The sequence below is a fragment of the Artibeus jamaicensis genome, unplaced genomic scaffold (assembly GCF_021234435.1).
Source record: "Artibeus jamaicensis isolate MK-2021 breed Jamaican fruit bat unplaced genomic scaffold, CSHL_Jam_final contig_432, whole genome shotgun sequence".
Classification (NCBI taxonomy): Eukaryota; Metazoa; Chordata; class Mammalia; order Chiroptera; family Phyllostomidae; genus Artibeus; species Artibeus jamaicensis.
Genome location: NW_026521828.1, coordinates 3,606,386 through 3,678,474, shown reverse-complemented (window position 1 = coordinate 3,678,474; position 72,089 = coordinate 3,606,386).

Below are 72,089 nucleotides of genomic sequence, written 5' to 3'. Positions count from 1 at the left end.
CTGGGATACATCGCTACGTCTATCATGGCCACAGGTTGGGGTGGCTTTGCCAATTCTTCACTGTGTCTCATGGATTTATTCAAAGCAGGGGAAGTTTGGTAAGGTAGTGAAGAGCTAGGTTTTGGGCCACTATTGTCCTGAGTCCACAATGTACGAACCTTGGTGTCTCCAGGAAATGCCTCACCCCAAGTCTCCATTGCTTCATCCTTTAGCTGAGGGTCCTCACCATATATCTATCTCCTTTGGGGCTATTGTGAGGCTTAAATGAGATGATGCATTTATAATACATAATATAATGCTTGACACATTAGATCTTCATTAAATGCTACCTGTTAGAAATAAGCGTAATGAGAATGGAAGGTTAATTTAATAGACCACTTACCATCTTTTATTTTGCTTTCTCTCATCTTAGAGAGGTTCTGTCTCTAAGGATACCTAGTTGACAGAGTTTTCACAGTGACATCAAAGAGTACTTATGTTCCCATTTATTACCCTGACAGGTTTCTCTTCACTTCCTTACGATCAGAAGTCCTAATGTGGCTAATCGATTTAGTCCATAATGAGCACCAAATGCTGAATGGGAGACTCCGGGAAGGAAGTCATCTGCAAAAGTGCAGATGAAAGCATGGTACTTTTTGAAAAATCAGGTTTAGTGTAATAATTTTAAAGGGCTGTGGCGGGGGTGTGTGCAAGGGACAGAAAACCCTAGTGTCTTTGTTTTGGGGGAAGATGACGCTCCCTTTGCAGACCATAATTTCTCTGTCGACGCTGCCACCTTGTGAGAAAAGATGAAAGGGACCGGGGAGGGGCTGAAACTGAGAAATGTGGCCACAAACCACTATGTCTTGTCTCAGTTCCATTAGCACTGTGCAGTCAAGTGCTCCGGTATCATGAGTGTACTTGGGTAGCTTGTAATTGTCCTGTGCTTCAGTCAAGAGACGGATAATTGCTCCTATGGGCCATGGATTTCCTGCTAGCAGCAACTGATTGAAAGCAGCCATTTATTGTGGTTAAAAACCCTAGACTTACTGCGGTGTTTACAGATAAACCTTCTGTGCGACAGTCATTTACTCTACCCAGCCATCCATATATTAAAGATATTACACACGACCCCCTCCCTTTCTCTTGAAGACAGATCAACTGTTCTTTTCAGTTTTATCAAGTTTCAGTATGTCCTGCTGTTATGCTAACTCCTTTATTTCGTAGCTGATGCTTTAAATAAAGTTGCATTTCTTTGCACCTATGTTCTGTTTGGGGGGCCCTTGGGAACAGCCACAGCAGCGCAGTTTTTAGTTACTTTGGCAAAGGGGCTTGTCCTCTTTTCTGTTCCTCTGATAAGCTGGATACAGATATTATTCTGTGTGTCTGCAGGTGCTCTCATCACCTGGACTGGAGCACAGGTGAGCCATTCACTTTCAGCAGTCAGGATTGTCTTGGGTTTGGGGGCAGCTGAAAGAGGACTGTGTGTTTTCCATTCCGAAGGACACCTGCAACGGCAATGGATACAATGATGATGCTACACAATATCATAAGATAGACTCTCCATCAGACGACACTCAGCCCTCACTCAGCTTTTCCTGGTTTCTATTCCTCTGCCCTGCACTTCTATTACAATCAGGTTTAGGGGCTGAATGAGCAGTTTGACATTGACTTATGGTTCAAGTCTTGTCCAGTGAACATTGAGATTCTGGGTGGGTTTAATTTGGTTTCCCTGTTTATAAAAAGTAATATAGACGCCATCTTCTTTTTTTCACTGATTTATACAAATTCATTGGGTGACTCTTGTATGTGCCCTGACTGGGGATCGAACCTGCAACCTTGGTGTACTAGGAGGATGTGCTGACCAACTGAGATACCATCTTGAACTTGCTCCCTTTATTCTTGTGTCAAGAATGAGAGGTGAAATAGGTCGAGATACACTGGGACTACCCTGGACTTGGGAAATCAGGAAGGCTGCCACTTACCACCACATGCTCCATTCTGCCAAATGTGTACATGTGGCTGGGATTCAAGAGTAATTTGTGCTCTTTCTATAGGAACAAATAAAATTATTTCTGGTGGTCTTGACATTGATGTGCAGATTCTGTTAGGTCGATTGGTAGGAAACAATGTTTAATTCATTAAAAAAAAAAAACTGAGTGACCGTGAAGGATTTATATCATCATAGTCAGATCTAGTCAAATTATAAAAAAGATGAGATTTGTGTGTTTCCTTTAGCTCCGTCATCTTTTTTATAGCTCTCTCTTCCTCACAAATATGGGGCTGATCGATTTATTGGTAAAGCCACATGAAGGGGTAAACTAATTAGAATTCTCAGGGTCGTGTCTAAACTTGGGTTCCTAGAGCCTCAAATAATGAGAGTTGAAATTAGTGGTTTGAACAGAAGCAAAATAAAGCAGCTGAATTAAAGCATAGAACACTTGCCCATAGCAAACAAATCCATGAATTTGGTCCCCTGGTAGATTACAGATGGGGTGCATACGTTCCGGTGTTTAAGAACATGGCTACAAGACAAGAAAATAAAAATTGACCCCTGTGTTTGTAGAGTTGTGTGAGCATTTTAGCAGATCCAAATTTAACACAAAGATGAATGGAGTAATAGTTCGATTTACAAAAGTAATTCTTCATAAAAGGCCAAGGGAAGTGATAAATGAATTACCACTGAGAGGTTCAGGCACTTTGCTTGTATCTCCTCATTTCTGGTTTATGGATGCTGTCTTCTTACCTGCAAATGAAAAAGCAGAGACTCCTGGAGGTGAAATAACTTGGCCCCTCGTCTGAAAGTGGGTACGAGAAACAGCTGGGATTCCATTCAGGAGCTCAGTCCACCTCCTGAATTCACGTGCCTTCCATTATTTCACCCAAGCCTTGGATTTTTTCTTGTGAATTCTCTGAATATGAAATTTCCTTAGCGCAATTAAACATGATTTGATTGATCCGTATTTGGTTTTTACTTGGCTTTTTAGGAACTCATTTAACTATTGATTCATTCGGCTAATATTTGTATTTTTTTATCTCCTGGGTGTCAGGCAGTGCAAGGCATGGAAAATGCAAGATGAATGAGATGTGGTTTCTGTCCTGAAGAGGCTTTCAGGGAGGGAGCTGATATGTTAAAAAACAAACAAAATGTACAACTTGTGATTCTGTATGAGACCCACATTAGAGGCACATCTGAGTGTCAGGGATGGAACAAAAGAGTAAGTGACCAATTTGTTTGCAAAAAGAGGTTGTGTTTGGCAGAGAGTGTTGGGGACCTCTCCGCCTGGTTTCAGGAATTTTAACTGCCCCCCATGGCTAAGACTGAGTGAGTGACCTCTGGAATTCGAGCCACTTAGGAGACAAAGCTTGTCTCTGGTAGCAAATGCTACCTCTGCTTCCTCCCCCTCCCCCCTAAAGCATGATAGTCCATGATGGGTAAGACTCCTCACAGAGAGGGGCAACCTAAGCCAGACATGATCACCTGGGGGCCATCAAGGAAGGACTTGGGGGGCTGTCACAAAGAGGGAGTGATGGACCCTCACCCCCTGGCTATTCTGACATAGCCCGAGTCCCCATGTCCTCTGGGAGAAGCACTTCCTGGCTCTAATCCACTTAAGCCTGAAAACCTATGATGGGGAGGTGGTGCAGCTCCTTGCCTTGCTAGAGCGGTATCTGGGGTAAATCTGGCATAAGAAAGAATTCCTAAAAATCCTGTGAAACCTGCTTTGCTAAGAGTGTTTTCATTCATATGTTAAGGGTCTGAGCAGGAAATGAGTATGTCTCCCACAGTTTCTGCAAACCCCTTTCCTGACAGACACTGACTCAGACTAAGCCCTCAGATTGCTCTGAAATGTTATCTACTGTTTGATCCTTGCCACCTTGTATTCCTGTGTATTACAACCCAATAAAAGCCCCTGGAGGAAGGGGCTCCTGGCCTTTCTCTTCTGAGAAATTGGCCACCTCTTCTCCTCAAGCAGACCGTATCTTGGTAGTGTTACTTTCATCCGTGGCGGACGGGGGGACTTGCGGGCAAAGTCGCCCCCACAAAAGGGTTTTTTTAACCCTCCTCCCCCCTGCAAAGAAAAAGAGCTTTTTAATAGTGGTCTTAAGAGGTAGTGATGTTGATAATGATGATGATAGCGACAGCAGCTGATAGCCTTTGAGCACTATGTTCTCAAGAGCTATCAAAATCTGATTAAAATCTTACCTCATTGCAAGTGTCAACATCTCTAGGTGTTATTTCTTTCAACAACTCAGACATGAGGAAGCAAGGCCTAGAGAAGTTAAGTAACTAACTACGAGATGGTGTAGCCAGGGTGCAAACCCAGCTGGCTAGTTCCAAAGCCAATGCTGTTCTGTGGCTCTGTATCATGGACGCCCTGGCCCCTGGTGAGCAGGGTTTGCCTGGAGGATGGGTGGGCTTGGGGAAGCTGGTGGACTTTGGGAGGGTTTGCCTAGCCAAGTGAGCAGCAGGTGCAAAGATGAGGGGTTGAGAAACATTGTGGCACCTACCTGGGGTTTGTAAGGAGTAGCATGTGGCTGAATGTGCCTTGTCTGTTGAGGGTTGTGGAAGACTGTGGCCCTGAGGTTGTGCCCAGATCAGGAAGGACCCATCTGGACTAGACTGGATTTAAAATAGGGCAGCAGAATAATCCCATTGATTTTTATCACTAAGGTATTGCATATACAGGTAATTAGGAGAAAGTCTAAGTTTCAGGACTATGAGTTAAAGCCCTCAAAATATGTTAGTAGCAAAAATTTTATAACCTGATCTTAAAAACATTTTAACAGTATACAATATTCATTTCAATATTTAAAGATGCAAGCACCCCAACGTTTAATGACCTTGTATTTTTTCCAAGTCCAAGTGCTTCTAACAGAGAGGTTCCACCAGTCCCTGAAACTGAGGGCTACCAAGACCAGGATCATTTATCTGCGTTTCAGACAGACCAGCATAACCTTAATCACGCCCTACGTCATCGACACAGGGACTGATTCTGGACCTGTGTGGCAGGTCCGGTTACTTTTGCCCAATGAAGGGCCTCGGGAGGCAATTGAAAAGCACAGATTTAGCTTCTGAGTTGTTTCAGGAGCCCATTCCAAGGTTTCACAGACTGTAACCTAAACTGCAGGCATCTGAGCCCACAGATAGGTGTTGACAAGCCAGTCTGAGCACGGAGAGCGTGACAGAAAGGGCCACTGGGTCACTGGTCTTGTTGGCTGCCTTTCAAGACCCCGCTGCTCTCCCAGGGAACCCACCGCCAGAAGATTTCAAATTAAAGGGGTCGTCACATCTTCTGATATTTTCCGCCTTGAATTGGATCGGCGTTGCCCACCCCTGGCAGCTCTTTCCTCTGACTTGCTGGGCTGTGATATGATGCCCTTTTCTTTGTTTATTGTTTGTTTGAACTTGCTGGGAGTTTGTGTAATTGATGGGTTTGTAGGCCGCGGTATGTCTGGGAATCTGCTGGTGATTTACTACGATGTCTGAATGTCTGGTGTTTTCTTTCCCGCCTTCCCCCTCTCACCCCTGATGTCAGACGGCGTCCCAGCTGGTGAGCCGATAGGGTAAGACGGACTGTTTTTTTTACCTTGTAAGTGAAGGGTTTGGGTCCATCAGAGTCAGCTAGGGTCAGCTCACTTTAAATATTTCAACTTCTTGCTGAGAGTGTCCAGAGCTCTGCTGTAATACCTCAGTTGGAGGTTTCGATATATTTCTAAACAGAGGCCCACCTCGGCTTACATCACCCCAGCCTGACAGGGGCGAGGAAATGTACAAATTATTACATTATTCGTTGTTTACAAAAAATAAGCAGTACTTGGTTGTCAATACTATTTGATAGCTAATCATTAAACAATTTTATCTGATTTTAAAAACTATAGGCAGGAGAGAAAGACAAAGAAAATGAGGAAAAAGGAAAGCCAGCCAGTTATAAAGCAGTGCATAGGATCCCAGTCTTGAACTAAATTATATATGATCTTAAATGAAAAAATGTGGAAGCAAAAACATCAGAGAGTGAGTAGTGATAAGCTCTGACTCTCACAGGCTTTTCTTTATCATCCTTCCCTGTGTTATCAAGCATGTAATTTCTTCTATTTGAAGAAGTTTAAAAGCACTAGCACTTTTTTATGCCGCTGCTATAACTCAGAAGCTGTTAATGTGCAGCATGGTAGAATAATTAGTAAATAATGTAAATATGTTGTATGTTTCAAAAAAGGAGGTAATTGTTCAGCAGACAGGGTTAAACCTTAAGTTTCTTAATTGTTATTTTAAATGAAATTGTGCTTGAGTTTTGCAGGAATAACTGAGTCACTTGGATTTTGGCACTAAGGAATCAGCTTGGTGAATCACCACTTCCGTATTCTTAGAGCCTTGATCAAGGCAAGCATTATAAAAACATGCTAGTTTTATTTTTTAATTTTTATTTACTTATTTTTCAAGTACAGTTTTCTGTCTATTTCTCCCATCCCAGCCCACCCCACCCCGTGCTCCCCACCTCCCTCCCATTTCCACCCCCCTTCGTTCTTGTCCTTGTGTCCTTAAAACATGCTAGTTTCAAAAATTGATATGCAAACAGATGTACCTGAGCTGACCTACTCACCTGTGCTGTTAGGCATAGCCATTTGCATATGCATAGGCATATGACGTATCAATTGGTCAGTCTGTCCAATAGGAAGCTTCCAACATCTATTGGAAGCACATGGTGTGCCCAATGCTGTGTTGGGTCTTTGATATTAAAAATACACCATTCCTGACCTTAGGGAGCTCGTGGTTGCTTTGGGAAAACAGCGTAAGGTTGAATTTTGCTGCGTAGGTGTGTTCTCCTTCAGAGAAGGATATTGTTTCTCAGAGCGTTGATTCTTCGCCATCCCTTCCGAGAGACGCCCTGAAGCAAGGCACCCTGCCAGGCGGTGTTGCGGTTGAGTATTTTATCAAGGGCGTGCTGTTGGTCATTGAACGTTGACTTTGGTGCTGATCTAGCAGCCATTCCCCATGAACGTTCATGGCTGAGATTTTCCTTGAGTTCCTTAAAATGGGTGTGGAGACCTGCAGGCAAGACGTGAAGGGTTTGATTTGGTTCAAGGGCATGATATGAAGGGAATTCTAAGAGTTCCTGCATGATTCTGTCAGGTTGCTTCTGTGTTCCCTCTTTCTGGGATCATTCCTTAAAAAAGAAGCTTCGAGGAAAACAGGACCAATGACTCAGAAGGTGTTCATCAAGGTGGATTGGTGTTTTACCCCATTTGGGCTGCTATAACAAAAATGCTAGACTGGATAGTTTATAAAATTAGTTCTCAATGTTCTGGAGTCCAAGGTCAATGTGTCAGCATGATTGCTTTCTGATGAGAGTTCTCTTTCTGGTTCTTGTTTTTCTTCTTCTTCCTGGGTCACATTTCTCACTTTTGCACTATGTATACACGTGATAGAAGGGGAAGGATGTCTGAGGAGCCTCTTTTATAAATGTACCAGTCTCATTCTTAAGGGCTATACCCTTACAGATTAAGGACCTCCCAAAGGCTGATACTTAATATAATATGTCTGGTGGGTTCCAGACACATAAAGAACCCCCACCCAGGGTTCTTTTTTAAGCCCACCAGACACAATACATTAGACGCCCATCCTATTCTCATATGACCTTATGTTAACGAATTACACCTGTAACAACTCTCTTTCCAAATAAGGTCCCATTGGATGTACTGGGGGAAGACTTTAACAAGCACATTTTGAAGGACGCAGTACAACCCATAAAAGGGCCCTTTCTGATACAAAAAGTGTTTGGGAATTTGTCCAAGATACAAGTGGGAGCAACTTACTAGCATTTCTCCCAAAAGCTACAGGCATTGGAAAGTTGTATGTGTTATCCTGATGAGAAAAACAGAAGAGCGGGTGTTGGGGGAGAAGGGAAGCCAGGCTTCCCTGGATGCTTTTTCTAGTCTAGGTTTTTTGTCCAAGTTATTTCACGTGAAATAATTTAATTCTCACTAAAACGTGTTCATAAGGTCACGTCCACTTTGCAGATGCAGAAACCAAGGCTCAGAATCATGGAATGACTCCCAGAGTCCAGGGCCACAAACGTGGAGACCTGGGATGGGAAAACAAACATGTCGGGTTCAGGAGACCATCTGCCGCTCTCTCAAGAAAAGTGGTGATGATAAACATAAGATCGTGGAAGCCAGAGGTCCTAGACCTCCTTTTCTATGAAAAACGTCTCTCCCAGGTGGAGTAAGTAAGCTTATGAGTTACGTTTTTGGTCATATTTTAAGACTTTGTGACGTTAGCAGACTCCCTGCCATGTTCTCTCATTCTTACAAAGATCCCTTTATAAGGCTGACATTAGAAACTCATCAGTCTAAACTTGAATTCCAAAAATGTACCATTGTGTACGTGTTCTTCTCCTACCCATCAGCTTGTTGACCACCATGGGAAAGAGCTGAGTCCACGGTGGTGACAGGAGACACTTTTGTGATAGCTCCCATGGAAAGTCTGGGCACTTAAAATTTGACTTTTCTTCTGTTTGGTATGCAACATATTCAATTTCTTCCCCATTCCCTTTTCTTCATCTCTATTCTTGTCCTACCACATCCGTGTTATGAAAATGGCTACTGAAATAAATCAGTTTCATTTGTGAAATCACATTATGGCTCTCTCCACTCATGCCAGTTTGCTCAGATTAGCCCAGGCAGATGGCTGCCGAGTCTCATCGCTGGTGAGAAAACGGGCCCTTTCCAGAGATGAAGTACAGTGTGGGAGAAATGTCGCGGGTGCCAAAAAGCTGTGCGGATGCGTTTTGGGGCTTGCAAAAGCGGTGCTGTGCTTCAGGTTGACTTTGCCTTCTGAACAGAGGGCGCTCGGAGAGCTGGAAGCAGCTGGCTTTGGAGAAAAGATGGCTTGAAAAGAATCAGAGGCATTATGAGCCTTAAATTATTTAAGTTCCTCCTGTGGCAGTGAACTGTAATTGCTTCCTATTTCTGTAAATATTAGCAGCTGTGAGCCTTTCATGTAAGGAGCTAAAACAGCACTCAGTGTATCACACTTAGGCTCTGGAATATTGTTAAATATCTGACCTTGGGCTGTCAAAGCACACTTATTACCCATGCTAGCCCTTCTGCTGGGGAGCTGTTGGCACTCTGAACTGGTACATTATTTTCAGCCTGGTCTGTAATAGCCTCAATAGATGGAGAACTAGTGAAGGGAATTGTGAGTCACCAAGTAACAATGTCCCGATCCTTTTTGTCCCAGGAGGTTGCCTCTGTGCCCAATGCCTCTCTGTTGTTTTCACACCTGTGACTCCACCTACAGCTGTCATAGCTAATCCTTTATCAAACAGGGGAAAACTTGAAATAGGACTAATCTGCATAGCAGCTCTTGTCTCTTTAGTCTCAGTTGATCTCTCTTCCTTGATCTCTATGTGTGGTGATTTGTTCATGCTGAATTTTTTTTTCAGTCCTTCGCACTCTTCATAGTCGTACTTGTCTCTTGCACTTGGCCTATGCTGAGCCTTCTGCCTGGAACATGCCCGGCTGTCCTGTATCCTCTCCATACTAGCTTCTACTTATTGTGACACCTGCTCTCAGAAGCCTTTCTTAACTGTCTGTCTGTACATGGGCTTGTTATGTCTTTATGATGCCACAGGCTGCAGGCACTTTCTCCAAAAGAACAAACATATTAGATTGTAATAACCCATTTAGGGCTCTTCATCTGCCATTGTACAGTGACCTCCCTGAAGGTAAGAAAACTGCCGGCTTTATTTGTTGTTTTAGTTGCAGGATCTGTGTGGAGACTGGCAAATAGAAAGGGATGGGTGAATGTTACTTGAGTTGAATTCATAGTCCTGTATCTAGCACTGGTGGGATATAATACCTGAGGCAGAATCCCATAGAGGTCTTCAGGTAGCTGTTTGCCTTTCTTCCTTGTTAGCACATTTGTTTGGGATAGGATGTGCCTGGCTCTGGTAGGTGAATCATGATTGGCCTAAGCTCATCATCACAGTCTCATCCCTTTATGCCTGTGATTGGTCTAAGACTGGGCACGTGACCCCCTTCTAGCCAATGAGACATAAATGGAAGTATGTTGAAGATTTGGGGAATTATTATTACCATTTTTTAATTAAGAGAGTTGGGTAAGAAAAAAGCCATTTGTATCCTTGTCCCTTTACTTTTACTTAGATGCTTTCATAAAAGATACAAAGAAATGCAGCAACTATTTGGCAACCAGGAGGAAAAAGGCCCCAAATGAAAGCAACACATGACTGAACATGGCAAATGGAAAGATGGAAAGTTCTTAGGTCCCCAATGCTGTTGTTGAGCTCTCAGAATCAACTCTGGGACAAGTGACTTCCAGATCCTTACAAAATGAACAAAAAAAATAATCTCTGATTCAAGCTAGTTTTTGCTAGATTTTGTTACATATAACTAAAATTGGCCTAACATGTAGGTACCAGGAAAAGAAAGGTATGTGTGTGGATTTGGTAGCTCATTTTAAAAACATAACAGAGAAGGCAGCACAGAAAATATTTTGGCCCCGGAGTTGAAACACTTAGTTTACCTGAACCTTTCTTGGGTGATCTTGGACCAATCACTCCTCTCTTCAATTCTGTAGCCACATGGTCATACTATTATAAGTATTTATTTGATTGCCAAAATATATTTAATTGCCAACTATGGGTTATATACCATTCTAAGTGTTTATTGAGAAAAATAGAGTTGAACTGAGCTCTTTTATTTGTGAAACTCTGACCCTGCAAAAAAATTTCAGGAACCATGAGTGAACAAATGCCCCTCAAAATCTGCCTGGATTCCAGTCATGCTTTCCATTGGCCTGTCTCCTTATCCAAATTTCTTGCAGTCCCTATCTGATAGAGTGAGAAAACAAAACAAAACAAACAAAACCCACAAGCATCCGTCTCTGGCAAGCGTGCTCATGAAGCATGATGCCTCTGCGGAGAAGTCTCGTGAAACCAGCTGGTAATAAGGAGACCATAAAGAGGAGGCGGTCTACTTGGTTCATTTTGGCTCCAGGCCCTAACTTGCAGCCCACGTGCACTTCTTTATTCGGTCACAAGGTCTGGGCAGGCGCAGTCTATTTAGGTGACTGCTCTGGCTCGCTTCTCAAATTTCCTGGTTGAAGAGAAAGGCCAGTGAGCTGCCATCAGGCGTGTCGAAGCCACTGTGGACCAGGTTCAGTGGATGGTTTCACACTGATTCATCACCGTCCCGCCCTGATGAGGCCAGGAAGCTTCATTGAAACTGTGAGGGCCCTGTGACTTGTCTGTATGTACCCATTCTTGATAGTGGTAGTGGTGGGGTGAGATTATCATGGCACCAGGCTGCTAGACAGGGGATCACCTGTGCTTGATGAGGACACTGGGCACTGTCTGGGGCAGAGGTAATCATCCCTCTGAATGAGACAGAGAGTGGTAAAGAACAGATCAATAGCATTGGGTGGCTGTAAGTTTAAGGAATTGGTTAGGCTGAGAACTGTAAGAAGGCTCAGGCTTGTACAGAGGGTCCTTTGTGTGGGGAGCCAGCACCTGCCATGTGTTGGGTGCATTAGCTCTCACTGCAGTGTCTGAATTCCAGCCAGTGGGAAGAAAGACAGAAGAACAGAATTGCACGTGCCTTATATCTTAGGGGCGTGACCAGAATGTTGCACCAGTAACCTGTGCTCCTATTTCCCATTGGCTAGGACTTGGTCGCATGTCTCATCTGGCTTTAAGGAAGGCTGGGAAGTACAGTCTTAAACCTGGCAGCCATGTACACGGATGGGAGACTAGATACCTCAGGCACAATGGTCCTTAAGGAATAGCAACCTGAGTGGCCTGCTGGTGAGCCTCAGCATTGACGCAGCTCTGAAATCTTTGTGGAACGATTCTGCTGCAGCCACAGCTCTAGTTTTCCTCTTGTTATTGTCTCTTCTCCCAACTTGCTTCTACCTTATGGGAATGGAGAAGCCTGTTTTATCACACGATCTTTCTATACTGAGCTTAGGTCAGTGATACATATATATCTCACACACACATATATATATATATACACACACATATACATATATATGTATATATAGGGATATGTATATATACATATATATATATTTGTGATTTAAATAGTATTTGCACAATTGCCTCTGTTTTTACAGACTGAAGAAGCAGATTGACGCCTAAACGTATACCTTCCAAATATAATTCTGCCCCATCCTTTCCCTGGCTGGTAACATAGCCCTCTGCTTCTAAAGGAGGGACCGTGACCCCAGCACCAGCTGGGAGTGCAGAGAACAGGCCTTCAAGGCAGCTTTCTTTGCCTGATGGGGTGTGTTCTCTAGAGATGCTATGCCTTGTTAGGAAAAGCAACCAAACTGCTTTGGGTCTCTGTTTGAGATCTGGGAAGGACAGCAGCAGGCAACAGGCGGATTGCAGACTCTCCAGACACATCAACTCTCCGTGAACACTAAGGAGAGATGACATGGTATCTGTTTCCTGACAACATAATCTGGGAATATTCCTCTGAAGAACAATTCTTGATTCGTACTTTGTTTTGTCTTTTTAAGGGATACACTATTAGAGAATTTAAGAGCTGTGATATTTTACCCTAGAGGGATTTAAGTTCTTTCTGTCCATTATTTTGACTGTGAATTGGTGACATTTTTCTCATTCTACAGTGAATCTCCAATGTATTCTTATAGCATCTTATGAGCAGACAGGTCCATGCTCTGACTTCGGCAAGGAATGAAGGGGAATTTTGAGCATTCCTCCTATACTACTCTGTATATAATAAACAGTTTTAAAAATGAACAGTTTATTCTGGTGACTTGTGGTCGGTTAGGGAAAAGAGGCCATTGGTGGAATATCGTTTTCCTATTTTGTGGTGAAATTCATAAGGCTTTTTTCTATAGAAACAGGAGGAAGATCAGGAATAAGTTGGTGTTCGGCAGGCAGTGAGCAGGGGGGACTACCTGACGCCCACTCCCTCACAGCCTTCTCTAGCCTTTGGGCTCTGGGCTGGTCAGGAAATGCCATCTGGGGACAGAATGTCAGTATCCTCTCTTCTAGAGATGCACCAGGCTCCTGGTCTCTACCATCCTCTCCCACGTGGATGAAGCTTGTGGGCTACATCTCACGCCTTCAGAGGCCAGTGCTAGGTGAAAGGCTGGTCACCCTAAGAAGATGCTCTAATGGTGGGAACATCAGGCACTTGGGTGGCTGCACAGAGGAGATATTTAAAGGCAGGATATTTTTATGTTCCTTAGAAGCTCATTCCTGTCTAATTTCAGAACCATGGACTCACTTGGGCTAAAATAACTCAAAGATTAAATTTTTCCATGTAAATAAGGAAATGAAAGAAACTTGAAGGACAGGTTCTTGAGAGTGAGGAAGTTCTCCAACCCTCCTTCTTGCCTGGTTTTATAAGAATATCTTTCTATATGTATGCATAGATGCACGTATGAGTGTATGAATGGATGAATGGATATATGTGTCTACCTATAATATGTTTCTGGTGGGGGGGAAGATTCTCCAAGTATATATGCTGTCAAAAAGCTGCTTTATACTATTTGGCTAAGGGGTAAAGAATGGAGTGGGGGGTAGGGAAGATATCTGACTACTAAAAGTGGGGCTGATGTCATTATGGATTTATTGATCCATTTTGTCCTTGTGAGACAATTCATCTTTTGCAGAATCAGAGCATGTTTTGCCTTGGAAATCTGAAGACTGTATTTCCAAATGCTTATTTTACACATGATGGAAACTTATCCAGAGATAAGTGACTTGCTTAAGGCTCCCCCCATCCCAACCACACAAATTGCTCTGTGGCTTTACTTTTTGGAAAGCAAACAGAAAGGTCCAAAAAATTTCCCCCAGTGACTATATTTGTATAACCAGCTTGCATACTGAGCACAGAACATTACCAAGCACTTAAAAATTTCCCTTCACAGTCACTAGACTTTTCCCTACTTCCAAAGTCAACTGCATGCTATTCTACTTAACACATAGGTTAATATTGCCTGTTTTTAAATTCTCTATAAATCGAATAATACAGAATCTCTTGTCTTCCTCCTCCCCCTTCTCTCCCTGCTTCTCCTCCCCCTCCTCCTTCTTCTGGGGTGAGGGTGAGGGGGTGGCATTGAGCTCTGGCGCTTTCATTCAACGTGATGTTTATGAAACCAATCCTTTTTCCCATGTTGTAATTGTCCCTTTGTATCACAATACTTTCCAGAATATGAATATAACAACATTTATTTTCCTGTTGCTTTGTTTTTAATGACCAGAGAATCCTAGTACTGGTTTTCACATCTATCCTAATTATTTTGCCTGTAGTCGGAAGTATTTTCTCAAAATCACCCCATACGGCAGTTGTCTGACGTTGAGTCAGTAAGTACAACCACCCGGAAACCAGAGTGTACACCAGTGCTCATTGTTTGCTGCAGCAATTCCTGTTTGCTTCTGGCCTGACTCTCTTTGATTATTGAGAAACTAGTTGAACACGTGTTAGATGACATTCATCCCCTTCATTTTTATTCTGTATGATGGCATTTTGCTATTATGAATTGATTTAAAATTTGGTTTTGAATGATTCCTGTTAGAGTGGTTTGTGTGCAGGAGTGAGTTTCCTGTTCATTTTCTGCAGATCCGCTGGGAGAATCCAGATGGTTCTCACATTTTTAGTGAATGAACACTTGCCATCTTGCATAATCTAATTGTCTGAAACTGTCCACATGCTTACCATCTGAGGGAGGGTTTCCTGCCAAAGGTGCCAGGTTATCTTTCAGATGGGTTTAAGAAAGAAGGCATTTTAATCTGAAAACATGGCGTGCAAAAACCTCTCTCCTGGGTGACTTAAACTGACAGTTCTTCAACACCTTTATTAAAAATACAATTCACCGGTCTGAGAGAGAAAATCTAATTATTTAACTGCCAGCAGTTTTTCCCATGAGAAAATAAACTTTAGGTGTTTACAATCAAGTTAGCTAGATTTTAACCAATTTACTTATTTAACCAAGTACTTAAAAAATCAATACCGTACCTTGTAACTTCTTCATTTCCATTGATTTTGATTAAACAGGTAATTGGCAGATGATCAATAGGCACGATTCTGATGAGCTGGTTTGGCTGAGCGTTCCTTGTGATAGAGCTCTGGGAAAAGGGAACCCAGAGGTTTGCTGACATGTCATTCTATCTTCAATAAATGCAAGCTGGCTAATAAATATTTAATGGGCAGTTGTTTGCAGTTAATAGAATTAGATAATTCTATTTGAATCCTATTTGGAGACCTACAGATATCATATATCACCGTTGAAGACATGATTAATAATTTAAACTAAGTGACTAGTAATTAGAGAGACAGTCAGATTAAGTAGGAACTTAAGACATTTGGGAATTTGTGTGTGTGTATGTAGTGTGTGTATGTACGTGTGTGTGAGGCTAAGAGAGAATCAGAAAGAGATTCTCAAAGATGAGAGAGAGAGAGAGAGAGAAAAACACACATACAGAGAGACATATATAGACAGAGACAGACAGAGAGACAGAGAGAAAGAGGGAAACTGTGTATGATTTTTAGACTCTAAACCATTATAAGGATTAGCTAATGCAGCAAGTCTGGGACCAGTCTTAAATGTGATAACAAAACATGAGGCCCCTGGGGGTTATTTAATATCTCATCCTCTCAGTTAATGAGATGGAAAATAGTTCACTGTTTATCTACACTAGATTGAGCAGATGTTTCCAATTCCCTTTTATGGGATGTAATCTTGGTGAGATTGTCTTCTGTCCATTGCCTTTTCCTGGCCTTGGTCTCTGCTGTACTCTTCTTACTGGGGGTGGAGAGTAGGTTGCAGATACCTTCCTGGCTGAAGACTAGAAGAAAAAACCCTTGAAGTCAGGACTTAGTGGTCTTTTCCTTTGATATGGCAAAGCTGATTGGTTGACACCAGGTTGTGGACAGCACAGGGTTTCTTAAACTTGAAGACTACTGACGCTACGGACCTCACCCGCCAATCAGTGTTTACGACACTCTTCAGGCTTGTGATTTTATTTCATTTGCCATTTTACACTTCACTGTTCTATGAATGCATAATGTATTAATTTTTTGCATTGGGCCTAAAAGCCTAATATATATTTTTAAAGATTTTTATTTATTTATTTTTAGAGAAATGGGAAGGGAAGGAGAGAGAGAGGGAGAGAAACATCAATGTGTGGTTGCCTCCCACTCATCCCCCGCACTGGGGATCTGGCCTGCAACCCAGGCATGTGCCCTGACTGAGAATCGAACTAGTGACCCTTTGCTTTGCAGTCGGTGCTCAATCCACTGAATCACACCAGCCAGGGCTTAATATAAATTTTTTGTAAACATTTTTAATTTTCCAGAGCCATTACATAACCACTTGTGGGATTGGGGAATAAGGTAGTTTAGAAACATAAGGCAGTAAATAGTTACTTGCAGATATTTAGCCACTTTAGGAAGTGGGTGATGAATGGATCTCTTAGGACTTCCCTTTGTAGCAGATTGCTGCACTTGCTGCAGGCATGAATATAAAAAGTTTCTTTTTTATATGCAAAAATGTCTGAAGGTGTGTGATATTTGGTATTAGATCAGCAGCACAAGGATTTGAGGGTGAAGTCTCTGTTATTCTCTCAACCTTTTTCTCTTGTCCCAAGATGGCTGCTGCCACTTTAACCGCTATGTTTGCTTCCGGGGCAGGGACAAGCAGGCAGGAATAGCGTTTCCCAGAAAGTCCCAGAAGACACCTGCTTACTTCTCATTGGTCATGCATGTGTCCCATGGCTACCCTGAGTTGCAGGTGTCTCTGGAAAAGAGGGTTTGTATGTCACTAGTCTCTACAAGAGAGGAAGGAAAGGGAATTGGAATAAGTATTATATGAGCCAGCATGTTTTATCAGAATTAGTCTTTGGTACATTTGCCACATTCTTTAAGGACGTTTTCTCATTTTGTAGTAAATACTGACTTAAATCTCTCCTATCGGAACATAAGCCCTTGAACTTTTTTTTAGGCTCCATGTTCTAAATGCTAAGTATAAAGGCTTGTATATGGCATATTGGAGGCTCTTGATGAATTACGCTATATTCTCGGGAGAAGGAAGTAGGAAAGGGAAGAATCAGGGAAAGAAGAGGGAGGCAAGGACCAAAGATGATGTTAATATATGTAAATAACTAAAATATATATCATACTGAACCACTAGAATGTTCCAAACATTACTTATCCCCAATTATTCTGGTTAATTAAAATTTTATGATCAATTTTGTTTGTATTTACTAAGTGGTTATTATTGCTGAAGCATTGCCAAGTAATATTTCCACTTGAGTTTTTCTTAGCCTCTTTTTCTGAATGTTTTAAAAATATGTATTTTCCTCTTATTCAAAATAATAAGCATTTATTGCAAAAATTTTTACGAAATACAGGCAACGAAGAAGCACTCAGAAATTTACTGAATAGATATAAGTCATGTTGCTATTTCTAGTATAATAGGACCTTATTTTGTGCAAATTTAAACAAATTGTGAAATGATATAATATAAATGTTAATGTTTGATTTAATGTACAGATTTGAAATGATAATAATTTGTCAAATTTAAAATCATGCATCACAAGGTATAATTTCTAAGCTGGCTAGCCCTAGAATTAAAAAGGATGTTTAAGGGTTGTGGATCACTGTGGTTGGTAACTCAATCCCCAGCATGTTTTATGAGAATTAATTTTTGGTAGGTCTACATTTGTACAAAGCTGACCATTTTTTGAAAGATTTTATTTATTTATTTTTAGACAAAGGGGAAGGGAAGGAGAAAGAGAGGGAGAACAACATCAATGTGTGGTTGCCTCTCACACACCCGCCACTGGGAACCTGGCCCCAAACCCAGGCATGTGCCCTGACTGGGAATTGAACCAGAAACCCTTTGGTTCATGGGCCAGTGTTCAATCTACTGAGCCATACCAGCAAGGGCCCAACCTGATCATCTTAAATATGACAGTTTGTTTATTTAGATTAATATAAGAGTATGCTCTTCATTCTTTTTATAAAAAGATTGTATTTGTTTATTTTTAAGGAGAGAGGAAGAGAGGAAGATAGGGAGAGAAACATCAATATGCTAGAGTGATATCAACTGGTTGCCTCTTGTACGCCCCCAACTGGGGACCTGGCCCGCAACCCAGGCAGGTCTGCTGATTGGGAATCAAACTGGTGACCTTTTGGTTTTCAGGATGATGCCCAGCCCACTGAGCCAACCAGTTAGTCCTCTACATTCTATTTCGATGACATCTTATTTTAATTGTTGGCTGCGTTTGTTCTCCTATCTTGTCGTTAGCAGATACGTAGCGGCCAGTGAGAGAAATGTTCAGAAATGTTTGTCGCCACCATTAACAGTCAAGACAGTAACAATATAGGGGCTGCCGTATGATTCATTCTTCTCATTTGTTTCTCTCTCTCTCTTTTTGAGTAATACAAACAAGGCTCAGATTCAACTAATGTTTATTGAGCTCTGGTTATGTTCCAGGCATCCTGCTAGGAACAATTACAAACATTCATTCAATTAGCACTCGGTATCATTCTATGTGAAAATGGTCATATTGTCTACTTGGCATTTCCCTCAGCTTCTTTTTCTTGCCTCCCATATCCAATTAGCAAATCATATTGGCTCTACCACCCGAATAGGTCTGAGTCTGATTACTTCCTGTCTCTGCCACTACTACCTTAGTCTAAATCACGGCCATCCTCTGGCTGCTGTCTGCTTTCTATCTGTACCTTGTCTCCCTTCCTCTAGCTCCATCATCAATTTCCTGGTGAGAAGACAGAATGGAAAAGTATGATCAGGTTAATATAAAAACGTGCTGTATAGTTTCTAGTCTCAGATGTGTCTGGAAAGTGGAGGAGAAGGGAGGTTTGGAAAAATGTTGTGCCTTTAAATAATCAGCAACACAAAATTATGAGATGGGGATTCCGCTTTCATTGACATCTAGTCAACATGGAAGTACTGAAGAATAGATCTGATTATGTAGTTTTGAAAATTTAAATATGCCACATATCTTTTCTTCTGTTGGGAATAATGCAAATCAGCATTTGTCAGAGTTCCTGTCTTAATAGCATGAGGACATGTGTCAGTCATACAAACAGTGAACATACCTGCGTGTGATATTGCATGTTTTCTGCATCCCATTGTCAGTAATGAATTTCTACCCACTGGGCTGGAAGAAGAACTGAGCTATCTTTTCATTCTCTTAGAGAAAATTACAGTCACAAAATTATTGTCCGTTAGAGGGGTGATTAAAGAATTGCACAAAGTTATTAGAGAAGTGTTAATCGGCCAGTTAATTTGAAAAAATTCTGGATTTTTATGGTGTTTGTTACATTTGTCAACATTCAGAAATTTAGTTTGCTTTAATTTTTTTCATTCTCAGTCAATATTCATGTTCATACCAAATTTGTATTTGAAATAAAAGAGATTAATCCTCACCCACCATTATTTAAGCCTTGGGCACTACAAAACCTGGGTCTTGCTTTATTTTGTGAACTTGCCCAGTTTCATGAGTCCTAGAAGTTTCTTCTCCTTAGCTGAAAGTGAGATACAACCCAGATTGGTTTTATACAACTCAGATTGGTTTTATACAACCCAGAGAGCTTTCACTAACACAAATACCGGTAAAGAAATTAGTGACACAGTGGGACCCAGAGGAGAAGAGAAGAGGACTTGTGTGATGGGTGGGTAAAGAAAGGTCCCAATTAGAGGACAGTTCTCAGGGGAAGCATGCTCATATGGGTGTAGATGGAGGTCCTCAGGATGTTCCTCATTGTCCCAAAGGCACCTAGTAGTCATAGGACAAAGCAAACCCCTGGATGCCAACCTTACAAAGAAAAAAGCAAGGAAGGAGACTGAATGAACTGGAGAATTTAGCCAGCATCCAGCCCACGCCTTGCAAGTTGTACACACTCCTCAATCCAGGGTGTTGACTTTGTTCGAGGGACCAGGCGCTGCTATCCATTCAGCCGTTGCTGGCGGTTAATGAAATCATAACAGCAGGAGCTGCTCAGTGGAGAGGGCTCTTTTGATTTGTAGCTCCTTTTGTTGGCTTTCCTTTTGAGTTTCCTTGGTTCTGTGGTTTGGACCTCCGCAGCCCTAGAAAAGTTCAGGGACTTGAAAGCGAGAAAGCCCTCCCTCCCCAGGGCCGGCTCCTCCACTTTCATCCTGGGTCAGGTATTCCCACCCCACAAAAGTGGGTCTAAATGGAACTCTCTGCATCCTCTGGGTAGCTGGGAGTCCTTCTGAGGCGTTGTGTCCTGGAAATAATGGAGTCTTGTTGCTACAGGCTGTTAACATGCACCTTTCCATTGAAGAAAGACATCCAGGCAGCCGCAGATCATGTGGCTTCCTGTGGAACCTCAGTCTCCCGGATCTCTCAGGAGTCTGGCTCTCTGAAAGGAGCATAGAAACCTCAGGCCCTCACTTCTGAGAGTTATTTTCCTCTTCTTCCCTGTGTAAGTTGTTCAGTTTTCTCTCTGTGTTTTGCAATATCAGGAGTTTCAAGTAGATGGTTGTAGGGAAGAACCCAGTACAAACAGTTTCAGCGGACATGCTCTGAAATGTGGTTGTGTTATCTTCCTTAAAAGACTGAGATTTATAGTATCTATATTAATATCTACATTTATGTCTATATCTATATCTGTACCTATTTCTATATGCTTGGCTGGATCCCTTGCCTTCTGGAATTTTCTATGTATCCTTCTACCTTGACTTCTACAGAGGACAAATACAGGGACACCCTCCGCTGTCTGTGTGGACACTGCTATTCAATCATGATGTTCATCCTGCTAAGCTTTGGTGTGGCTTCCAAACCATTTTTAAAGAGAGTTCAGGAGAGCCACTTTCAATCAATTGAAATTTGTGTCTTAATAAAAAAGATTGTGGAGGGGGCAAAAATTTCCCTTTACACGATTCTACGATTGTTTTACTGAAGATCATCTTAAAGACCAGACACTTATTGACCTAATTCCAAGATAGAAAAGGAGAATAGGAAGTTTATAGAAAGTTTAAAATAAACACGGGATAACAGGGCTGGCGCAATGGGAGGGGGGGAGAGAGACGTGTTTCATTTCTATTAGGTATTTTCGTCTGCTGGGCTGATTATGAAAAAAACCCTCAGCAAATCAATTATAGTTAGAATGACAGAGTGCCATACTAATAGTTGAAACAAGCTTCATTAGGCATTTGTGAGTGCGGCTTTTTCCCTTCTCGAAGGTCCACCTGGGTCACTGGGATAACTGCGAATTTCGGTGAAGGACCCAAGTAAGGAGGAGAAAGCTCATTTATCATCCCAGAGGCGCGAGACGACCGTCAGCACTCCATTTGATTCCAGCTGTGAAGTGAGCGGCTTATTTTGTTTTAGTGATGATTTGAGAGACTCATCAATAAAATCGCCAATACTCTGCAGTTGCAGCAATACCTCAGTGTGTGTGCATGTGTATGTGTGTGTGTTTGCACATGTGCTTGCTGCAAGCAGGGGGAGAAAAGGCAGGGATAACTTGATCTTTGCGCCCTGATTCACATGCGACTTCCTTTCTCTTCACTGATGGCAGGGACTCATCCGTGGGTCTCCAGCTGCTCCATCATTGCCCAGATGGTTAGCATAGTGAGTTTGTTTCCCAGCTTTATTGCTCAATGGTGCTTCAGCTGCTACTGCGCTACTCCTGCACCCGAGTCCAGAGGACTCTTTGGATGAAGGGGTGATTAACTGGAAGAAATGGACTGAGTAGCCTGTCATCAATCACTCTCTCTCATTTTCAAGAGCTCATCTCTTGCAGCTTAATCATTTTGAAGACTCTAAGGTCCTCGTCATAATTCCCCAGGTACTTACTAAACTAACACACACTGGGTACTTAGGATGTGCAAGGACTGTGCTGTTTCTTTTTCATGATTTTATTTAATTTCCACAACCACACTGTGGGTCAGCTACTATTGTTATTTCCTGCATTAGTTAGTGTAGGTTCACAGTTCTAACCAATAGGCCCTGAATGGAAGATGGCTCACATACCATAGGTTTCTTAACACAGTTATTCAGGGACCTGGGCTGATGGAGGCTTTGCTCTTTTTAACAAATGGTTTTTGAAGTCACCCTGGAGAATTACCTCCATTCTAGCCAGCTGAAATGTGACAAGAAGAGGAATGGAGAACTGTGTGGGAGGTCTTGATGCATCAGGTCTGGAAATAATGGTCTTAGAACTTAAGTCACATGACCGCATCTAAGGGTAAGTCAGATTGGAAAATTCTATCCCCCGGGAGGTGGGGACCAGCCACTTCTCTGAGAAAACTCCACACTCTGGGGGACGTGCAGCACAGATTTTTGGTGATCTGTTAGCCATTTTGCCGTTGTTTGTTTTTTGGTACCAAATACCTAAGGTTACTTTCCTTGTGCCATTCTCTAAAGAAGATGATCCAGAGTCACGTTCAGCTATTGCTTCCAGGTCAAAGTCCATGCTGTCTGGGTAATGTAGTTTCTACACCTGATGTGGATGGGTGTGATTCCTTGCACCTTTCAGCATAGGAACAGAAAGGTGAGTTATCTTCCCTGTCCCTGCCGTATACCCAATATGAAATGATAGAATAACTGCACACACACACAAATTCCATCCTGGAAAATAAAAGCATGGCAGATTCCAAGCCATCACTGATCCGCAGCAATGACGAAATCATCCCTGACCTAGTATATGATGGATTTCTCAAAAGAGGTTTTGTGGACATTTGAAAAGAATGCATCTTTCCTGTTTGGTACACACACACACAATATGTGTGTGTACATAAATATACATTATATGTATTATATCCATATGTATTTACTATCTTGAATCTATATGTTTTATATTCATGCTTGTATATGAAGAGAGAACATGTACCGTTAATAGAGAATTCACTTCATTGTTATTCAAATCCTCTGTATTTTTACTTCATTTAAAACCTTTTGCTATGTGAAGTAAAGCATAGGTTGAGAAAAATGCTTAAAACATGTGTGCAGTTTAGCAGGGCACTAACCTGAACATGAGCATAGCCATTCTGTGGATGAAGAAACCACTTCACTAGCACGTCAGAAGCCCTCCTCCCCCATTACTGCCTCATCACAGCCCTTCCTATTACTGCCTAAGGTGCTTACTCTCCTCACTTAATAAGGCTCACTTCCCTGTTTTCCCATGTAGTTTTACTACCTGAGCATGCAGTCCTAATATACGTACCTTCAATCTGTTTTTTAAAAATTTTATATGAATGGGCTCCTACTGTTTGCAATTCTGGTACCTTTTTGCTAAACATTGTAATATTTGTTTAATACTACTGTAGCTGATTTTTTTCACTCATGATTTAGAAATGCTTGTCTGTTATTCTAGTCTGTTACACTTTTAAGTCTTACCTTTTCAGGAAATATATTTAATCCTATGATCTGTTGCTTGGTCAAAATTTAATTAAGAACAATGATTCTGCATTAAGTACAAGATATATTGATTTTTTTTTGCTTACCTCTTTAGCTTTTTTCTTTTTAAATCCAAGAGAGGGTAAGGAAGGGGAGGGGAAAGAGAAACAGTGATGTAAGAAAAGCATTCGCTGGTTGCCTTTTTGTAAGCACCCTGACCGGCAACTGAACCCACAACCAAACCTGCAACTTGACTATGTGCTCTGACTGGGAATTGAAACTGCAACCTCTCAGTCCACAGGACGACTCTCTGACGCACTGAGCCACCCTGGCCAGGGCCCTCTTCAGCTTTTTAAAAACGTTGTTATATATCCAGCAAAGTACACAAACTTTGAGTGCATAGCTCAATGAATTGTTACAAATGCACATTTGTAACCACAGCTAGGACCAAGTTATGGAACTTTTCTAGCACCTAAGAAAGTCTTTCTCATGTCCTTTCCAGTCATTATCCACTCTCCACAGATATCAGCCATGCTGAATTTTATCATCATAAATTAATTTTCCCTCTGGTCGACCTTCATATAAGTGAAACCATATAGGAAATTCTCTTGTATGTCTTTCTTTCAATAGGTTTTGGGGTTTCATTCATAGTTGGGTGTTATAGTTATTAGTGTAGTTTTTCATTGCACCAATATGTCATCATTTGTTTATTCATTCTGGCTTATAATAAATATAACTGCTCTGAGCAGTCTTGAACATGTCTTTTTGTGGATATCTATACACATTCATCTTGGAAATATGCACAGACATGGAATTGCTGGGCAGCAAGGCAGCTGTATGTTTCACTTAAGTAAAACTGGTTTCCGAATAGCTTTAGAAAGTGCTTGTAACACTTTTCACTCCAAATGGCCCTGCCTGAGAATTCCAGTTGCTTCATATTGTCAACACTGTGTTATCAGTCTCTTTAAAATTTTAACCAGAGGTTGGCAAATTTTTCCTGTCACTATCCAAATAGGAAATATACTAGAGTTTATGGACCAACCATTTAACTCTGCCATTGTAGCGAAAAAGCAGTCATTGACAATAAGTGAATAAATGGGCATGTTTGCCTTTGCTTACAATTGGTCTAAGACATCTTTTCCATCACATTTGCATACCAGCCAATGGGGAGGGGAGAGGGAAAGTGGAAGGCATCCTTCTTTTCTTCAAGAGCATGGCCCACAATTACACCTATCAACCCATTCCACAGGTAATTGGTCAGAATGTTGTCATAGGATCGTATTACAAGAAAGAATGTGAAATTATTTAGCCCAGTCTTTTATAATCAGCTAAAAATCTCTGGGGTTCTAGTAAAAGGAGAAAGGGAGAATGACTGATAGATAACTAGCTGTCTTTCCCACAGTGGGCCATGTGTTATAGAAAACTTCTTTAAGTTAAGAAAAATAGATGTTTATTTGTTTCATTGTATGTTTCCTCTCTGTGTTTTTCATTCTTTTTCTGGAATGTACCATAGACAGGTATTGGCTTTCTAAGATCTGTCTTCCATTGATAGCTACTCCTTCTGTTGTGAAGATTTCTCTCTCTTTGTCCATTCGATAGATTTTTAGCTTGTTAAATTTCAGTTGATGTCCATTTTGATATTTGGTTGATTCATTTAGTTTTCTAAAAATCTTAGCAATCATATTTTTAATTTGCGGACTGTGATCACTGCTTCTCACAGTGTTCTTTTATAGCTGCAGCATCCTGTCAAATCTCTTGATGATATTTATTTGATATGTGTATGTATATATATACACACATTTCTATTAAATATTGTTCATAAGCCCCGTTTACATGGGATTGGTTATTTTTGTTTTCAGCCCAGTGTTTCATTCTCTTGTTAGTTTTCCTAAGTTTTGATATTTTGGAGTTCTTGCTCACATTTGTGAATGGCATCTTGATGGATTGGATTAATAGTTGACTTGGATTTCTTCAGCATAAATGAAAACAGCTGATAATGAACATTTAGTAGCTGATGTAAGTATCTGGCTAGATAATTCAGTTAGGGTTACAGGATCCGCAGCTGTACAGCTGTTCGGGGCAGAAGGATGGAGCAATACCCAGCTGTGTAGCTCCCCACGGAGACGTGAGCAGCGTGACTGCTGAATGCTAAGAAGTCCATGTGTAGCCTGTGTTCCCATGCTCACTCAAGTTATCTTCTGGTGTGTATTTTTTATTTTATTTAGAGTGGTATATTTGAGGCTTGTCATTCAGAATATATAGAAATCACTTTGAAATCAGGAACCACTGCCATTTTTCTCCAGCACTTTCATCCATTTTCTTCCAGCCGCAAGATTTACTGTCTCTGCCTGGGTTCTTCCACTGTACCCGATTCTCTTCTTTGGGGCTTGTTCTGTAGTTTGTCAGTCCTGTCTGGACTGCACGGGCTTGTAGATTTCTCAGTTCTGTGGGAGTTCTCTGTCCATCTCATCACCTGTGTTTTCTATCCTCCAGAAGTTCCCTCACGAGTGGGTGGGCTGACCCACCGTCAGTGCTCAGCCACCACGAAGCCTGGATCAGCAGAGGTCTGTGTCAGGGCTGTAGGGGAACAAGCCAAGAATCTCAACAGGGTTCTTGGAACAGGCTAAAACTTTGAAAGCAATACCCCTTTTGGGCTGCAATAACTTGTTTAAACCATTTCCGATGGAATGTGTTGTTTTGCTGGAATCTTTCAGGACAGTTTTGTGGTAAGCCTGGGAGGCATACATCTGGGTAACAATACAGAGTCTGGGACAGCAGGCATCCAAGGGCTGTCAGGAGACCGGTTACCATGCCAGCACCGGCCTGGGGGAATGAGATTAAGTGACCAAATGGGAGGTGGGCTATCCTTGTTTGCTATATCTAGCTCTGATTTTGTTTCTCTTTATTTAGGGTTAAACCTACCCACTTATTTTAAATGAACTTTTGGCATTTTTTATAGCCATATTTAGAGGAACAAAGTTGGGATCTAACTACTGTTTGGGTCCATCAAGAATTACTCTATTAAAACTATTATTTCATGTATGTTTTCTTTGTTAAGTTTATTATTGTAGAATATGTTTTTATTACAAAACTGATATATGCTCAATTATAAAAACGCTTTAGATAATGCAGATAAACTAAATAGAAAATTAAATAAAAATAATGCTTAATCCTTCTGTCTACAGATAATCACGATTAACTTTAAAACTATATATCTTTAGCTCCTTGCTCCCACGTGTGAATTAGGCTTAATAGAAATTAGCTAATTTGATGACAGTTATAACAGTACATGGTGAATCCATGACATAAAACAAGGTAGACTTAATCCAAAGCCTTTGTTCTTAAACACTGCAGTTTACACTGGGTCATATGAATCACACGCTGGCCTCAGGAAGTCTGGAAGGTGCAAGACTATAGCAGTTGGTAGGTATCAGCCTGGGGCTGTGAGAGCAGAGGCAGCTGATACTGTGAAATTTTTTCTCAGGTCCCACGGGAAGGGTTGTACTTTAGGGTGTCTGATTCTCTTAGTTTCCCAAAGGTCCTGCTCTTGTTGAGGACTTGTTGGTTTTGAAATTCTACTCTCATCCCAGTATCCCACAGATATTTAGTTGTTTGTTTTTCTTTTAAATAGAAACTTTGCATTGGTTAAACTCTACTGCAAAGCAAAAAAAAAAAAAAATCACACAGATTCTCACCCTGTAATTATCAACCTGGGTGCAGTTTTCTCCTTGAGGCTGAGCAGCGACAGAGGAGGCACTGTGCATGCCACAACCTTCTTCATTATCCTTCCATTCCCTCATCTTCTTGGCAGGCTCAGAGAAATTTGCAAGGACCCAGGGAACTGGGTTGCCATAACGTCTCTCTAAGAACTGCTTTAGGCAGTGCATTTCAGCCAAGAGCGAGCCATGGAAGATCACAGGTATCTGAAATTGCAGGTGATGGTCCAAATTCTGGGCTCCTGCTATGAAATACTGATTTCCCTCACTGCTCTGCTCTGGGCTCTCTTGCTCTGGGGCCAGCCTGGCACCATTTGTAGAAACCTCTGTTCGGTTTGAAAACAGCTGTGCCTAGAAGCAGATGAGAGTCGGCAAAGCCGAGATCATAAGTCAGCAGAATTGTGCTAAGAGGCATTTTCTGTTGCTGCTTTTGGTGGATGCTGACTGAAAAAGCAGACTCTCCATAATCGAGGGAAATGATACATCCTGCATGGTGGAAGTTAAACATCTAAGCTCAGATCCTCAACGATTTAACCCCTGGACAAAAACCTCGGCTCACAGGGTCTGTGCTTTATGGCACAGATATTGTTATCTCATCAAAACGCATGTTAGAAGTTTTAAATAGGTTTTTTGAGGTTTACTAAGTTATGATTGTATAATCTGCCTGTTGCTCCTCTGCTGAATGTCAGATGGCCTCGCCCTCCCTCCTTGGGTGACAGGGGCTCCATCTACCTGCTGCTCATAAAGCAGGTTTCTGTGGGATTTAGCTATGCAGGGGGATAAAAGGGAAAACGTTGTTTCACTGTGTTAAGGGACTAGGGAGTGATGGTTCCTGTCCCCTGGCTGGGGCTACACTCCTCCTCCCTTCAGTGCAGTTCTTATAAATGACAAGGTTTGGGGTCATTTGTTTTGTTTTTCCATTTACAAGTCTATGGTCATCTGTTCCCCACTAGTCCAGCCATCTCTGTTTGACTAAAAATGTAAGCAAAGCAGGAGTTTGAGATTTTCCCTGATATGCTGAGGAAGGCGTTTTAAATACATCTGTTTCCTTCCGTCTTCTGCCATCTGACTATCTTCTTTGATGACAGCATCTGACTGTCATCCACGCTCCTCTCCCAGAGCCCTGAGTCGTGACCCTGAACTTGGCCTGAGCAAGAAGCAGCTGCTGCTGCTGACGGAAAAGCTGGTTTCGTACTCACACTGTGACCCGGGTTTCCTCAGGCAGAGTTAGACACTGTCAACAGCCTGTCACCAGACTGGGTATAAAGCTTTGAAGCAGTGACCAAAAAATGAGGAAGAATCAGTAGTTTCTCTTTGTTCGTGAGAAAGGCAATTGCACTACTTTATTCCGGCTCCTAATAGTACACCTATGAGGCATCTTTGTTGTCTGGTTGGGTCTCCTCCAATGCCTTGAGGAAGAAAGTTAGTGTGATAAGCATATGAAATGATTGACTATAAGAAATTAGAAAGATGTGATGAAACACTTAACTCATGTGTAGTCAGTGATAAAGTACAAGTTCAAATAACTGGGACTAAAAACAGCTCCTAAGTTTGTTAGTGTATTTTGTTCATTAGATTTCAGATATAAGTGAAATCATATGGTATTTGTCTTCCTCTGATGGGCTTATTTCACTTAGCATAATACTCTCTAGGTCCATTGATGCTGTCACAAAGAGCAAGAGTTCCTTCTTTTTTATGGCTGAGTAGTACTCCATTGTGTAAATGTACCACAGTGTTTTTTATCCCCTTATCTACTTGTGGCCACTTGGGCCGCTTCTGAATCTTGGCTACTGGACAATAAATACTGCCCAAACTGGCAGCTCTCAGATGGGAGGGGTTCGGGGGCTGGATGAGAAGAGCAAAGGGATCAAGCAAAGGAAAAAAAGAATTACTGATGGACAAAGACAACAGTATGATGATTGTCAGAGGAAAGGGGGGGCTGGAGGGAAGGTAAGAAAGGGTCAAGGGGGCTTAAATGGTGATGGAAGGAGACTTGACTTGGGGTGGTGAATACACAGTACAATATACAGATGATGTATGATAGAATTGTACACTTGAAACCTGGATAATTTTATTAACCCATGTCATCCCAAGAAATTAAAAATATAGCTGTTAAGTAGACACATTTATCCAAGAGAACATGTTCTCATGGAAGAGACTGGATCTTCAGCAACATTTAGTGTTATGCCTTCCCTGGCACATATTTAGCTTTGGGGGAACATTGCCCATTGAGGGGTTACATATCCTAGCCTTCCTTGCCTCTGAGAGTGGCCATGCACCATTCTTGTAAAGGAGCAGAAGTATTATTTCCTGGGCCAGAGTCGTAAGCAGCCTACGCCTCTTCTACCTTCCTTTCCCCTCTTACCTGGATGATACAGGAGATTCCAGGAGAGACCCAGTGAGAAGATGGGAGGATCCTGGTTCTCTAAATCTCCACATGGAGGAGAGTGGCCTGCTCACCAGGAGCATGTTCATCAAATGCTAACAGTTCATTTTATTTTAAAGAGCATTTAGCATTGTCCTAACTAATATAGTCAGGGAGGCAAATCGGGATGATGCATCAGTCACAGCAATGACCTTGTCTGTATTTGTGGTTTGTGTTTCAATAGCCCACATGATGTGGTACCCAAATACTAATGTCCAGATGCCCCAGCAATTGATGTAGTGATTGAAGTCCAGCCACGTGATCCTATTCCTTTGCCACTATTTCTGCTACCCAGGGTCTAAAATGGAATGCCTTCCTTTGTCTGAATGTGCACTCTCCAGGTTCTTCATCCTCCAGTAGCAACAGACAATGCAACTAACAAAACCCGCTTCTTTTAGATCTATCTCTGTATGTCTCATATTCTCAATGTCATTGCATTCGACCCTCCCACACCTAAGTGGTCATCTGGCCTTCCCTAACACAGTCCTTTGATTTCATCAAGAACAACCACTTGCCAGATTTAGGTGGCATATGCGCTAATCTCTATGTGTTAATTGGTCTCTCCTGGTCTGGGATGGGACAGGTGCGACGCAAATAAAACATATATGTGCAAGGGAGGTGTTGGGATTACAGTCAACTGACAGGAGCCATCAACCTCTCAGTGGTTGAAGAGCTGGTTTATTGGATAAGACAGGACAATTACCGCAACTGGCCTGTCGGAATGGTTAGAGCTCCCACAGGCTTTGAGGCAGGTGTTTGTGCCTTCGGTTTAATCTTTCTTTTTTTCTAGCTCCAGGCCGCGTGTAGCCCTTGGCACCAGTGGAAGCATTTATGCAGAAATGCAGGTCACCTGGATGTCCAGCCCAATGGATCTGGACGTTCATTGCCAAACAAGGCATGAGCTTCCTGGAATGCAAACTTAATTTCTCCAGGGAAAAGATAACTTGACTTGCAATCTCTTTTCGATCATCTGCATGTTTGATTTAGTACAATAGAATCAGGAAACTTAGAATGCTTTTTATCAGCTCCAGGGGACCTTCTAGAACCTATGCTATTCCAATCTCTCATTTTACAATTGAGGATTTGAGGGTCTCAGAGAGGTGAAGGGAGTCCTCCAGGTGTGGCTAGTCAGGGCGAGGTCTTAGGGTTTCTCATCTGGTGCTGATTGCATGGCCCATTGCTGCTGTTCTGAGCATCCTTTTCCATCAACTGTCAGCTCCTGTTCACTGAAGGAGTTAAAGCCTCAACATTTCCAGAGGCTGGAGAAGTAAAACCAATACCTCCAGAAAGAGAGATGATGAATAATTGTTTTCTTCTTTAACCCCTGTCTTTTCTGCGGCAGGAATTTTTGTATCTCATGGCTCTGGAAGCAGTTGTTATTCTATGGTGGAGCTTCCTTTCTGTGGGGGCAAATGTTTTGAAATCTGTGACAGTTCTGTTGTATAGCTGGGTTCTGTTTCATATATTATTACGGTTGATCACCATTTTTTTTTTGTTTTATAAAGGACATACATAGAAGTATTATTATCCCTATTTTAGAGGTACAGGAATTGGGTGTAAGGAATATCTTAGAACTCTCCTAAGGTCGTTGGGAGCAATAATGGCAAAGTGCATATTTGAACTTGAGATTGGCCTCCATCAAACATGTGCTGCTGATCCCATGATGCATGAGCCCACAGAGCATGGAGCATTTTCCATAGCAGTTTAACTTACTCCCCGGGAATACAGTCGGTCTTGGGACAGTCTGTTGCACAGGGGTGAGATATTTTCTCAAAAACTTCTCTTTCAGAGTCCATAGAAATTCTCTTACAAACTCTGGGTAGTCTGGAGATTGTCTCAGTGACCAAAGTAGGATCAAACTTGGAGTTATGGAAATGGGCCAGGGCAGTGGAAAACTCCGGAGACCTTCCTGAGGACCTCCGCCCAGGAAATCACTGCTCAGTTGTGTCAGAAGCCAGTTCAGTCCTCTTTCAAAGCAACTTAGTGCCTTTGATCTGTGGGCAAAAATTGCTCCTGGCTATGTTTTACCTATTTATCACTTTCCTTATAGAAATACAGGCCTTGCTACTTGGGTCATTTCTGTCAAAGCTAAACAATTTTGAAGCTGGTAAAAAATTTGAGCATTACTGTTTTTATGGACACATTTATAAAACTGTCAGCTTTCTAGATGGTATTTTTTATTTGTGGATTTTTCTCAGAAAAGCACCCCCCTTACCCTGCATTTTTATACAATTTATTACACACCTTTTACCTCCATGATATCCCTGGTGCTTGTGGGCAAGTCATCCAGTTTCTTTTATTCTCATTACAAAGAACAAAAGGGATAAAGGCAGTGGAATGGCTTGTTAAGAAAAGCCAAGTTCTGGGAGAAATTGGCAGACACAGTTCAGTGAGTGGTTTAGGGAAAGCACATCTAAATCCTCCTTTGGATGGCAGGGCGGAGTGTGGAATTTGGGAGGCGTCCTGATCCAGATGGTTTTCTTGATCCCTTGGAAGTCTGCATCTTCTTTTTTGGAAGATGAAGACAGAGAAATGACAGATTCGGATTTTGGTTAGCTTCATATTGAGCAGCAGTTACTCTGGTCCACCCGTGTTTCGCCTGTACTGTTCTTTATAATCACCAGTTAGTCTGTTTGAATATACAAACCTATCTAGATAAAAGTATGATACATTTCAGAGCCTGGGGTACATGTGCAAAGAATTATTGCCCTAAATAGAGGTGCTCAAGGTTGGAAATGACCTTGACAATCTTGTCCTTTCTGCCAGGAACTTGACCTTGACAAACTTGTCCTTTCTGCCGAGAAGTATGCACTTTCAGAGGTGCATACTTCTCGTATTATATTTAAAGTCTAGTCCATTTCTTTTTATTATTTTTTTGGCTTCTGTTTTCTTCTCTAGCATTTGTCTTACCGATGTTCCATTTTCTTTGGTGTAGTTCTCTGCTCCTTGGTTGGCAGATATCCTTGTAGACTTAAGGGATGTGCAATAGGATGCATGGAGGGGTTAGACCCTTGCCTCAGCCTGTCCTTATCCTCTGACATAAGAGCTTTGGATTGTTAGTTTGAATTGGAAGGGGGAGTTTGATTACAATAAAGGTTTCAAGGAGGAGGAAAGACAAAAATCTTGAGGGTGTTGTTTTGTCTTTCTTGTCTTATACAATGGAACGGGCTTGAGTTCATTAGTCAGTGGGACAGTGGTCAAAAGTTGCTGTCATTATTTTTTCTTATTCAGGTCTTTAGGGACTCTGTGTCCAAGTAGTGAGGCTTCAGGGTCTCAGTGTCAGGGCATGGAACAGAATGGAAGAGGAGGAAGCTTCTAAGCACTGTCTGGTCACCTTTGGGACTGTCATCTTGCAGACACACTGGCACTAATAAGGTGGATGTGGTCAGCAGTTGCTGAAGGGACCTCAAAATACCTGTGGAGGCTGCTGGCACAGGAGAGGGAGAACAAGGCTGTTTCGTGTGGGGACCTAGTTGCTGCATTGGTTCGTGGGCATTCCCTTGGGAGTAATAGTGATTGGGGAGTATTCTAAGACCACTTAAACCATTGAACTTCGGGAGTCAAGCAACTTGTTATGCCTACAAGGGGAGAACTGGTTATATTCAAGTTACAGGTTAATTCATTAAGTTTGGTGAATGCTGAAATGTGAGGCCCCTGGGGAGAGGCAAAGGACTGCATTATTCACTGCTCGGTGGGAGCTTCAAGACCACATTGGTTCCCCTTGTCCCCCAAGTCTACAGGGTGGTGCGGAGGGTCCCCTGGGGAATACTCTGCCTGCAGTGGTTTTGTGTCACGGTTGAGGAATCCCGAGTTTAGAAAACCCCAGTGTTTAAGGGGCTGAGAGCAAACCTGACTCAATTTTGCCTCAGAGGGTGATGATGTCTTTCTTCCACTGGTCAGGAAATAAATCTTGTCCTCTGCCCCAGAGGGGAACACTGTATCTTTCAAGGCTATTTGCTGTTCAGACATCTTTGAGAAGATAGGCGAGGAAAACACTGCCAGTGCTTCTTTGCAGAAGTCTTCTAGGAATGTGAGAGACCCGTCAAGAGCTGCCCCCCAACGATGTGTCCCAAAGTCTCATCGTTTTGCAATTTTCGCAGGTAGATAATGAGTCAAGTCATACTGGGGATGCCAATAGGGATAGACAGGGGAAAGTATTTTGGGGGCCTGCTGTTTTTGTCTTTTTGTTTTCTGAGTTATACCCACTTCTTCCTCCTGTGGCCAGTGACAGAGGATGCATTTGCCTGGGTTCTGTCTCTTCTCTCTTATAATGCAGGTTCATGTGTCTCAAATGCTTAGGATCTGTCCACAATGCTAATAGGTTTTAGCACTGGGATGCAAAGGAAAGGCTTCTGGCTAAATGTTCCAGGGGTCATTAAAGACTGGTGACAGGACCAGAAGATATTTTCTGTCACTGTGTATTATGCTAGATCACTTCAGCAGATTAATTAGGAAATAATGACAAGTCCATGTGTGAATGACTGTGTGTGTGTAAGAGAGAGAGAGAGAAAAGAAGAAGAAGAAGAAGAAGAAGAAGAAGAAGAAGAAGAAGAAGAAGAAGAAGAACAAGAACAAGAAGAAGAACAAGAAGAACAAGAAAGACAGTGAAGAAGCCCTGGCTGGTGTAGCTCAGTGGACTGAGCACAGGCCTGCAAACCAAAGCATTGCTGGTTTGATTCCCAGTCAGTCAGGGCACTTGCCTGAGTTGTGGGCCAGTTCCCCAGTATGGGATGTGCTAGAGGCAACCATACATTAATGTTTCACTCCCTTTTTCTCCCTCCCTTTCCCATCTCTCTAAAACAAATAAATAAAATCTTAAAAAAAAAAGAAAGATGGTGAAGGAAGAAGAAAAAGTGGAAAAAGAGGAAGTGAAGAAAATGGAAGAAGAAAAAGGAGGAGGAAGAGGAGCAAGAGGAGAAGGAGAGGAGTGGGGAGGAAGGGGATGAAGAGGAGAGTGGGAGGAGGGCAGCGGGAGAAAGAAAGGGAGGAGGAGAGGGAAAGGGGGCCATCTGCAGCCTGCACCCTGCAAAGAGACTGAGCACCTCTACACTTTGACACCTCGGGCTAACGTAGCTCACTTCAAAGGCATTTTAAAGCTCTTAAATTTATTCTGTTCTACTCTGAAGACCTGCAAATGATAACCCAAGCTTTTGGGACGGTGATTATGTTGATAAACATGAAATTAGCTTCAGCAACACCTCCTCTGAATTCAAATAGCTCTTAAATCTTGGGCTCAGGATTGCAAAGTCCTAAAGATTTTCTGGGCAGGAGGAGAAAAGAAGCCAGTATTTTAATTAAGTATTTGAAAACATAGTGAAAAGAGGAAAATAATATATACACTTTACAGGAAGAGCCTCTGAGGTCCTTTTTGCAGCTAATCTGCTTGGAATTTTTTGGTGAAGGTGGAGAATAAAGGTATTATAAGTGAGGCTCTGTCGGGCACAGTGTGATGGCAGCTTAATCTGACTGTGGCTGTGTCTCACAGATCACTGTACCCAGTCAATACTCTATTATTGCAAGTTAAGTGGTTTGCTACAGTATTCCACACACAGGGCACTAGAAGCCGCGCTTCCTAATTTCCTAAGCAATAATGGTATAAGCAGTGTGCATTTTTTATTATAAAAACTAACAATTGCCTCCACCGAGTTAATGGTTTTCTGCATACCACTGGTACCCAGGAGACTCAGCCATAAATCAGAGCAAAATTAAATGTAAAATGTACTAAATTTTGGCAGAATTAGATTTTCTGTGCAAAGGCTGAAGTCTTCAGTTTTGCTTGGAATCAAACTTGGGTTTCCTTCCTGGTGTTTTATTTTTATTTTATTCGAATGGGCGTGTTGTTTCCTGATTAAAATTGATTCCGAACAGTAAGTCACAGCATGGGCCTGGGCAGCGTTCTTTATGGCTCTTGGAGACTGTCTTTATCCAGCCTCTCTGTGCTCACCAGTTTGCAAGTGCTGAGTGTATCCGAGGCGCAGCCGGGGTTAAGAACAGCACAACAAAGATTGTAGAATGGGAAGATCTTTGCTCCTTTCAAATGGCTGCTGTTTGGACAGTGCAGGGACTCTGTGCAAGATGGAACTTACTTGCTTATCTCCTCATTTTACAGTATATAGAAGGTAAGAAAGGGAAATGGTTTTTTCCTGTAGAGGAGGAGACTTGTTTAGAATTATTCGTTTCCACGTACAAGAGCCCAGTTCAGGAAGGTGGAGAGGGGAGATGGTTACTGAGACGGGGCGTGGCTGTTTCATTTAGAACGAAAGTAGAATGAGAGCTGCTCTTGGTGACAGGAAGAAGAAGTTCAAAGTCAGCACAGTCGAGCTTCCGTGTTATGTCCCTAGTGATCTCTATTTGGCTTCTCTCTGCACGTCCGATTCACTTTTTCTTGCTGCAGTTGGACTTTCCCAGTTGGACTTTCTGGATGCAGTTGCATCTTTTGGGGTATGGAGGCTTTGCAAGGTTCCAGGTTATACCTTCTCAACCTCCGTGACCAGTCCCACCCAGAAGACCAGAGTCAGGCCCAAAGACCTTCTGGGGCTGGGCCACATTTTAACAAATGTGGAGTGATGGGACTCTGGCCACATAGAGTACATTTCTTGCCTAAAAGCATTCAAATGGAATAATGCTGATGGCCACACTAAACGTAGCCACAGTCTGCGGGCCTTGAAGCTACTGCTTTAAGATCTTTTGACCAGTGTTTCCCAGACTGTGTCCCAAATTCAGGAAACAGCCAGCTTTGTCAGCACAGATGGGACAGGGTAGGGTGAGTGAAACCTCAGGTAGAAAATAGAACGTGCTCCCTAAAAATATCAGTAATCCAGAAAAATAATACTTTAAAGTGATATTTTTTTAAAACAAAACTTAATGCAAAAAAATCCCATGATGAACGAAATGCAAAATTTTAAATAAAGGAAGGATCACTGCTGATTTCTCCTCTTGCCTCAGGCTCCAGTGTGGCTGGGAGCAGCGTGGTTCACCAGGTGTCTCCCTGTAGGCGGGCAGGAGAGTGAGTCCTTCAATGCCCAGTGGGTGGAGGGGTCCCTTTGCAGCAGTAGGGAAGTAGGCTCGGCAGGCACACCCCAAAAACTACCTGCTAAAGGATGTTAGAGCATGCTACTTTTGGGGGATATGGTCCCTGTATTAGTCAGCTTGTGCTACTCTAACAGAATACCATAGACTGGGTGGCTTAAAGCAACAGGACTTTATTTTCTCGCAGTTCCAGATGCTGGACGACCGAGATCAGGGTGCCGGCATGGTCAGGTTGTGGCAAGACTTTCCTAGCATATAGACAATTACTGCATTTAGCCAAGGATAATGCACAGCTTTTCCCAAACTTCTGAGGAAAAAATAAGGATGCACATGATACATGGGTATAATGATTACATACCACGGGTATATAATGGGTATAATAATCCTGTGTATAATGCACACAACAATGTGGGTGCACATTATACACAGCCAAATACGGTACCTTTTTTGGGTCACTTTATACACAGTCAAATATAGTACCTTTTTACTGTGTCCTCACATGGCCTTTCTTCTGTGCTTGCCTTTGGGGGGGGGGTGGAGATTGTTGGCCTCTGGTGTCTCTAGTTATATGGACACTCATCCTATCACGAGGGCCCCACCCTTATGACCCTATCTAAATCTGAGCACCTCCCAAAGGCCCCGTCTCTAAAAACCATCACATTGGGGGATAGGGCTTCAACATGTGAGTTTTGAAGGCTCACAAACATTCAGTTTGTAACAGCCTCTAAAGATTAGGGATATACTCCAAACATTCTACACTCCCCTTTGGTAGTCTTTCTTGGATTTATCACATATAAATTAATCTTTAGAAAAATTAAGCTATCTTTTGACAGCTGTGTCAAAATATAAGCTCAATAAGATAAGGTGAGGTTTTTGTCATTGACTTCTTATTCAAAGGAAGTTGCCACCAGCGTATCTTCTGCAAAGCTGAATTAATCATCAGAAGAAAGACTCCAAGATTTAACTAGAAATTGAAGCGTGGGTGCTTAACCATTTCTGAAACCTCTGGGGCCTGACCAATAATTACTCTTTCCATCCATAAGAAGATGGAAACATTTAGCATATGGTTATTTCTTTCCTGTCTAAAATCAATCAGAGTATGTCACTTTGTGGCTTACTGGAGTCAATCAAAATGTTTTGTCTAGTTCTTCTAAATGTAAATCTCTTAAAGACATTTTTCAGAAAGAACTGTCACCTCATTAAGTGATAGGAATGTGAGCAGAGAAAATAAATTCCTTTAGACATTTTATAAGGACTGAAATATTAGAGAATGCTTTTTTCCCCCCAATCTCCTCAAGAGTTGTTTAGATTTTGATGTTCAAATACCATATTGGAAAACATTTTTACTGTGAAGACCGTTCTGAAAACACTTTGAGCTCTGACAGTATCTGTCCTGGGCAGTCTCATATCAAGCTGGTTAAACCGATCCCGGAAAAATAAGGAAAAATTTTTTCAGAATGCTTTATATGCAATTCCCCAGAAACAGCTCAAAAAAAGATGGATACTCTTTTCTAAAAGGTTGCTGCTGGTTCAGCACTTTCCAACTTAGAAAGGTTGGAATTTCCCAATGGCTCAGCACATGGATTTGTATCATTTATTTTATATTCACCCAAAAGCACATCTGTGTTTGAGAGGAAGTGTTAGTCCCACCAGACAAGTGAGATTGTTCTTAAAAATTGTTTGCCCTCCCCCCACACTCAGATCTAAGGTAGAGTCTTCTCGGGGTTATTCCATAGCTGGATATGACATCTTAGCTGCTGTTTCTCTTTGTAGAGAACATGGCTGGGGTACAGCCAGTACGTCTGTGAAGACAGGGGGTCTGTCAGTTCCTTAAGTAAAGCCCTAACGTTAGTTTCCACCCCCAGCATTGTATTGGTGCAGATGGCAGTGAGGGAAGGGAGGTGCTGACACATGGGGAAGTCATGAAGGTTTATACAAAACAATCAGTAACACTTGCCCGATCACGTGTGATCTCAGTGTACGCAATGCATTATGTTTTCATGTCTGCCAAGACATTTATCATATTTCATCATTTCTCCCCTTGGCTGGTAACCTTTATTATAATTTTTTAAATGAAGACTTCATTTTTAATTTTTAAATTGATTTTAGAGAGAGGAAGAAAGAGAGAGAGAAAGAAACACTGATCTATTGTTCCACTTGTTCATGCATTCGTTGGTTGCTTCTTGCACGTGCCCTGACCGGGGGTCAAACCCTGGCACATCAGGATGATGCTCCAACCAGCTGAGCTACCCAACCAGGGCCAAGAGTTCACTCGTAAAAGCAGTTTCAGGTTCACAGCCAAACTGGAGAGAGGTACAGAGATTTCCTGTACCCCCCTGGCCCCAACACATGCACAGCCTCCTCATTGGAAATGCCCCTGCCAGGGCAGTACACTTATTACAATGCGTGAATCTACACTGGCGTATCACAATCACCCAAAGTTTGTGGTTTCCCTCACGGGTTCACTCTTGACATTTTATGGAAACATTTTGTGGGAACATACGTATGGTAACATGTATCAATAATTATGATATCACACATAGCATTTTACTGCCCTAAACGTCTTCTGCACTGTGCTTAGTAGTTGTCCATCCTGCCCACTCCAATCCATGGAAACCACTGATCTTTATACTGTCTGCATAGTTTTGCCTTTTCCAAGATGTCGTAGAGTGGGAATCATCCGGTTGTATCCTCTTTAGCTTGGCTTCTTTCATGCAGTACTATGCATTTAAGGTTCCTCTATGTCTCTTCGTGTCTCCATAGCTCATTTCTTTTCATGCCGAATACTTTTGGCAGTTATGAATAAAGTTGCTATAAACATCCACATGTGGGCCTTTGTGGGGACCTAGGTCTTCTCTCCCTTTGGGTGGATATCAGTGAGCACGATGGTAGGTCATACGGTCAGAGTGTGTTTAGTTTGGAAAACTGCTGCTATCCTTGGCCATTAGGTGTTACTATAATAATCTTTAACCCTTTTCCTCTTCTTAAGAATCTATGGTTTGGGAATGACTGTTTTGAAGTTCATTTTGCAGTGTGGTTTGTATCTGCTTACATCCCAATTGTACAATCTGTTTTAAAAAAGGGAATGTACTAAGGTCAGGTGAGTTTAGCCTATTCATGCCTGAGTGGTTGTTGAGGTTTTACAGTGACCTATCACACGGAAAATACAGAAAGTATATTAATCAAAATTCTTATTTTTTTTAAGTGTCAGAAAATAACTGAGTGACTTAGCAATGACAGAAATTTATGGGACCATATAATAGGGAAGTCCAGGAATGTGAGTAGCTTTAGCAGGGTCGAGACAGTCAAATGGTAACTCAGCTGGTCAGGACTTGGTCTTCTAAGGTCTTAGTTTAGTTTAGTTTAGTTTAGTTTTTTAAATTGATTTTATTCAGCAAGCTAAGGTAAACTTGCAAGATAGCTACGGTCCATCCATCCAGGCAATCATGCTATCTTCTTAGATCTCAATGGAAAAGGCTCCAGTTTAGCAATATTTTCAATAATTTCTAGAACTTCCATTCATTCAGCTGGCCAAGCTCATCAGCCCAACCTTGATCGGGCCAGCCCCACTGAAACTACAAGGACATAGATAAAGGAGCGAGGGTTCTCCTTTAACCTGTTAAAAAGCCGCTGTCGGAAAAAGGGAACCATTTGTTGGTCAGGCCTCCATAAACAAGCGCACATAATCTGCAACTCGTTACATGGAATGTAGAAAGCGTTACATATGCTAAATGTAATCTGAGTTTCTACTCTCAGTTTGGCCAGAGGCTTGTGGAATCGGTCCCCTCCCTCTATAGCCATGTGCCAGGCGCCGTGTACGTGTGTTTGTTTACATCTCAGATGAAATCTGCCTGATGGGAAAATCCACTGGTGCCACCGAGCCCGTAAGTCAGCCTGGTGAAAATGATCGGAGGATGTGGGTAAATTCATCTGTGAACAAAGGAATGAACTATGCACAGTAAATGGTTTCATGCACCGTGGGAAAGTGTCGTCTAATTGCTGGGGAAGACAGCAAGGCCGGCAGAGCAGCGAGCTCCCTCAGTCCCTCCTACGGTCGGGTCTGAGAGGTGGTTGTAGCTAGGAGACTAGCGTGGTGCTTTGTAGCAGGGCGCTTGCCTGAGTGTGCAATATGCTGTCTACAGCTGGACCTGGCATAATCGTCCCTGACTAATGGGAGGTGAGGGGAGGGGGTTCAAGAGCTGAGTAAATAAATCACTTAATTACATATTATCAGAGAGAAGAACAGATGGTCAGCTTAGCCCATCTCTTGATGCCCTGAGCTTTGGAATGGGGAGTAGATCCTCAGAGACTGCAGCAGGTTGGGCTCTTGCTTCTGCTTATCTGCTGGTCCCTAGCAGAGGCTCCTGGTCTTTGGGCACAAACAGGCCTCCTGTCCGCAGGGCTGAGAGGCAGTGGGTGGCCGAAAGCCCACTTTGCACTAAAGCTGGACGCCTAAGCTGGTCGGCATTTTCCACTTTGTTAATTTGGGCACCAGATGGAGGTGGATATGAATTTCATCTCCTGGAAAAGTGGTTGGAAAGTGATTTTCAATTGAGGATCTAATCACACGCGAAGAGGGTAGTTGAGCATTTATTTAAGGTACTCAGGAGCGTCTATTGCTAAAGTCTGTGTGCTTACGTTTCTCGGCCTTGGGCGTCCTCGTGGAGAATCCGCTGCTTTGGCTGAGTATTGGTTGCTCTGGCGTGAGAGGGACGTGTGTGTTGGAGGCATCCTGTTTTCAGTGCTTCGTGTTGGCAATGCAGGGTCTGGACAGCAGTGGTTTGCAGATGCTGGTCTGGGGATGCTGGCCATGTTGGCTCTCCCAGAATCACCTGGGTTATTTATTAAAATTACATGTTCTTGAGCTCCAAGTGTAGAGATTCTGCTTTGTTCAGTCTCAGGTAGGATCTGGGAATCTATGTTTCTACAAATGATTATGAAGCAAGTTTTGAGGTCACTGTGTATCAGCTTGGGAGCAGGAGATAGATAGTAAACTCAAAAGGGTTATTAAAGATATTTTAATAATGGCTTGTTTACAAAGATGTAGGCAAGTTTAAGGGACATTAAGGGATAGTGAGGCACCCACATCTAACAATAGTGGGAAACAGATGTGAGGGGAGGGAGCAGTTATCAGAACCTGGTAAGACCCGCAGGGGTAAAAGACCCCTGGAAAGGAACTGTAGTCAGCCATCCTCAAACCATAGTCCAGTAAGGAGGAAAACCCCGCTCTCCGTTTGCTCTCTGAATCCTGGTGCTGTCCATTGGCCAAAGACAAAGGGCCAGGCAGTCCGGATGATGCAGTCTGTAGAAGTCAGACTCCAGAGGCACGAGACAGGCTGGAGAGGGCAGGAGGACAGACCCAGCCGACAGAGACCACCCAGCACATGCTGATGCACTTAACGTTTTCTGGCTGCACAGCTATGTGTCACTTTGTGGATAGCAAATACATGGATATGTTTTGCGCTATAGACATGCTTCTTTTCTCAGTGTAAAGTCGCCTCTACAATTTCAATGAAGAGCAGGGGTGATGTCTTCAGATGTACTGTGTCCTGCCCACGGGCAGCCAGTTCATATTTGATCTCGGAAAAGAGCTGCAAGGGAAAGATTCCGGAAGATCATAGTTGTCTACCAGGTGATCAACTTTAAATTTAGCAAGATACCTGTAGGTTATCCTACTCTCCCCAATTAAGTAATTATAGACGTCTCATTTTACGTTCTATGAATTTATTTACACTTTCCTTATTGTAACCCATAAGGTTTTCATGTTGACTTGTCTAAATGCATCTTCTTAAAGAAACCACACTGCTATACCTCCTAAGTGATTGCATTCATCTGTGGTGCTGTGTTTTGGTTGCATTTCTTTCACTGTATTTAAAGCATACCATTAATCGTCATTGGCAGCTATAACTCCATATGAGAAAAATTGGATTGCTTTTGGTGTAAGTATGTTGCCTGTGAAGATTAGAGCACGTCTTAAACCACAGCACTAAAAGAAACTGTGGAAATGGTTCATGATATCCCTGGAGATTGATCCGAAGGGATCTGATTGATCCGTATTAGGACTCTACCTCCCCATGCCCATGAAGAAGTTCTTGGCACTTAGAATCCTCCTTCTGGATAGAAACCAACAACTCAGACCAACAATGGAGAGACGGAGTCTTCCATTACAGCTGTTCATTGGGCCACCTGTGCTAGGTGAAGAGGACAGTCACTGGTCTCACAAGGGAATTCTGTGTGACCGACTGCCAGTGTCTTTTAGCACCTCCTGTGTCCCAGGCATTTCACGTGCCGCTCAATTCTTCCAGTTGCCCAGGTGGCAACCTCAGAGTAAACTTTGATTTCCTTTTATCCTGTGTTCCACATGAATCTGTCTGCAACCTCTGTGGCATCTATTTTTAAAGTATGTCTAGAATCTGGCTGTGCTCTGGTTTGAGTCCTCAGCATCTCTCCCTGGATTAGTGTAGTTACCTCCTAACTGCGGTGCTTGGCTTCTCTCCCTTCTCCCTGCCATCTTTTGTCTACAGAGGAAGGAGGAAAAACCTTGCAAAAGGTCAGCTCATGGAGCGCCTCTGTTCAAAACCCTTCAGTGGCTCCCCTCTCACTCAGAGTAAAAGCCAATGCCATTACCGAAGTTTATGAGGCAGACCATGAGCTTTTCCTCTGCTAGCTCTCTGACCACATCTCCTTCCACTCTCCCCTTCTCATTGTGTCCCAGCTGCAGCGGGCTCCTGCTTCTGGGCCTTTGCCATTCCTTCGGCCTAGGATGCTCTTCCTCTGATCATCTGCCTGGCTGATGCATCCTTTTATTCAGGTCTCTTAAAATGCCACCCCAGAAGAAAGGCCATCTCTGACCACCCTGCGTAGAACACCCAGCGGTATTCCTTTCACTGCTCTGTGTGTGGCTCCTCACATCACCATCTAACACACTCTGCTGTTCGCCTCTTCCCCAGGAGGAGGAAACCTTGAAGGCTGAGACCGTTGTGTTCACTGCTGTATCTCTGGTACCTATTTCAGTACGTGGCCCATAGCTGGTCCCCTGCAATGTTGGTTAAATGAATGAGTGGACTAATGAGTATATCAGTTATTCTTGAGAATTATATTGTCTAGCATTTAGCAAAAATAACTCAGAGATTTTCTATTTTAAGTCATATTTTTACTGAGTTCTTCTCTGATGCTTTGCTAAGCGTTTTGTCAGCCTTATTGCCTCTGGGAGGTGTTTTTGTTTATAGTCAAGGAAGGGAGTGTATGGGGGCATGTGTGTATGATATATATATGTACAGAAAATAAGCACACACATATAATGCATGAACATGTATGCGTATATAGGTATGAATATAAGTGAATGTTGTTAGAATGTGTGGCCCAGGAAAGAGAGCGCTTTCTACTCCTTGTCTCTCTGGAAAATCTCCGTGTTCTGCCCTAGGAGACAGAGCCAGAAGCAGGACAAGGAGGAAGGAGGACGGGGACAGTGGGGACCTGCACACTGAGGAGGAGACCTGACTGTGGAATGTTAGGTAAATTCATTCCAGGACTGAGCCTTATCTCTCATGGCCTCTGTGAAGCCTTGGACTTACTCAGTGTCAATGGAATATGGTCTACCAAAAAGACCATGACCTTTAGTACAAGTTCAGTTCTCTATTGCTACCTTGGAAAGCAGTAGCCTAATCAGTTCGACTGGTCAACATTTCTGCTACTCCTCTCTCCCAGGTTCCTTTAAAAATATATATATTTTTAAATTTAGTTTTGCCTGAAAAAAAAAACCCTGCATCCAATTTGAATGAAATTGAATATGTTTCAGGGCTCAAGCAGCATGTCTTCTCTCTGAAGCAAAATGGAGATGAATTTCAATTAGATGTTCCCATTATAATCTGTCTCCACCTGTAGTTTTCATCAAAAATTGCTAGGAAGTGTGATCTAATGTATGATCAGGATTTGCCCACCGGCAGCAATGTCCCATTTTCTTAGTAAAAAAGCACAGAATAATTAGTCTGATGCATATAGACAGCAGCTCCTGACTGCCAGTGACTTTAATTGTGGTGAGTAATATATAGAGTTTAAAGCATTATATATTTCCCTCCCAGGAAGGCACCAATTACTAACTCCGTTGACAAAGTAACAATGCTTCACAAGATTTAATGCAAACTGAACACCGCAGTCAATAGCCACTGCAAAATGTCCATTTTATGGCCTTATTTTTGCCTGGGCTTAATTTATGGTAATTCGGCGGCAGCGTTGGGTCTGAAGTGTGCTCTTAACTGGGGAGTTAGTGCTTGGTTATGGCATAAATCATGGCTGAGTGTGTTCGCGCCGTTGAATGCTCTCCCCCCCACAAGTGGAATCCTCTTCTTGTTGTTTCCTTCTCCTCATTCCTGCCTGCTCCTTCCTGAGCCTCTCAGAATTCAAGATTTGGGAGATCACTTCTGTGTAGAGGGCATCTTCCCGGTGCTGAGAGGAGAGTTTTGGGGGCTTTAGAGGAAAGGGATTCGGCAAGTCTTTGTGGGATATAGTGTGTAGGCCAGCTCACCTTAAGACCTTCAAAGGAAAATAAAATTCCCCTTCCCCATTTGCTGCTAAACTCTATGCTAATACAACAGAGGAGTTTGGAAAGTATACAGGCTGATTATTTGTCTTCGGGAAAGGTTAATATTTGTTTGTTTCTTCTTTTAAAAACAAGTAAGCCAGCATGTTCTAGGCCTGCAGATATTCCACCTGAGGACCTAAAGAATCAGAATACAGTAGCTTCATTGTGGGTTTAGTTTAGGCAACTGGTCCTCAGAGAAATATATTGGATGTTTCAGACTGATTGGATAATTGCCTGCTTATTTACAAAGATTTTGAAGTTTTAGTGGTGATTCATCCTTTTTGGATGTGATTATGTTTTTAAATAAATAACTGCCACATGTCTAATTGTGGACAACTTTATTCTAAATGTTGTGGCAAGGCATGTTTTAAAAGGTTCTTCCCTTGAACCCTTACAATCATAATACAAATATTGCCACCTAATAAGGTGGATTTCTTCTGAAATCTACTCTGTTCATTCATAGAGGAACAAATGAATTTAGTTCCTCTAATTCATCTGTACAGCTTTTGTCCCTTAATTGTTTTATATGTTAATAGCCAACATATACATATAAATTGTATGTTACATTCATGTGCAAAACATGAATATAGGCTCCATGTTGTAGGCATTATTACCTACAATTTAAAGAAACAAGCAAACTCAAAGTCTGATCAGCTAGAGCATAGTGTTTACACTTGATCTTAGCCAAAAGGAGAAGTGATTGAACATAGTGTTTAAGTAATGTTTTTAACCTTTCCTTTGACAAATTCCACTAATTTCCAAGGTTACTTAGCTCAGCACCCTTTCCCTCACTACTGTGAGCGGGCTTGTTTCATTCGTTTGTGGTACAATTAAATTATCGTCACATTCTTCTTTCCATCCGGGGACTCCATGGCATCCCAAGTAATTTTAAAAGGTTAACGTGCATTGAGGTCCACTGTAGGATGCTGTAAAGTTGAATGGGTTTTGGTAGATACGTAGTATCATTTAGCAGCAGCTGTATACCATACAGGTAGTTTTACCTCCCTAAAAACATCCCCTGTGCTTTAGTTAGCCAGCCTCTTCCTGATGGTCTCCTGGGAACCACCTGCCTTTTTACTGTCTCTGTAGTTTTGCCTTGTATGGGATGCCTTATAAATGTAATCAAACAGTATAAAGCCTTTTAGACTGGCATATACGATTCATCTGTGTATTTTGTGACTTTATAGCTCATTTCCTTTTGTTCCTAGATAATATTCCGTTGTTTGGTTGCTGTTTGATTTTCACAAAGGTGCATAAGCAATTCAATGGAGAAAGCATAGTGATTTCAGCAAATAGTGTTGGATGCATTCGAACCCATTTGCAAAACATGAGCCTAAATCTCACCCTTACACCTTGTATGAAAATCAACTCAAAATGAATTACAAATCTAATTAAAAAATTATTGAGCTTTTAGAAGAAAATCTTTATGACCTGGGGTTAAGTACAGTGTTTTTCATGGAATTCCAAAAGCAGGATTCATAAGAGAAGTTGAAAAACTGGAATTCATCAAAATTAAATACCTCTGCCCTGCAAAGTATATTATTTAGAGAATGGAAAGAGAAGCTACAGCCCAGGAGAAAACATTGACAAACCGCATGCCCAACAAAGGACTGGTATCCAAATACATAAAACCCCTCAAAACCTGATGGTAAAGAAACAAGCGAACTAATTTCAACATTGGCAATGACTGGGACGGACGCTTCCCTAAAGAAAACAAATGGCACCAAAAGGATGTTCAGCATCATTAGCCAACAGGGAGATGAAAACACATAATCCTGCCCCTGAGTTCTTCTCTGGACTCTTCTGAATCTCCCTGCCTCACTCTCTCTGCCCCAGACACACACACAGCTTTGTTCTTCCTAGAATTCCCCACGTAGCCTTGACGTCTACCTGAAATGCACTTCCCTGCCTGAACTAAAGGCACCACCTGAACTAAATATCCACAGAGCGAGCTCTCGCCTTCTCCAAACTTTGCTTCAATGATGCAGTCCTAATGAGGCCTACTCTCTCCATCTCGTTTTAAATCAGTCCCCTGTCCTCCCTGGTTTTGTCTTCGTAGCATTTGCCATCTTTCAGAAAATCATCTAATGTACTGATTGTATTTATTGCTTATTGATTATTTACTAATATCTGAATTTTATAGAGACTGAGATCGTACATTTTATTTACTCATAAATCCCACTGCCCGGCATGTAGTAAATGATCAATCAATATTATGTTTGTTTTTAAAGAAATAAAGTTGTTGCCTATGTTTGGATAGGGTTTGACATTATGATGGCTGAAGAGCAAATATTTTCTGTGCTTTAAATTCTTAAATTTAGCGGTCAGTTGTAGGGGGTAGTAGAATAACATGATGATTTTACACAGAATTCCTAGTTTTAAGACTTATGACTAATTATTCTGCTTTCTCAACGCTACTTTATCTTCCTCTATCTTCCCCTCTTTCCACCTCTTCTTTCCTGTTATTTTTTTCATTAAAAATTGAGCTAGATTGGTGGAAGTCTTCTATTTTTCTCTCAAACATGACATTTTCCTCAAATAGGAGATTTAAAAAAACCCTCAAAACCTCAAAGTATTGTTATTAAATATATTTGTAGAAATAGTTTATTTTTCAAAGAAAGGGGTGTTATAACAGAGCCAGGTTTTGCTTTTTTAGTTCACTTAAAATATGAAATTGCACCCTGGCTGGTGTAGCTCAGTAGATTGAGCATGGGCCTGTGAACCATAGGATTGCAGTTCAATTTTCTGTCAGGGCACATGCCGGGGTTGCAGGCCAGTTCCCAGCAGGGGATGCATGAGAAGCAACCATACATTGATATTTATCTCCCTCTCTCCTTTCTTTCCCCTCTGAAGATAAATAAATAAAATCTTAAAAAATATATGGAATTGGTACAAAGGAACCCAAGTAGGACCTGTCAGAAGAAAGCAAGTAGATATTCATTTTCACTAAACAGATTTGGTAAACTTACAGACACAGAAGATTGGTCACTTTCATTTCTACCTTGTTGATCATGACTCTAGTCAGGCCTTTTGGATATGTCTTCAGTGAGAAGAAAAGGGTGTGGATAAAAGTGTTTTGCAAAGTGTTACTGAAAACACATGTGGGAGTCTCAGCTCTCAGCTCAGTTCTTAGCTCAAACTCGTTCGAAAATACTGCTGCTGTTATTTCTCTTTTGTAAAATGAATCAAATTGCATGGGTTTAGAAAACCTACGTAAGCAGTCTTTGTACTGAGAGCTGTTTAGGTTAAAATGGCTATTTTTTCTTCGCCACATCTGTCTAGAAAGCAGTGGAATGAGCACTAGCATTGGAGCCAGAAAGTCCTGATATTTTTTTAAAAACATATATTATTTATTTTTAGAGAGAGGGGAAGGGAGGGAGAAAGAGAGGGAGAGAAACATCAATGTGCAGTTGCCTCTCATGTGGCTCCCACTAGAGACCTGGCCCACAACCCAGGCTTATGCCCTGACTGGGAATTGAACTGACAACCCTTTGGTTTGCAGCCCGTGCTCAATCCACTGAGCTACACCAGCCAGGACAGTTCTGAGATTTAAGAGGTGAGAAAAACAAACAAAGTCCCTGGCTTCCTGGTAAATACCATCTAGTGCAGGTAGATGGGTATTTAATGAAATTATCACAGTGACTTGGAATTGCAAGCTCTAAGAGATGCAAAAGTAGAGCCAAGGGAGGTATAGAGAGGATCAGAGAGAGGTGTCTTATCTGGGGAGCTCAGGGCAGGCATCCCTGTGGAAGTGGTGTTGGAGTTGGAATTTGAAAGGGAAGAGTTCAGTAGGTGAAGTGAGATGAGGTTAGGAAGAATTTCAAGTCTAAGGTCGTGATATTCAACAGTCTCTAAGGCAGAAAGCACCATGGTATGTTGGCAGAACAACAGTGACAAGAGGCCAACGGGGCCAAAGGAGGGAGAATAAGAACAGGGAGAAGTGGTTTGTGATGGGACAAAGGCAGTGGCTAGACCACGCATCACCTTAAAGGTACCAATAGGAATCCTGATCTAGCTTGAAAGAAATAATTCCTAGCAGCTTTGGGAAACCATAGGAGGGTTTTATGTAAAACTCTCAAAATTTGGTTTCAAAAATGTCACTTCACCTGCCCACATGTGGAAGATCAACGGGGCTCAGGGAAGCTGGAGTAGAAAGAGGCCAATTAGGAAGCTATTTGCTGTTGGTAATAACCAGGGAAGTGATGAGACTAAGGTGGTTTGGACCAGATGATTCAGGAGGCTTGTATAATAATCCAGGCAGGAGATGAGAGGGATTTGGACGAGAGAGGTGGTAGGGGATGGAGAGGGGTAACTGTGTTCTCCATATCTGTCTCATTTCTTCAGTGTCAGATGGACCAGGATAGGCTGCCCATGTAACTGATGCAATGAATTAGCTGCCTGTTGCCAGTTGATATGAAATTTACTGGCACGGCTGTCATATAATGGATCCCATTTTGGAGATCAAATCATAGTGTAGTTTTTTCAAGGACTAAGACGTCCATCAGGCTCTTTCTGCAGCTTTAAGAAAGATGGCATGATGCTATGGGGAATGACGGTGCAGATAATCTGTTAAAGCTCCAGGAAAACTCCCAAAGAGGAGGGCCCGTGACTCGGGAGCTGCTGCAATGGCTGGCAGCTAACAGCGCAGCAGGAGGTGGGGAGGCGGCAGACACACAAGGCAGATGTTCCACTGAGCCCCTCCATCTGGATGGGGCCTTTTGGTTCTACTTTCCCCAGCTGTGCAGGAAGCAGGTGCCAACAATGCATCTTCATTAGGATGAACAGGACCTTGGAGAGAGGAAAGGCAATAGCCACTTACGGAAAGCCCAGGGTCAATGAGAAGCCAAAACTGTGCTGATCGCGTTGTAAGAAAGAGATGGGGGCCATAATCCGTTCAGCAAGTGTCGCTGTTGTTTCTGAAAAGTTAAATGTTGGCAGGGTTAAGGGAAACCATCTAATCCTAAACTGCACTGATAATACAGCGCCGGAGTGTGTTCATGATAGCTTCCTTTTGAATACTTGCTCTGTACCAGCCTCCACTCCTTTCTTCTCACTTCTCGGATCTCATTTTCTCCAACTCTCCCCTCGGCTACAATGACCACCATGTCCATCAGGCACACTGACCTCCTGATTGTTCCTTGAAGACCCCAAGCACGTGCCTGTCCCATTACATTCACACTTGCTATCCTCTGTCTGGAAGTCTCTTCTTCCACACAGGCAGGTGCATGGCTCGCTCTGACACTTCAGTAGGTCTCCACTCAAACTCATCTGCTAAGGGTCGCTTTGCTCCATCACCCTTGCTCGGCTCCCCTCCTTCTCAGGAGCACTTTTTCTCACTCTGCAGCCTTTCACGCTGTTCTTGGTCCTCTACATAGTTTCCTGCACTGTCTGCCTCTAAAGGGGCACATGTTTGGTTATCTCACTGCATAGAATGCAAGCTCGACAATGTAAAGATTTTGAGTCTTCTTCACTGTGGGATCCTAAGTAGCTAGAATGACATCTGCACAGAATAGGCCCTTAAGAAGGACAGCAACGAATGACCAGGTGGAGCTCATTTAATATTCACAGCACAGTCTGGGAAGCAGCTTTTACTGTTACCCAGTTTGACAGAGGAGGAAACAAGATTAAGGATTTATACAAAATCAAACGCCTATTGATTACAGAGACAGATCTCTTTACTTAAGCCATTCTGTCCCATTTTAATCTCTGATTTTTCTCTGTATCACAGCAGCTGGAGGGAAGGATCAGAAAGTGCTACTCAGCTTGTTATCGAAGCTGTCCTTTTGCCAGGCCGGAGAGCGTAATACAAAGAGAGGGTGACAGTGTGGGTGCCATCTAGGTGTAAGAAAGCCCTTTTGAGCTGGGAGAAAGGAACGGATGAAAAAATTTTATGATCTGAATGTTTGTGTCCCCTCAAAATTCATATGTTGAAATCCTGACACCAAAATGACAGCAAGAAGAGATTGGGACTTTGAAAGATAATGAGGTTTTGATGAGGTGGTGAGGGTGGAGCCCTTAAGTAAGATTAAGTTCTTTTACAAAAAGACCAGGCTTATACCCTGCCTGTGTCTCTGTCTCTCGTTGTCTGTCTGTCTCTCTCTGTCTCTGCATGTGAGGATATGAGAACACAGCAGGAGAGCTCTCACTAGGAACCCAATCTGCCAGCCCCTTGATCTTGGACTTCTCAGCCTCCAGAACTGTGAGAAATACATGCTAGTTGTGAGACCCACCCAGTCAGTGGCATTCCCTTGTAGCAGCCCAACCTGACTAAGACAAGAATGTTCTCTGAGCATTTATGCTCAAGGTTGCCCCTATTTTGAGCAGCAGGAGAGAGAGTGTATGTGTCTCCAAGAGGATGTGTGGGCTGATGCTTCTTCTGAGTGGCCATCAATGGCTTTTCTGAACAAAGGACCAATGAGAGAAATTCAAGACAAACAAAAGTGCAGGAGATTCTCAGCCTCTAGCAAGAGTGCACCAGGGAGGAAAACTGTAAGCTCTCAGTCTCCCAGAGATGAAACTCTGACCCAGGATCTCCTTCTTTAGCGTTCTGGGAGGTCTGAGGCGGAGAAGGGCAGCTCTGAGGAGGATTCGGTGATGTGAGGCTGTGTTTGTGTCGGTAACTGTGGGAAACCAACCGCAGAGCTGACTAATGGGCATGCCCGTGGATCCTGGCTCCCGACAGCCAGGTGTGTGCTCTGCATCTTGTTCAGTGCTTCCGGTCTTGGTATTACGTTTCCTTCCCTGTGCCGAGTTAGCGTCTATGGGAAACCAGACACATTCCACACAAACAGCTCTAAGTGATTTAGGCTTAACTTCTTGGTGGACTTTTATCGTGAGTGGCTAGTTTTCGGTTTATTGGCTACAGACATAGTTCTTCTTTGTTAACAAGCACATTATCAATTTATATTCAATAGAAGTGATTTTGCCAGTATAAGAACTTTGACCTGTAGATGTGGTAAGTAACAAGCAAAAGTAAAATGAGGACTTAGTAATGAAACTTGGGTAAACTTGAGTGCCGGAAGAATGGGATAATCTGGATAATGAGAAATGTTTATTTTTGGTTAGCTGAGGATTAGACGTCCTTTCCCTTTTTTTCAACTCTGAAAATCTTAAATAATGTTTGCATTTACTCTTCTGTGATTAAAAACAGTATAATATACCTGATGAGATCCACTTTTAATTAAAAATCTTAGTGCGTCGGGTAAATCGTTCCAATTTATCAATTTTCATTGATTACAGTAGTTGGAAGATTGGCCTAAATGTTGGCTGATTTTGTCATACCTAGAATTTTAAAAATTCATCTTTATAAATATTCTAAGTTTTAGTTAAATGGGAAAATCCCAGCTAGTGGAAAGTTAAAGTAGTTTGAATTTCAAAGCTCCTATTTTTGTATTTTCCCTATGAAAGGCTGATATTTCCCCCTATAACTTTTTCTTTTTAAATATCAATTTAATATCTCCATGATCTTATAATTCCTTTATTTTAGTGATATTCCCAACTTCTTATAATGTCCTAGGACCTCAGTTTTAATTGTAGTTGTTACATTGACTCTTGATTTAAGCCACTTTGAACCAATCATTGACACCTAGTCCCCCTCCCCTTTGAATGTGATAGAGAGAATCAAGATGGTTGGTTTAGAACAACAAAAAAGTGAAATATCCAAATAAAACAAGACACACAATGAACAACATTTATAATCTTGATCTTCATGTGTGTTGTCATCCTAGTTTTATTGATCAAATCTTTATATGGAGCTCACCCTATTCCAGGCACTGTTCTAAGGGTGGAATAGATGTTAAGTCCCTTCGTTAATCCTTTGTTAACGCCCGTAGGAGGGAGTTAATGCCTGTAGGAGGAGTTACTGTCCTCCCCACTCTGCACATTAGAAAATGAGACACAGAGAGGTTATGTTATTTTCCCTACATCACCTTCCTAATAAATGAAAGATCTATGATTTGAAACCTCCAGAAAACATGCTTGTAACTCTTATACCATGTTGCCAGTCTTGGTAGCTTAAAAGGCAGCAGTGGTCAAAATGTCAACTTCTAGTATGTGTTACTGTTGGGGACAACTAATATCTGGTTGTAAAGTAGTTGAATTTTATGACTTATTTCTCTTCCCCAAGGAAGGTATAACAAATACTTTATAAGTATGTGCATTTATGCATATGATACACATACAGTAAAAACTGTGTTTTTGTTGTACTTTATAGTGTGGGCGTTTCCTTACAATTTATCCTATTCAAGGATGCAGGCACTTCCAGGTCATTGCAGAAGAGGCTAGTGGAGATGTCCCAGTCTTGATCAATTTGTAGTTTTTATTTCTTTTGGCCTCCCTTCACCTGTGGGTGCTGATGATTTGTGTGTTTCACGCTTTCCCACATTCTATTTGAATCCGTGATGTACCCCTGCTTAACTTACATTGTGGTTGATGACAGCCAAAAAAGTCAGTCAGCCTGCAGCAACTCAAGCTTCTCTGTGAAACAGATCAGAACAGCCAGAATTCTCTTTATGACTTAGATGTGACCAAACCTGAAGCTTCCTTCGTTTCCCTTAACAGGTCCGATATTACTCTCATGTTTCTGTTTTAGTTTTCTCTTTAGTGGAAGACAGGAAAAACCCATAAACTTTCCAGTCCTATTCACTGGGACTCCCCTAGTCGGAGACCATCTCCTGTAGATAGAGATACAGTCATTTCAGAGCTGACACTAACCTGTCAGGGCTATTGGTCCGGGGCTGATTTCCATAGTGGCAAATGGCTGGTTTGGTCCCTTGGCGTGATGGCATCTGCCTCGGGCCATGGGCCCGCATCCTTATTTCTGGTGGTGGGGTCCCTACTTTCTGAGGTCTCCTTGTTCTGAGCACTAGTCTTCTCTGGTCACCTGTCCCTAGAAACACCTACAAGAAAACATCACAGCAGGATTTTGCAAAGGTAAGAAGATGTTACAGATGCTCCTTAACTAGGGAACCAGACTAAAATGCAGCCTATTGAAAGGAGAGGAATCTTTCAGCCAAATCAAAATAGAAAGGGGTCAAAATATTGAGAAGAGAGCATTTGGTGAGATTTTCTTTAGAGAATGTTACATCAAAACCCTGTATTAGTCACAGTTCTCCAGGGAAACAATGCCATTAGGGTGCAGATAGACAGGCAGACAGGCAGACAGACAGAAAGATGGATTCGTTCTAAGGAACTGGCTTACGTAGCTCATGAGCTCACAGCTAGCACCCCCGTGGGTCTCACTCGCATCAGAAAGAAGGATCTGGAGAAACCCAATTAAAGGCAGAGAGAGCAGCCAGAAGACTGCATTTTGAGAACCACATCATGTCCCCTAAGGGCCAGAGAGAAAAGGCACCTTTTCCCTAGACCACAGGTGGTCCATGAAGATCAGACCTACTTCTGGCCCATTTCAGGTTCTACCCAGGAGGAGAGGAAGAGCTTCCAGTGGTGGGAGTCTGCGCACAGAGCTGCCACTGAGAACCACCCCAGAGGAGAAATCACAGCGGTCCCCTGATCGGCCAGAGTGGGAGGAGGCTCCGGAACCCTACAGAGCACCCAGCTTAAATATGAGCCAGGCCCACAGGGCATGCGGTCTCTTTGTCCCTTTCCTGTCTCGTGGATGGCAGTGCCCCGAAGAACACACTCCGGCTTTTTCTGAGAAGCTTCTGACCTCCTCAGCTGCCCCCAGGGAAATGGGGCACCTGCATGCCGGGTTCTCAAATCCAACAGAACTCTCCCTCGAAGGTTGTAGGTGGAGAGGACAGTCCCCTCCTTCTCTTTTTGTTCTTTATCTACTCCCCATTAGTGGCAGAAGCTTAATTCAGACAGGATACAGGGAACCGAGGGTATTTTAGCAAACCCCCCCCCCCCCAAAGAATATTTGGGGAGATACCCTTAGGGCTGTTTCTTCAGAAGAGCTTCTTTGCTTTGCTTGGCCGTATCGGTGGAATTTTCCAGGTTTGCCTTGCTGTGGAAAGTTGGGGAGGATCCTAGTGGCACGAAGACCTAAACTCCTGCGTGTCTGCTGCGTTACACAACTGATTTCTCTCCTTTGATCTATCTGCCAATCTCTTTTCTTTTCCTTTTTTAATTTAATAAACATAAGGTTGCTTTTCAGAGGAATTAGCCGAGTTCCGTGCTTTACTATCTTTCATATAAGTTGTTTGTATAAGCCAGAATCAATCACTGGACTCAAAGGAGTGGATAAGTTGGACACTAACCATATTACACTGTTTAAAGATGCATGCAGGAAATAAAATCCCGGCTTTTCTGCAGATGAAAAAATACATGAATATTGGATCAGAGATATTTTTAATAACTTCAGCATTTTGTCTCAGTAGATAGCAGAGTGAGTTTATTTTTTCTGGTGGGGGGGGACAGAGGCATATTATTCATAAAGATGTTAATTGTGTAATTTGACTTTTTAAAGATAGGATGCTAGAGATGACGTCGGTACATGCGCTTTCATTAAACATTCTTTTCCATCAGATATATTTAAAGGTTCTTGTTTGGGTGAAGTCAGATTTGTCAGCTCTTCAATCAGTTTGTAGTACATTGGAAAAGAATATACTCAAAACAGAGCTAAGCTGTCAAGCTGTGACAACTTTGAATGAGGAAGATTTTCAAAAATTACGAGTGAGATATTTTTAATGTCTCCTTGACATCCACAGCCCTGTTCAAAATACTTCATCAGAGGCATGTGCTTTAGAATGTACTTGAAAATTAATGTGAGGAGGGCAATTTGTCAGTCTTTGTCTTGGCAAAGCGGGGCTGACAGTCACAGAGCATTTGCATGAGCACTGCCCGAATCCCTCCGCCCGGTGCTGCCAGATGCCGGGGAGACCGAGTGACCTGTTCCGGGGGCAGTGAGAAGAGCCTCCAGCCAAGCAGAAGCAGAAGAGGCTGGAGTCCAAGTCCTGTCGATACCTGTCTGAGCCCGTGGCGAGTGGCAAACTCCATTTGTCCTTTGCCAGGAGAATTGTATGATTTAGTGATTCTTCGGAGAGGCCATTTCATCCTTAGCTTTGAGTCAGGGATGTGAGCTATTTGTCCTGACTCCAGCTCATAATAAAGAAGAGGATGGCAAGGAGACAATGCGTTGGCTATTTATTTTAAATAAGTGTCTTAGGGGGCGAAGACATATAGCAGGCCTGGGGCTGTTCTGCATTAGCTTCCTCTAAATACAAGGAAACCTTTCCAACAACCAACCTGCAAGATCCTCCAGGAACACCACTGTCAAGGGGCTAAACATGGGTCGTATTAAGCCATAGACTTTTATGCCCCTTCTCTCTGCTTCTCGGTAGCAGTGAAATGCATGTGTTGTACGCCCGTCTGCGGTCCACGTTTAAGAAATAGAGGTGGGTGTGTATACACAATGCTACTCCTCTCTTTCATTTGCATAGCGTCACTGGTCTTTCCAGCTCCACCCCCGCCCCCCCTGTCTCCACCCCAAGGGAAATTCACACTGAACACTGAACATAAACAACAGTGTCACAGAACTCAAACTCAGGAAGCCAGGGACCAGATTCCAAAAGCTAAAGGATATGCAGGCCACTGCCGTCTCTCACCCCTGGTGGCTTCTCTTCTGTGTTACGAGAAGCAGGGAATGGACAACAGGGTGGGAGGCTGTGGAGGCAACAGCAGCCACTGGGCTTAGTGATGAGGGTGACCTGAAGGACAGTTGATTCAGTGGTGGGGGGTGGGATGGGTAACACACCAATGCTGGAGTGGGTTGAGAAGTGCCTGAGAGGCAAGAATATGGTGACGAGCCAGTGTTTGCATGCTTTACATATTCTCATTGGTCTGCAGCCCACCAATCAGGAAGAGAGGGCAGTAGAAAGGTTCAGGACTCTACCTGGAATTGTACATCTAATGAGTGGCAGATACAGGATTCAAACATGTAAATGTTTGCCCTGCAGGACTGAACTCTTAACTGTGGTTAATTTCCCCATCATGTTCGTCAAGGCCAAGGGTGTGTGGTCACTGACATAACAGAGAGCTGCCTTGGTCCTGGGGCGTGCTGAGTACATTTGTGGCCACAGATACTGTACAGAAGAGTTACCTTCCATATTTTGTGTAGCCTCACAGAAATATGACACAGATGAGGGAAGGAATTCTGATTCTTAATTCAGTTATTTTTAGCTGGACTTGCCGTTGTCACCATTGTCTCGTTCGCCCCAGCCCTCCAATTATCAGTGGAAGAAAATATACTATTTCAGTGGCTTACTCTTCCTTATCTGGGCACCTATAATGATATAGTATTTTGCAATGTCCCTTGTATATTCTATCTGTAGCTTTTAGGATAAAAGAATAATAGAGACAATTAGTTCAGCTAAATGCATCTTGGAGCCGTGAGCTAGCTTATCTATGGATTTTCTCTTTGGATGTTTAAATATTCCCCCTGCAATTTAGGTTTCATCAAACAAAGGAGATCTGATCTGAGATAATTCTCTGGGTAAGAAAACATTGGTTGCTGCAATCTGCCATTCACCCAGAGCCATTGATCCCAGGATAAACATTCATTTATCAGAGAATTCGAAATAAAACACGATATATGCTGCCGTTTATAACAAATTGTTGGGCAGAACTGCTGCGTCTTCGCAGGTTCTCTCTTAAGCGTCGTTTCGTTTACATGGGTGAAAATAACCATCAAATATCAGTTCCATCTTTGGCCACTCCCCTCAAGTCCAAGTACAAGCTGGTTAACTTTTTGTAAAGTCAGCCCATGGTCTTAACCTCGCTGTACTGTTATGCTTATTTAAAATGGTCTTTTAAGAGCATCATGAATATTGAAATGGTCTCTTTTTATAAGCCACTCCATCCCTTAGAGCCAGTTTCATTGTGTGATGTGCTAGGAGGTTGCTTGGGAGGAGTTCGGGTGCCTGGACTGTGACTTTGGCCTTGCGAAGTGACCTTCTTGCAGCAAACATATAATCATCTCTGAAATCAATAGTCCAGGTGTAGAGAGGTCACGGCCCCGCTGAAATGCCTTTCATCAGAGCTGTTACTGGGCTTTGCAGCCTGCATGTCGCAGGCAAAATGACCATGAGAGGATAATTAAGCGGTGTCTTTATTATTTCACAGAGGAGAAAAGTTTGCAGTTCTGCTGATTGCAGAGCCTCTGAATTGGAGATTAAAAAGGAAAACACAACATAAAGCACTTGTGCCAGCACAGATTTCCTCCTTTCATTTTTTAAGTGTAGAAGATATTTTTTTTCCTTGACTAATGAGTGTCTTGTAGGACAAGAGGCTCTTGACTGAGGGTTGGCATTACAATACTTGCTATCTAACAGCAGCCTAAGCAGATTGTACAAAGGAGACCACGGTTTAATAACCGAAGTTCAAAACCAAGGTTTCTCTCTCCGAAGGATGTTTGGAACCTCTGAAAAATGCAACAGATGGGTACCTCAAGTTTAAATTCTTTTGATAATGATTAAGGCTTTTCCGCTTAAGATGATGAAAATAAAACTTTCACTGATGGTCTTTGAAGATGACAGGTGAAGATCTATGAGGAAATTATAATTTTTTTTACGAGATTCATTTGAAAACAAATGGTTTTTGCTTCTCTGTACTATACGATCTGACTTGTCTGCGCTTTAATAAAAGTTTTCGCTTGAGTCCACATAAAACTCAGAAAGAGGCTATGGTTCTAAATAAGAACCCATGCATTATTTCTTGTGCTTTTATTACAGTGAAAAACTTTTTAAAAAGATTTTAAAATGTCTGGTGAGAAAAAATATTGATGGTCCCAACTGAATTTTAATTTTTTCCTATTTTTTATTTTTAAAATATTTTATTTATTTTGTTTTTAGAGAGAGGGCAAGGGAGGGAGAAAGAGAAGGAGAGAAACATCAGTGTGTGGTTGCCTCTCATGCACCCCTTACTGGGGACCTGGCCCACAACCCAGGCATGTACCCTGACTGGGAATCAAACCAGCGACCCTTTGGTTCACAGTCCAGTGTTCAGTCCACTGAACTACACCGGCCAGGGCTGAATTTTTACTTATCAATCCTCTCTTGGTCATACAGACTATCACCCTGCAAGCAGAAGAAAAAAAAAACAACCCACCAGGGACCCACATGATGCAATAGTACCAGTCATATGTTTGTCTGCCAGTTTTCTCATCTATAACCTGGATCGGATTAGGTACAGTTCCATAAACATCAACTATGAATATATTTTGTTAATTTCTAGCAAATTCTTGCTTTCCCCGTGTCATTAAGGAATTGTTTTGAAACCTCCCATTGTAGTAGGTCCTTTAGGCATTTCCAGGGAATTGCTACCCCATGGTGTTACTACCTGGAGGAAGCCTATCTTAAATATACTCACCTTTGGTTATGCTCAACGTATAACATGGTCTAACATGATGTTTGTTACATCTGTGGATACAGTTTGCCATTTGGGTGCCTATGCTTTACTAATTCAGTAGTCGCATACCTAGTAAATTTACTACCTTTATAGAATCTGAAAGAGGACCTTGTGCTGTATTCTTGGTTAATATCTGGAGGAGGGTTTTATATGTTATAAACTCTCAGCAATTATTGATTGGACCAGAGAAGGCTGAGGAATCCTGGAGTGGCAAATTTGTATTAAGTATGTGTAAATGAAACATCAGATAGAACCACAGATTTTTTAAGCTCCAGAAAGGATTTTTTTATATCATCAGTATATTTTGTAATTTGGATGGTAGACTGAATATGGATGAAAAAAAATCAATATAAAATGCATTTTATTTAAATTAAAAAAATGTGCATCATATTCATATGCACCAGCTCAATGGTTGCACTAAAACATTCTAGAAAGTTGTTAATTCCACAGCATGAGGTCCTCTGTGTGTGAAATGAGGTGACACCCACTGCGTGCCAGAGTTCCAGATTGCTGGCCGCTTTTGCCTTCTGATATATGCGAGGGTTTGGTAAAATGTGATCTGTGAGACGGGACATCAGGGGTTTGGATGATTATTTCTAGTAGAAAAGCTACATGTCTTTGTGAATAATGTTAGAGGGCCATTGTTTGCTTTCCTCTTGTTTTTATTTTATAGGTTCCTCTTAGAATCCAGAGGGGTTAAAAAAAGAGGCTTTTAGATGTTTACCTTTAAGGAACCAGTCATAAATCTACATATATTAGGCTCCTTACAGTTGCATTTGCATAACTGATGTGAAAGCAACATTTGTTATAAACTTATGTCTTGCTGCTATTATCCCATGGCAATTAATTTCAACTGCTGTGAAACGTCAAGGATGATCTGTGTGTAGTGTGACCCTGTTCTCCTCCCTCATTGAAGTAGAAGGCACTGGGTAAGCACTTACAGATTCTGGCAGGCGGGGAAATATGTACTTACTTTTTCTCATGATTGGTTATTTCTCTCCTGTGTCCCTATGGAGTTGAAAGCTCCCCCAGCTGTTGGGTGCCTCTGCTCTGTTCTTCTTTTGGTATTTTCTATGGCCACCACTAAAGTTCAACCCTAAAATCTGTATCTGATCATGAACCTTCATTGTCCTCAAATTTATATATTTACAGAGGCCTATTCCACCTCCCCCCTCCCCCCCACCGCCCAGCCACAGCTAAGCTCAATAATGTAATTCTCAACTGGTATCCTTGGCTCCAGAGCATCGGTCACTACCTGTCATGATGTGTACTTGCTTATTATGTTTGCATCGCAGGGTCTTCACAGTTCCCTTACTCGAGTGGACTGTCCATGAGGGCAGTGGCCTTGTTTCCTGTCCTGGGCACTGGATTTGGCACATAGCAGGTGCTGGACAAATATTTACTTTTAAACAAAAGCCATTTTCTTTAAAGGCGCGCTGTATCTCAACATTCCTTCTGCCGTCTTGTAGTTCTGCTGTTTGACCACAGCAGGGTGGTATTCCTCATTTATTAACCCAAATACAAGTATTTTCCTGGTTGGGTACAATGTGCGATATGTTAATTTTATGGTTGGAGATTCCCCTGGTCAAAGAGGCATTCATGAGAAATAATCAGTACACATGACAATATTTATGTTAAGCTCTTTTTTTCTATGACAGTAATTTCTTTAGAAATTTTGCTTTCCCTAATCTTTCCAATCTGCCGTAAGATTATCTGTGAAATTGCTACAAGATTTGCTTGTGGTCTCTGGGTGTGAGGGTGGAAGCATAAAAATCACACTAGAGTATTTTAGAAAAATACATGAGGATTAACTTGTTGTTTTTGTTTTGATCTGTAAGTAGTTTAAATTCATACTGGCCTCTGCCATCTGTGGGAGCGCTCCACAGATAATTTGTGCTTTTCATGAAAGAAGCTCTCATGAGTCTTAACGTGAACGTCCAGACAGGAAAGGTCAAGTCGCCTTTTTGCCCCTTAAAGACGCAGGACAGAGCAGCTGACCAGTATCACCTGGAATTTTATATCATACAAACCCACGCTCCTTGTGCAGGTCAACAAGAGTGCGTCTCCATGTTAGCAGTTTCTTGCCAGTTCCTCCAGAAATAAAGGATTAGTTCACAGAAGGCAGTCTTGGGATTATTGATACGATCACAAATTGAAATGGGACCCTGAGCTCTCTGTTCACAGAAAAGCCTGCCTCACTCTCCCTGCAGTTGAAGTGATTAACGATGCTGTAGCATTAGGGGAAAATGATATGCCTATAATTATAGGAAGCCACAGGAGGGAGAAACCCTTTCTGGTAGTGGTCTTTGAAGGCACTCAAGTTATTTGAGTCTGAGTCATTGCAGGGGGCGCCGGGTGGGGACAGGGAGAAAAAAGTATGGCAAAGATATATTTTTTAACAAAGAAGAGAAAATCTGAATATGTGGGAGTGATTGTGTTTTAAGGGGAGATTATGTATGTGAGAAAGAAAAAAAAAACAGGTTGGGGTCATGACCAGCTCATGGCTAGGAGGAGATAGTGATTCTGCAGCTAAACAAGCCACTATAGGAGAACTCTTACCTTCCCTCTGACTATCTCTCTCCCTATTGTTCTTCTCATTTCACCTTCTTCTCTAATCTGTAATATGGAAATAGTATTTCTCATCATCTTTGTGGGACACAGTGACACAGACAGACTTTACTAAAAGGATGAAATCCTATGTAAATATAAACCGTGATATGGAATAAGTGATTCTGATTGCTACCCACCCTGTTCCTTTGGGGTTTGTTAAAATATAAGCCTCCTTAAAATTAGGAGAGTTTAGGATTCGTGTGCATTTCAGAATCACCTTCAGAATCACCTTGTGGAGCTTATCTCTGGCTTTGTTTTCGTCCCTGGCCTTGGTCACTTCCTTGCAGGAGATTTGCCGCCTGGGAACAGCCGACATCGCTGGCCGGCAGAGGATGGGAATGCAAACTGGCTGTCCAATTCCCTCCCTGACCACTTGGTGCCGCTGTAGCTTTAAGAACTGCTCAGCCCCAGCCTAATCCTGGGAACCGGCTTCCTCCTGGGTTGGCTTCTATGGGTTTCAAAGACAGTCATTGTTTTGAAGAAGGTCATTTGGAGAGCTGATGTGATTAGAATGTGTACAGCAAGTCGCATTCCAGGTGCTTTGTGTGCGAACACTTAGGTGTTATTACCAGCATTAATTATCCCAGGGACATGTAACAAGCACAGGTGGGCCCTTGTTGGTTCATTTATTTGAAAAGCAAGGCTCTGAAGAATGCAAAGTGCCAGACAGCCACCCGGGCCTTTAACTCCAAGTTTCAATTTGGGGATAGGCTACAGCCCTCCCCCACCCCCCTCACCTAATCTATTTATAGATTGGATGATATAGAAAGAAAATCAGTTCAGTATTAGTTCCTCCGCAATGTGTCTCACACACACACACACACACACACACACACACACACACACAGAGGCATCTATAGTAGGAACAGAAACTGCTGGGGTCGAGTCAGCTCCCAGACACGTAGTCATTTCAGGGTTTTAAAAAATATTTCACCCCCACCCTCCTTACTTGTATAACTTCTTAATTCATCAACGGAGAGGACATTCTCCTTCACAGAGAGAATCATCTTTCAAATATGCTAACTACCTTCTAGTGTTATCCAAAATATTACACAAATGACTTGTCCTGCAAAATGATACATCTCCTCTCTCCCCGCCTCTTTTTCTTCTGGGACCCAGAGGGCTTTGAGGCAGGACCCTGTGCGTTGGGCTGTTCCAGCTTCGAGGTGACATTCCCCACTGGAGGACACAGTGTTGTAGAACCGGAGGTCCTGTGTTGTGTTTTCACGGGGGGTGGGGTGGAGTAGGCTTCCCCGCTTCCCAGATGCTACCGAGAGCATTGCTTTTCTGACACATTATCTTGGAAAGGCAAGAAAAGCCTGCTGTTAAAAAAATGTCTTTGCCATTAATTGCATGTAAAACCTCAAGTTGTGATTTTTTCCCCTGTCTGATGCATTTATAGGAGCTGCTCTGCCTTGTTTGTGCCAGGGTAGAGGAGTGGAACTGGCTGAGGCAAAGTTGAGATGCCGGCAAAAGCCGCTTCTGTGCCCCTTCTGATTTCACTGCTGACCTGTCCCTCCTCTGAACCGAAACCCTCCTGTTTCCCTGTAAATCTTCTCGGTTTTGAGTTTCATCGCCTCTGGCATTGGGCCTGTCAACTTTGGGTTGTCCTTGGATTTGGGGGCCTGGGTGCTCTGTCAGAACCCTGATCTGCCATTTCCTTGCTGCGTCAGTTTAGGCAAATCATTTGACTGCCTTGCATTTCATGTGCCCATGTGTAGATAGGGCTATTTTTGAGCAATAAAGGAAACACCACCTGTCTGGCATCAGAAGAATCAGGCACTTAAAGTGCCTGTTAAAAATGAAGTTTTCTGAACCTTATTCTAGATAATGGACTTGGTGGCTTCCAGGCTTAGTGGTCCTTGTTTGAGAACTTAGGGAATGAAAGTCTTCCCTCATCTGCCTGTTAAGTGAGGCTGTAGGTTAAGTGCCTGGTGCAGAAGGTGTTCAATGTCAGTCCCTTCAACGCCTTCATTGGAGACAGTGAGCTATGTGCGATTCCATTGGACCGCAAGGTCAGGGGGCGTGGCCACCCTCCCCCATGGTCCTTACTATAGCCCCAGCAACTCGCACAGTTCCCGACCCAGAACTTGCTACCTGTTGAGGCAAAGGAGGGACCTATTAGGAAAAACGTAAGGGCCGATTGTGAGGTCTGAGTCAGAAGCGTTCACACCTGGAGTCAGGTGTGGGAGAGTGGAAGCCTCGTGCGTGGGGCGGGGCTGACTCTGCCGCACCCGAAGGCGGGTGTGTGGGGGTGGCTTGTTCTCTGTACGTCTGAACTCTGCAGGCAGCTGAGTCAGTCTCATGTGGTGATACAGTGTGTCCACAGCGACCTGGCAGCCACGCACGTCCAACAGACAACAGAGCACCTTCGGGAGTTCTCCTGTCATCCTGAGGGTCCTGTACCACGTGAGTGGAGAGAGCAGGCCCTGTGTACAACGCCTTATTGTCCACAGACACCATTTTGAGGACCTTTGGCTGCTTGCCGGCAGTTTCTCTACAAATTCTTTAATTTATTCAGGAACCTTTGGTGGAGAGAGAAGATGTTAGTGCCATGGCCTTCTGTCATTTAACTGAGCTCGCGTATGCAGCAGCCTTAATGATACAAGGAGGAGAAGCCCATGATGTATGGGAAGCAGTAGTTTGCGCAAACGCCAGAAGCTGTATCAAAGCCCTCGGCGTCAGAAACAGAGGGTGAATGCGGCACTCTTCTCACATTTGAGGTATGTGTCCACTTTCAATGACGCTGAAAAAAGTGCCCGGACGTTGTTCTGCTCACTGGCGCGGTGTCATTGTTTACTGAAACCGAGAAGGTTCCGGTGACTTGTTAGGAAGGCGGGGTTGCCTTAGAGATTTCTCTTCCCCAGCCTACTGAGGTGCGTGTGTTCTACACATAACACACTTCACCCACCGGAGTGTAGAACTCGAGTTTGGTAACTGCACACAGTGGTGTGGCCACCGCCACAGGCCAGACGGAAGGAAGGACGTTTTTGTCCCTCTGCAGCCCACCCTGGTCCATAGCCTCGGACAGCCCCGATCTGATTTTCATCACTGCGTTTTATCTAACTTAGAATATCATATAAATGGACTTCTCCAGGGTGCGGTCTTTTGTATTTGACTTGTTTCCCTTGGAGCTGTGTTTTAGAGATTTGTCCCTGGTGTGAATGAACTATTTTGTTTCCGTTTATTGCTGAGTAGTGTTGCATTGTATGAACATACGGCTCGTTGATGGACATTTAGGTGGTTTCTGGTTTTTGGCTGTTACAGATAAAGTGGCCGGGGGCATTTGTGTTCAGAAGAAGAATTCAAGGGCCTTACAAGCACTTCCCAATTAAGCAGAAGGAGAATAGGGTTCTCTCATCAAAATATAATGGCACTTAAATTAGTATGATTGTTAACTGATTCCGTATAAGTGATTAGGGGGAAATTGTAAAACATCTCAAGTTATGGCCCTGGTGGATAGTTGAGTTGGGTAGAGCATCATTCTAGTGCGCCAAGGTTGTGGGTTCAATCCCCAGTCAGGACACATACAAGAAGCAACCAATGAAGCCATGAGTAAGTGGAACAACAAATCAATGTCTGTCTCTCTCTAAAAAAAAGTTGATCAATAAATTAAAAATTCCAAATTATGAAATAAACTGCAGAGATCTATTGCTAAAAATGTTTAGGAAGACTAGGATCCAGGCTAGATTAACTTTGAAATGTATTTTTTTTCTCACTTGGTTTTCTAATGACCCATTTGTTTTTGAGTCTCTTCAAAGCAAGGGTTGCCAGAAACACAATCCTGCAACGAAGCCCAGCCTCCACTTTCACTTACCTGCTTTTCTTCATCCTCATTTTGATAACCGCCCTATTTCTAATTTGAGTTCTGACTCTGTGCCAGCTCTATGAAGCACCTTCTGAAATGAGTCATCTTAATGACATGTTGTTCTCACCCATTCTACAGATGGGAAAACTGAGGCTGTAACATGTAAGAAATAATAGCAAATTCAGGCTTGGAACTAAAGGCCAGTTTCTCAGACTGTGCTCTTTCTCCTGGAGTACTTGGTACGGAGAAACATCTTCCCATTTCTTTCTGGCTAGAAGTGAATATCTATTGCTCTGGCACTTAGCAAGGGCAGGTGAGCTCAGTGATTCTTAGAAGGCTTGCAGGTAGGAAAGGAATGGAGAGAACTGCCAGAGCAGGAACCATTGGCAAAAAAAAGCTGGCTTTTGTCTTCATCTCTGAAGTGGGTGCGTGCATAGCAGTGTGGGAAAAACTTCAAAGGGAAAGGCTTTATGGATCTTGGAAGTGGATGGAGAGATGCCCTCAGTGCTCTTGCCCATTTCCTTACTACCAGCTGGTGGCTTCTGTTCCACGTTGGGCAATTTGAGCTTCATTTTTTCTGGCCTCTGACGGTGGCTGAGTGGGCTTCCTCCTGAGTCCTCTTAATTCATGGAAACCCAGAGCTTCTTTCAAGGTAATTCTGACCAGTCCAGGCAAAAACGGTCGCTCCTCAGAATTTCTGATTCTGTTTGACATTCACGAGGTACTTAATTACATAGTGCTTTCTGGTGGCAATATGTAATTAGCTAAATAAATGAAATAGCTAATTAAGAACTCATTTTCGTATCTATAATGACATCACAGGAAAAAACATGTTCTGTAACTTGTGACCAACTTAATTATATGTCATGGGTGTCTTTTCCATAAAGCACATGTAATTCTGTCATAATTTACTTTATTGGTTTTGTAGTATGGATATACTATCATTTATTTAGTCATTCTATTCATCAATAATTAGATTATTTGTCGTGACGAGAAAACGGGAAACTATACGCATGCGAGTGCTTTAGTCTCTGTCATCTCTGTAAATACCAATTTGATTTTTTTGGCTTAGGTCTGAAACTTTGGCATTGTCCTCATACCCCATGTATAGTTCATCAGCAAATCCTGTGGATTTCATTTTTTAAGTATATGTAGATTCTATTTTTAAAAATATGCAGATATTGGCCATTTCTCAGCACCTTTAACCACCACCATCTGGTCCTAACCACGATCCCCTCTTATCTGGATTATTGTCATCATTTTCCAGCAGTTCCCGACAGCTGCAGTGGGTGAGCTCTTCAAACTCAGCTAAAAATCTCTCTGCGCCAAGCTCTTCAATGACTACCCATCTAACTCACTAAAACCTAAAGTTTTGCCTTGGTCTTTAAGGCCCCACCATGACCAAGCGTTCTGCTATGTTTCTAAACGTGACCTCTATCACTTTTCCCTGCACACTAGCCACATTCCAATAGTTGCTGTTACTTAAATGTAATAAGCACCAGTTCCCCTCAGGGACTTTGCTTTTGTTGTTGTCACTGCCTAGAGACCATTGGGCCCCCTGCCCCGTCCCCCTTCCTTCCGGTATTTGCCTGACTTCATCCCTTATTCCTCCTTTAGGTCTCTGTTGAGACCTCATGGAAGTCTCATGCCTTATGTTTGTCGTCTTATGTTTGTTGAATGAATGTGGAGTGAACACAGCTTTATGAATTGATGCTTCTGTAGAATACAGTTCGAGAAGTGAAATTGCTTACTTTTCCGATGAGTACAACTATTATTTTGTTCTTACGCTCCCACCTCCCACACCCATGGCTACTCTATTTTACTCTTAAGCCTTTCTTCGAAATGGCTCTGAGTTGGCCTGTGGAGGGCTGCCTTGCCGTCTCTCCCTCCTGGGAGCTCTGGAGGAAAAGTGGGCACCAGGCAGCTGGCCTGGTCCCCGTGCATAATCACAGCCCCCGTGGGCTGTGATTTCAAGGGTGACCTTGGGGTATGACTGCGTTGCCAGTAAACAATTTTTAATAGATGAAAACATCTTCTCTTCATACTTGACACATGTTTATTTCTCCCCCAATGTCTGGCATTCAGTTGTGTACATTCAATACCACAAAGAAAAGTTACAAAAAAGATCTGGTTTATCATACTGGTCTAACATTTCTAGAACGTATTGAAATTGGAGTACATCATAGAAATCCTGGGATTTTCGTCATGAAATAAAATCCTTGTCCATGTGTACCTTTCAAAGGATGGTGATCCTTCCCACCATCTTTAAAAAATAATAATACAAGTATTTATTCTTAGATAATTTGCATTGTCTCCATCATTACTTGGATGGCAATGACTGACCAGAATGATAAAATTATGAAATTTTTGGACTAGAAGAACTCATTTCTGTAGTCCCCTAATTTTAGAAGAGGGGAAACAGGTCTACAGAAGTTGGGTGACTCATTCAAGGTCACACAGGTAGTTAATGGTCCAGGTGGGTCTTCCGACTCCTCAAATAGTGCCCAGTAGCACCTACTGAACAGTGTCTGTGAACCAAGCTCTGTGCTAAATGAAGTTCTACCTGCTAGCTCATTTCCACTCTTTCCAACTGTCCGGACACCCTGCAGTTTATTTAGATTACGTGATGTGGCCTCGTATTTCTTCTGGAGTGAGCGGGACAAGGATCACCCTATTAGAGTGCTTAATTTTGCGCTAATGATCCTTCGTTCTGTCTGAAGTTTTCGGGCTGCAGTTTTTCAAAGGCACCGTGTGCTGCTTGTCCTTTTCTGCCTGCGACATGGTGTGCACATCAGAGCCTCCTGCAGCCTTCCACTTTTTAATTGCCTCTCCTTCCTAATGAAGCCTGCCTCAGCTCCAGTGCTAATTGAACTTCGTCCTTCATTCAGACTGTGTTATTAAACAAATAGTCACAGTGTTTGGTCTCACTTTAATAGGAGCATTGATGTTTGCTTAACATCAAAAACTTATTAGTAATCCATTGAAAAGGCAATTAATGGAGGACATGTGGGTAAGGAAATTGAACGAGTCTGCGGCTCAGGACAAAGAATGGCAAAGACACTCTGGCATTCTAAGGCTTAACTGTCTGTATCCTGGAAGTCACAAACTGATTGTTTAACTTGGGAGTCCTGACCCAGGTCAATGAAGTTATCATTTTTACGAAGTAGCATTTATGTGTCTGTTACTGAACTGAAGGATGTCATCTCCCTCAATCCCAATCTCTCTCTCTGTTTCTCTGTCTCTTTAAAGCACTTTCCCCAAGCTTTTTAGCATATAATTCTCATTATAGGAAACATGAATATGTAAAAAGAAGTGAACGCCTCATATACAATGAGGTGTTCATATACAAAAATGATTTTTTCTCTCCCTGGCTTAGACTATTTTATTTATGAAATTTATTCCAGGGGGCATTGTTAATAAGATCAGTAGGTTTCAAGTGTACATGTGATACATGATTTGTACATTGCATGGTGTACCCACCACCCACAGTCAAATCACCATGTATTTGACCCCTCTACTACCCCACACCCCCCTCCCTCTGGTGACCACCATTCCGTTCATATGTGCTCTTAGCTGCCCAGAAATAACCGCGGGTAAAATTTTGGTGTATGTTCTTTCGTGCCCCATTTAAAAACAAGTGTACAGGGAAAATAGGGGATCACATACCGCTTGGCTTGCTGTTTGCTTATCTTTCGAAATGGTGTTGTGTCCTAGACAATAAAATGGACCTGTATGTCATAGTCGGTGGCTTTTACATGTCCCTTTGGGTGGACAGGCTGTCACACTGTTTCATATTCTGTCACATTGTTGAAAGCTTAGAAACTTAGCAAGTGCCTCTTGTTTGCATGGTGCCAAGTAAACATCGGCATTTGGGTGAGTGATACTAACATTAGGAAATCAAACTGCCACATGGATCTCTTGTAAGACATCATCCTCTGGTGTGTGATAATATGCAATAATTGGTATAATTAGGCTACAAATTTATATCCCATATAACAATTTTCCCTACTCATAATTATGCCAATAAAATAATTCAGAAAAAAAATAAGGGGCTGATCAAGAAATATTCTTAGATAGTAATGGCTAAAGGGGTGAATTTCCCCCTACCTGTAAACTCATGAGGATAAATGATACCTGGGTTTATAGGAAAACAAACTCTAAAAATATGAACTATATGCTATTTGGCAATTGGGTATAAGGCATCACGATTTATTTATTTTTTTTAATACTCCGTATTAAATAGATACAACAGGAGAAAAACCAATAATAGGTCGCTCCGTTCCTTCCGCAGACCTGGGTATGGCTGTGAAATTCTCATGTGCATTGGTGTGAGGCAGGCGTGGTTGGGTCCCCACACAATATTTAGTAAAGGAATGCTGTTCCCGCGGGGCGGGGGCGACCCTTTCAGAAAGTGCCTCCCTTCGGAGAACCTACATCCTAAATATACAGGCACACACCCTGGTTTAGCCAGGACTGTGATGTATATAAAATATGGGTAATAGGTTTAAAAGATTAGTACAGACCACCTTTCCATGAGATTGTTCCTGATATATAAAAAAATTAAATGTTATTTCTGATGTCTCCATAAAAGTAAGGTTGGAGGAGTATTGATTTGTGAAGGCTTTTACTAGATAGCTAGATAATCGACTCACATTTTTAGCACTTGGCCCTGGGTTTGCTGTTTACCTGGCTTAAGCAATTTTGCATAATTAATTTTAATAGCTGTATTTACTTTTAGGGTTTATGCTTTGGGGGAGAGTTCTCTTTGAGTATCTCTAGTCGAAGTCTCCTAGAATTATTTTCTCTCTTTGAATTAAAAGTGTACATTGGTTTAAACATCTCCTCTATAAATTTAAGAGAGCAGAATGCAAAATCTTTTAACATATTTATAGCTCCATGAGACAGAAATGTCTGTAGATGAGGCTTGAAAAGAAAAATAACAATAGAAGCAGTTAGTCTGTTAGATGATGAAATTGATGAATACTTTTAGTAAAGAATAAATAAAAATTGGAAAAAGGGGGCTGTAGATAAAACGAAGTCTTTTTGTTTGCTTGTTTCTTATGCTTCCAAAAAGCTGTGAGTGGATGTTCATCTGTCAAAAGATTTGGCTGGAAAAGTGGTTATTGATCATGTGGCCTGATAAATGTAATCAATCAGAAATCACACGTGACTCCACAGACTTCTAAGAGAGGAGAGAAACAATGGGTAAGGTTAGGAAGGGATAGGTTTCCAGCTTTGGAGAGCCCTCCCTTTTCTCCTTTCTCTCTTCCTCTTGGCAGTTGTCCTTTAGGGGGTATTTTTTTTTCCCCATATAATACCAGATCTCTCAGTATCTCTTAGGCTCATCCCTAGTTCCTTCCAATCCGATAATGAAGACAGACAGAAAATTTATAGAAAAGAAAATAGTTATGATCAGAGGTCTCTATGTTTCGTTTTTAAAAGGATTTAAAGAAAAACATTTTAAAGTTAAATTTAATGGGGTATCATTGTTTAATAATATATCATTTTCATGTGTACAGATTTTTAAATTCTGAATTTTTAATGTATTACATGTTGATTTGTACAAGTTAGAAATATAAATAATGTAAAAGAAAACAAGAAGCCCTGGCTGGCGTAGCTCAGTGGATTGAGCACAGGCCTGTGAAGCAAAGGGTCACCAGTTCAATTCCCAGTCAGGGCACATACCTGGGTTGCAGACCAGGTCCCCGGTAGGGGACACATGAGAGGCAACCACATATTGATGTTTCTCTCCCACTCTTTCTCCTTCCCTTCCCATCTCTCTAAAAATAAATAAATAAAATATTTAATAAAAGAAAACAAGCATAACTGATACTTTTTAAATTCAGAGTTATATCATAGTATTGAAAGGTATTATGTTCAGACACCTATTCTTTCCAAATATACAAGTGTGTGTATATTTTCACTACAAACATAGCATAAAGTGGTAATAAACCCTTCTGTATACACATTTTTGTGTACAGTTCTAATCATTTTCTTAGCATAAATTAAAATTACTTTAAATTTCTCTGAAATCACCATGGGGCTTGGGGCTGGAGAAAGGGATTTGTAATTACAAGAAGGAAGGAAATCTAACTTTTGAAATACTTTTGGTTCTTCTGGTAATCCTTTGTGGGATTAGCATGGAATTGTCTCTGACTAGGTTATATGTCTGAGGACTCCCTGGCTG